The 71,390-nt window shown below is 50.9% G+C and overlaps 2 protein-coding genes across 2 annotated transcripts; both read left to right on the forward strand.

Moving 5' to 3' along the window:
- The first annotated feature begins 52,121 nt into the window (after positions 1-52,121).
- On the forward strand, positions 52,122-55,170 carry LOC100286359 (uncharacterized). Its single transcript, NM_001159246.1, has 2 exons — positions 52,122-52,704; positions 54,442-55,170. Exons 1-2 carry the CDS (start codon positions 52,234-52,236, stop codon positions 54,892-54,894), a joined length of 924 nt encoding a protein of 307 aa, NP_001152718.1. The 5' UTR covers positions 52,122-52,233; the 3' UTR covers positions 54,895-55,170.
- A 14,159-nt stretch (positions 55,171-69,329) lies between these two features.
- On the forward strand, positions 69,330-70,637 carry LOC103627547 (growth-regulating factor 10). Its single transcript, XM_008647832.4, has 3 exons — positions 69,330-69,630; positions 69,730-69,990; positions 70,091-70,637. Exons 1-3 carry the CDS (start codon positions 69,549-69,551, stop codon positions 70,411-70,413), a joined length of 666 nt encoding a protein of 221 aa, XP_008646054.1. The 5' UTR covers positions 69,330-69,548; the 3' UTR covers positions 70,414-70,637.
- The last annotated feature ends 753 nt before the right edge of the window (positions 70,638-71,390 follow it).

Genomic DNA, 71,390 nt, shown 5'->3' on the forward strand with positions numbered 1-71,390 from the left:
GTGCAACATGCTCACGCCTACTCAAACTCAGGGCGACCACTATGCCCTACTAACGAAGTTATCGGCTAAAGTCATTAATGGCTTAAGCCGGTATAGCATACTCGCGCTTATGTAATTCAGGGGATGACTTCCATATCCCACAAACAAACTTCATAATTATCGTGCAGCATTACCACAAACTTGCGAACTAGTAAATTCTGATATGATAAGAAAGTAATCATGACATTCGAACGATAAGCTGATATCCTCTAAATGAGTACTTGATCATACTAACCGCGCGCTCATGGCACGCAAAATGTTTCTCTATTTTCCAATATCTTTCTCAGGAACGACCGACGAAGAAGGGTGATTCGAAGAATCGGGGGCGGCATGCACGTCGGCCTTTATATCTTCAGGAACTACCACTCCGGGTCTCCTCATCAAGATTCGTCCCGCTCGAATAGCCTTGTCCATGGCTTTATCGCGCTGGGCTTTGAGAGTAGCAGCAGTCTCTTCGGCGACTTTAGCGGCCAGCTGAGCAGTTTCTAACTCCTGAGCAATGGATTTCTTAGAAACTCGAAGTCCCTTGATGGTGGCATCCTTCGCTGATACCAATTGCTTGAGGCGGGTCACTTCGTCCGCAGATTCTTGCAGCCGGCGACGCTGATTGTCCAGTTCTTCCATCGTAAAACGGTGGCTCCTCTCCAAGATGGTTAGCGAGTTGCTAGAATCTCGATACAATCTGTCCAGATTGTCGCGAGAAGCAGCAAGGATGTGTTTTAGAAATCAGGAGCAGCAGGAGAAATCAGCTGATAACCAGGTGCCAGACCACCGCCCGAAGCAGCTTGCAGCAGACCAGCAGGAACGAGCTCAGTACATGCAACAGAACCTAACGCCAGACCAGTGGGGATGCTGCCCTCTAAAGCGACCCCCTGATCCGGAGTTTGGGCCACCACCATACCGCCAGAATGTGGAGGTGAACCCGCATGAACGTCCATGGAAGTGCAGGAAGGAGACCTCGCTCGGACACCCTCGGGGGCTGGGTCAAAATTGGCACTGCCCACTTGAGTCGGATCATCCCCGGCAACACCCTCGGGGGCTGGGCAGTGGCTTACACTCTTCACCCGAGCTAAGCCTTCCCCGGCGACATCCTCGGGGGCTGGGCGCGTGTCAGTACCATTCAAGGGGTCCAAGCTTTCTGCCGTAACCACCTCTAAGGTTGACGGGCCTTCAGTTACTTCCATGGGACCAGGACAATCCAAATCAGCATCCCGACCCTCGAGATCATGCTCTAAGGTCGACGAGGCACGGGATGACCTCAACCCATCATCGGGCACGGCAGCACAAGTCTCTGTTGCGTCAACATCCATAGGCTCTGACAACAAATTCTCCGGGACCATATCCTCTAGAGTTTGATCAAAGTTGGCCATGGACAGTTCTTGCAGACCAATAAGGGCAGACAAAGCAGGAGAAGGAACTCCACTACTTCCACCGCTGGCGACGAACTGCCGACTGTTTTTCCGAGTTAATGGAGCTTCATTTTCTTCCTCCTCATCTTCCACAGCAACAGCGCAAACAGCATCCTCATTGGGGTCAGCAGCAGGTGGAGCACACCCATTGGGATCAATGTCAGCAAGGCCAGTTGCAGTCATCTCTTCAGCAGCAGGAGCTAAGGTACTGGCGTCCTCGTCAAAGCTGGATACTCACCGGAGGCGTCTTCTCTTCTTCTTTTGCTCATCAGCAGAAGGCTCAGGCTGACTAGTTCGGCTAGGGCGCCTCGGGCGAGTACTGACAGGTTTCGGGACATCCAAAGTTGTATCAACCTCTAGAAGGGACACCACTGCCAACGTACCATCAGGAGCAGCATCAGATGAATCCTCAGCTAACAGATCAAGCATGACATTTATGTCTGCATCACTAAGGTTCAGGGGCACTTCAAAATAAACCTGCCGTTCATCATCAGGAATCTCCCCGAGCGAAGCAACCAAAGTACAGACTTCTTCAGCAGAGGGTCGCACTCTAAGACCCAAATTGCTATCAGTCACGGGCGGATTGGACACAAAAAGGGTGAAAGCTTTGGGAGGAGGTAGGTTCCAAGCCGAGTATGCAACTGGAGCACCAACATTTGAAACTTTACCCCTGAGGATCATCTCAAGTCGGCTTACCAAGTCAACAGAAGGAATTCTCCTATTGGTAACCCGGGTTGAGTCGGCCAGCCCTCGATACAGATATGCCGGATAGGCCCTGTCTTTCAGCGGCTGAATGTTCTTGAAAACGAAATCTGTTACCACAGCTTCGGCAGTCAGACCTCTCTCTTTCAGTAATCCGACTTCAGTAAGCAACACGCCTGCCTCGGCCACTTCCTGATCCGTGGGAGACTCAGTCCAACTCGGAGTACGAACGTCTGGCTGTCTTCCTGACCGGGAGGGGAGAGAATTTCCATAATTATCAACTATAAACCACTCCAGACGCCAACCTTTAATGCTATCTTTGAGGGGAATCTCGAGATACTCGGTCTTCCGCCCACGACGCATCTCTAAACTGGCACCTCCGACCAGCTGATGTTGCCCCCCGGCCATCCCAGGACGGCAGTGATACAGATACTTCCATAAACCGAAATGCGGCAACACACCGAGGTAGGCTTCGCATAGGTGAACGAAAATGGAGATTTGAAGAATGGAATTAGGGTTCAAATGAGTCAAGTTGATGTGATAAAAATTAAGGAGGCCACGGAAAAAAGGAGAGATGGGAAGGCCGAGGCCGCGGAGAAGGAAAGGAGCGTAAACTACTGACTCGTGGGTATCTTCGGTTGGGACAGTAGTCCCGTGGCAAATCCGCCAAGAACAGAGTTCCCGCGGAGGAAGAACCCCGATGGAGACAAGACGGAGAAGCTCAGCTTCGGAAATAACAGACATATGGTTACCTGCAAAGGGTAACTGACTGTTGGGGTCGATTGCGGGGATCACTGCAGAAGACGAGTTCGCAATTTTCCTCTTGGGCGCCATCTTGCTTCTCACTGGCGAACAGAGTAGGAGACGAGTGGCAGAGAAGATTCAGATGCGGAAATGCAAGAACTAGGGCACGGAAAGCAAAGGCGGCTAAAAGCGCAACTCTTATGGGATACTCTTAAGCCAGATACCGCTTCAAAAAGTGCCCAGTCATCACCCGGCGGTTATTTCCGAAACCTCAGCATGCCACATGGACATCTGGCAGTTATTTCCGAAAAAGTCGGCGTGCCACCTCATCACTCGGATATTATCCTCAAAATAACCCGCGCGGCTGGCTAGTACTCAGCGTTGACTCTAAGACGCTGACTTCGTATTCAATCGCTCGGCATTACTTCTAAAATGCCGACGCAGACCTTCAAACCACTCGGCGTTGCCTCTAAGACGCTGACCCCGTATTCAACCGCTCGGCATTACTTCTAAAATGCCGACGCCGACCTTCAAATCACTCAGCGTTGCCTCTAAAACGCTGACCCTGTATTCTACCGCTCGGCATTACTTCTAAAATGCCGACGCCGACCTTCAAATCACTCAGTGTTGCCTCTAAAACGCTGACCCTGTATTCTATCGCTCGGCATTACTTCTAAAACGCCGATGCTGACCTTCAATCACTTGGCGCGGTTTCTAACACGCCGACCTCGTGTTCAATCGCTCGACGTTACTTCTAAAAAGCCGACGCCGACCTCCAATCACCCGGCGTTGCCTCCAAAACGCTGAACTTGCATTTTATCGCTCGGCGTTGCTTCTAAAATGCCGACACCGACCTTCAGTCACTCGGCGTGGCCTCTAAAACGCCGATCTCGTGTTCGATTGCTCAGTGTTACTTCTAAAACGCTGATGTCAACCTTCAATCGCTCGGCGTTGCTTCTAAAATGCCGATACCGACTACAATATTACTCGGCAGCTACTTCTGGAAGCGTTAATGTGATGCGCAAGTTATTCATCTACTATATCAAAAGAACCAGTTCAACAATCAGAGAAAGCGAATCATCGAGATGGGGCCAACAACAGTTCTTCATTAAGGGGAAGTTAATAAGTTTACAAACCAACTCTTCGCGAGTTGGTGCTTCCCTACTTCTACTCTACATTACTACTACTACTAAACTACACTATACAACTCTACATTACTACTACATTATTCTAACTATACTAATATCTAAAGACCAGTGGCGTTTAGCCACTGGCCTTGCTGCTGCTACCACCGCCGCCGCCCCTGGTGCCGCCTTTGCTGCCGCCGCCTCCGGTGCTGCCCACGCTGCTGCCGCCCTTGGTGCCGCCCTTGCTCACCTCGCCGCCGCCGCTGCAACCGCCACTGCCGTCGCCATCGCCGTCGTCGTCGTCGTCGTCGTCATCCTCCCCCTCGTCGCCGTCCGAGTCCTCCTCTTCCGAGGAGAACTCCGACTCATCCGAGCCCTCGAGCCCAGAGCGCTCGACGGCCCGGATGTACGTCCAGACCTCCGCGGCAATCCCCTGGGAGTCGTCTGAATCATCAGACGACGTCGGGGGAGAGGCGGGAGCCGGAGATCCCTCGGACTCGGAGGAGAACTCCTCCTCCGAGTATTCCGAGTCACCGAAATCATCCGACGGAGGAGTCGGCTCGCGCTTGCGCTTGGTGCCCTTGCCCATGGTGGAAGCAGACAGAAGGGAGGAGAAGAAGGCAGTAAATAACAGCGAAGAGATGTGAAAAAACCAGAGAAGCAAAGGCGTTATTTATAGAGAGGAAAGGCAACCGCTCACTTCCAACCGCGGTCACTGAACAGTCGCAAAGCATTCAATAAGCACTCCCACCCATCTGAAGACACGTCAGACGGCGGACGCCGTTTCATGCAGCAGCACACCCATTGGGACTCCAGTCAATAGCGCAAAGGATATGATTACACTAGCCGTCCCATCACATTACTACTCAGAAACAGCCGGCTAAAACACTCAGTGTACCAAGCCATCCCCTGCCCACACCCATTGGGGGGGGGACGCCCAGGAATTATCAGTATATTTTTCAAAACGGTCACATCCGTGCAGGGCGCGCAGTAAAATACTTCAAGACAAAAATGAGACATCAGTAAGGATCAGAGGAAGGCCAAATATAGCCAGCAAAGTACAAGAGATGGCCGACAGAAGCGATGTGAGGACTAGACAGAGAACGTCCATCAAACGTCCAATCAAGTCGCAGAAGCAAATAAATTGCATTACCTAGCAAGATACGGATGGATTGCAAACTCGGCTGCCAGAGACAAAATATATGCTGACCTCGGCAGCAAAATCCGGATGACATAATGCTGACTTCCAAAGCATAATGCGAATAGCTTCATGCCAACTTTTACAAGCAAAAGGAAGACCTTCGAACGGATTATCCTTAAAAAATCCATTTGAAGGTCGGGGGCTACACCCATTGGGTGCACCTTCGGTGCACCCCATGGACTATCATTCTAAACCAATATAGTGTCGACCTCTAAGGCGTGGGACAAGATTGAAAAGACCAATCCTCAACCAAGATGCAAGAGCGCGAATGGAGATAATCTTTGGGGAAGACCTTCGAGTAGATTATCTTCTAAAATCTACTCAAAGGTCGGGGGCTACACCCATTGGGTGCACCTCCGGTGCACCCAATGAAGTCCAGAATCCTACAATTCAAAATGCCGACCTCTAAGGCGCAAGCACAAAACTAAACTTTGGTCGAACGAGTGATCGGAGCAAGAGAAGACAGCAGGAAGTTATTTTTTGGACCTTGGATCTTTGAGTTGATTACCTCTAAATCAACCCAAAGATCGGGGGCTTGTGGGGAATAGATATCCCCTGGGTCCACTAAAGAAGTAAAAGGCTTCACGAAAGGCCCAAGGGCCCAATAATTCGTAAGGTCATTCTTTCGTGGGCCTGGGGAAAGACAACCAACGAAGAAGAGAAGACATGAGACCGGATTGGTGCAAACCCGGACGGCCCACAACGTCGAGCGAATAAATCGCAACAGAGATCCGACTTTCCCGCGCTGAAGCCCCCATGCAACGGAGCCATGCGAGGATAAGTCGGCGAGGGTTACGTAGGGGTAAACTCAGGAGGTTCACTATCTTTTAGCTACTTGTTGTTATCATATCCACATGTACTGCCCCACGGTCGAGTATATAAGGCCTAGGGGGCACCCCTTCAGATCGATTGATCCTATTTTACTTAGCCACTCACGTAAACTCTCTGCGCCCTCAATCCAGAGAGTCCTCTTGTAACCACGCTCATATACTCACCAGGACGTAGGGTGTTACGCACTTCTAAGCGGCCCGAACCTGCAAATCTTGTCCATTGTCCCTCGTGCGATCGGCACGAACCATTTTGCTACAGTTGTCGACACCGTCCTACTCCTAAAAACATCTCGAGGGGCAACCCCGGGTGTGCGGTCGGACCCAAAACACCGACAACAAGGATGGTTTCAGATTTCCGCCTAGCTTCATCATACCACAAGAGTTTACAGGTGTTATATTCCTTAACAAAGATCTTTTGAACTTTATAGATTTCAGAGCATGATATCCAAATCATCTTTCTGATCCAAGAGTATTTCTTTGAGGACAAATTGAGAGAAAGAATTGAGCGGGACTTTTAGGGCAACTAGAATAGAGCATCACATTGTTTGCATATAGCAGATGACACCATACTTTATTCTCTTTATAAAGAGGCAAAACACAATAGGTGCGAGAGATTCTCCAAATTTATTCATATATCACTTAGCACAATTACAAATCTTGAAAAGGGGCAACACTTTGACATTTTTTTGAGACATACTCCTTCTTCTAGCTAAACGATATATTATTCTTCCTTGATAGATGTACCAATCTGAGCTGGAGATCGATTGTCTTCAACTACTATTTTTTCTCCAGACGGGGTTTCCAAACACATGGTTCTCTCAGTATGTTGGATTACTGCCTTAGTTCTTTGTAACCAATTATTTCCAAGAATCACATCCTTTCCCATTGATTCTATCACTAGGAGATCAGCTGGAAAATCTATCCCGTTGATTTTAACACTTACATTTGGACATATGTAGTTTACTAACATTTTTCCTTCGGGTGCACTGATGGTCTTCCTTGATCTCAAGGGACACTTAAAGATACCATACTTTGTTTGCAAACTGGGAACTGATAAAGGAATGTGTTGTATGAGGATCATACAACACGGTGGCGATGGTTGTGTGAATGACTAGTGTTCCAAAAGTTACTGCATCATCATAAGGAATGGTTCCTGTCACTGCATAACTTATCCTTCCTATGGACTTTTTCCGTTGTTTATTCTTTGTTGATGCATGAGTTTGAGGATGTTGTCTTTTCTTTTGGACCTTATTGATCTTCACATCTCTCTTAGGACAACCATTAACAAGATGGCTGGTATCACCACAGCCAAAGCAAGCACGACTTGATAAGTTATCTGGTGGAGTTGTCTTTACGTTGTTGGTAGAAGTTTCTTTGCATTTTTGTTCATATTCCATGTCTGAAGACAAGATAGCTTCATCTCGGAGGTGATCTGTAGTGAACGTTTCTCAGGGCAGTTACAGAAGTAATGACCTTCACGTCCACATTGATAGCAAGTTTTTCTTGAAGTTATTTCTTGACTTTTTCCATGTTTCCCTTTTTGTTTCTTGGTCCTGATGCGACGACGAGGCTGAAACTATGTGCAAGTAATAGTCCATCCATCAATGTAACACTCATGTGTTTCTTCTTGGGGCTGGGTATCCTTATGATGTTTCCTTTTTGGAATACTTTGCAATTCATCAACTGACAGTGCATTAGGTATGAGAGAATCTGCTATTAGTTGTTCTTGGGGAGACATCTGTCTGTTTATGCCAGAAAATAAAATCTGGTTCTTCTGTTTTGTAGTTTCACTTTCGTTTATATTGATCTGGCGACAAGGAATTCCATAGTACTCACAACAACAGCACGTTCCAAGTTCACTTGTCTGTTGGTTTGGTTGTGCATCCTTTTGGGTCTTGAATGTCTGTTCGTCAGCTGTTTTATTTATAGTGTTGTTTTGACTTGCCAACACACCGCATTCTTTGCACTTAGTGACATCACTTGTCGTTGACATTCCAAGGTCTGACATCTGTATGGGTATGGAAGAATGGAAGGGACGAAAGGGTTGAGCAAAGACATATTATGGAGAGCAGAGAAAAAAACCCATTTATCTAAGGTTTTACCTAGCTAACTGATGCCATTGTGGACAAAAGTCACACAATACACCAACAATCATTTCAAAGAAGCAAATCAAACATGAACACAAAGGACAATGAATTCAAGTATACCAGCACAACACAATCCAATTCTACTCATTCAACCAAAACAAAAGGTGAGACAAGGTTTGGAATAAGAAAGATATTATAAAGTCAAGGAGTCAGGTAAGAATTATCAAGGAGTTAGACAAGACCAAAACATTATTGTTAATGACCAATAATGAAATAAGATAACCACTAACTGGTGAAGCGAGGATAAATTATACAACCAAGGATATGAGAAAGTTTTTTTTACCTTTTTTAAGGATACAAAATACCAAGGGCATTATCAAGTAGAGAGACAAAAGGTTCAATATCTCGAGGTAGATATTGTCCAAGGATGACAATACAATGGCAAGAAAACAAAAGTATAAGAATTCAATAGGGAGAAAGCATTGTCTAGGAGAAAAGTAGAGAGGCAAAAGTTTAATATATCAAGGTAGATATTGCCTAAGGATGGCAATACAATGGCAAGGAAACAAAAGTATAAGAAGTCAAGGGTTTTATAGCAATATTATGGATTAGAAAACCACTATAATATAATGTCGTCTTTACCGATCTAGTCGAAAATCTTAATACTAAAGAACAATCCTATCAACCTAGCCAAGAAGTCAAATAATAGATCCAGGGGATCCATAACAAAACTTCTTGTGGAGTGGGGATAAGACAAAGAATAGGACATCGTTGATAGCTTCGAAAAGATTTCTTCTAGCAAACTTCGCTTCAAGTTCCGTAATCATAGCCTGATCATCTTGCAATGCTTCTCATTAGAACCTTCTTATGATGAAGAATCAGACAAGAAGGTTTGAAGATAAAAGAGACGAGTTTTGATATAAAGTAAGTTTTTTTATGGAGGAAAATATATCAGGTTTTGAAAGACTGACTGGGCTTTCCATTTCTAACTAATCTAGCGACCTACGGTCACATTGCTTTGATACCACTTCTGTCACACCCGTTTCCCAAGGGCAGAGCCGGGTGCATCGCATATGTGTGCCAGGATCTATTTCCACACATATGTTGACGTCACAAGTGTAATATATCAAAAGAATAATGCATAAAAGCGTAAATAAGGATTATATTAACATATTACACTTTGAACGAACATAATGTCTTAACCTTTATTCATCAAAGTACAGCGAAACAAGGACATCCATCCACAGGAAGATGACCGGGGGTATCACTAGACTAGCATCCATGGAGTTCAGCATCATATCTTCATCTACAACTTCTGATCAAAATTAAGCAAGGGTGAGCTCACTTATGGTCGGGGCTCAGCAAGTGGGGGAAAAACTAATGCAAGGTAACAAGGTGAGGCTAAGGTTGAGCAGTAAGCATTTTAGTTGGTCAACATTTTATTAACAACACCTGTCTTACTAATAAGTGTGAATCCCAAGTATCCCATTAAACAAAGGTATAAGAGTATATAAAAAACACTTAAGTGAAACCACTTAAGCAAACCATTGGTAGATCATCGGATCTCGATTTATTTCCATCTTCAAGTTCAATTATCATGTGAGGAGTCCAGGCTGCTCATAACCGTGAGCACGGCTGATATATCAGTTTTACACTCTACAGAGGTGGCACATCTTTACCCATGAGTCGCGATTCCCTTCTAGCCCGGGTTAGCTAGACCCGTATTCACTTCCGAGGTGAATGGCCAGGGTCTCACTACGAGGCTTCTCCCTAGAGTCATCATTACGCAAATGCTGGAAATGGTCAAACTGCATAAGGCACACCTACCGTAACCAACTTATAGTCCAGACTCAGGGTAAAGCTTTTGGAACTATGCCCGTATCCAATCTGCCTGAGCCGGAACTATAAGAGCTTGCCAGATGCCCCTGTTCCGGTCGACCACGACCAGCACCCAACATAAGACTTTCCTAGTTATTTAGCCAAGACCAGAGCCATGATAGTTCTCATGGTAGCACTGTTTTCCCGGGTGGTCACTCCATATTCCAATTAATATGCAATAATCTTGTTTAACCATCGGGTTAACAACAGTAATGTAAACTTACCATTTTAGAACATTAATATCATAAGCGGGAGTGACTGCATAAAGTTAAGTGTAGCAATATCATAGCTACTTGATTAGATCATAATCCCAAGTTAAACAAGGAGTAAGGTTGGAAAGGTTATCTAAATAGGTAACCCGTCAAATTATGCATATATTCATTGAAGAATAAACTTTATTAAATGTATGTTTGGGATCAAACAGAGTATGCAGAGGGAGAAGTCCACTTGCCTTGCTTATTGAAAACTTGAGTTTCTTCCACGGATCGGAATAGATCTTGATTCTTAACTACTAGATCAATCACTGAATATCACACAAACAAACAAGAAGAAACAAGCACCACTCAATAACATACAACATTCACCATACGCAAAGCTTAAAGAAAGCTTAACAAAAAGAGCATTCGCTTTTCAAAAACGTCGCAAGTAATGGTTATAATAAGAAGGTATTCTTTTCAAAAATGTGTGATCCTATACTTTATAAAACAAGACATGAGCTTAAAATATCTTAATTAAAATATACAAATATTAGGTGCACCAAATTAATCTTTTATAAAACGTCATATGTGATATGTCTAAAATTAAGGGTTTATAAGACAATAAAACACGTTATAACAATATTAAACCTTTTTAACCTTTTAGAAAAGATATATGTTATATATCTAAGGTTAATCTGCTACTAATCACATTATTAATTTTAGAAGTATTATGGAACATATTATAATTTATTGTTAAACCTTCACTTATGATAAACTAAGATATAAGTCTAAATAGGTTTTATATGAAAAGATCATTATTATTAAATACCTATTTTATGACAAACTAGGTTATAGGCCCTTAAGTGGATTTTCATGCAAAAGACAATGTACAAATGACTATCTTTTATTATTATTAGAAAGTACATGGCCTATATTCTTTATTAAGATAGTTATATATGTAAACTAACATCTTTAGTTATTATAAAAGAACATAAACACTAATTTCATTATTTTATTCTTCAGGAAAAACTAAGTGATTTATACAACATGGACTAAATGTGATACAATGATTAATCAAGCCTATATAACTAGTTATGCACAAGTTGACAATAGGGTTGACTAATAAATTATGAGAAAGGATACTTAATCTTTTAATTATCTTTAGTTTTTATTTTGGAACAAATGATCTATATCGTTAAAAAGATACTATGTTCAACAACATATAAACTATTTTTTTGTTACTAATATTATAAAGACGTGAGCACTTTAAATAAGCCACTTTAACTTTATTAGAAAACTTTATTATTTCTTAGTGTGAATAGACAATATTTATGCATATAACACTTTTATTATAAATCTAAATAACATTTTATGCGTATAGATAGTCATATAATTATTTATCTAATGTTTTTGTTATGAAAATGTGGTCTAAAATTTCTTTTAACTTCATACTTAGAAAACTGTGTATAAATTTACTATGATTCAAACAAATTTCGTGAACTTAAAAATTGATGAAAAACAATAGTTAAAATGCTTAATCTTTATTTTATAAAATTAGCAGATTTATAATTAATTTATTGGAACACTAAGTATTACTTTTTTATATATAACGAAGATTAGCGTAATGGCTAGATCACAATTATTTGCATAATATAGGGTAGTACGGATGGGCTTTCTTCTACCTTTGGTCGGCACAGAGCAGAGACAGTTGTGCACCGGTGATGGGGCTTCATCGTGGTCGATGGCAACAAACGGATGACGACCGACGAACATGGACAGATGACGTCGTGGCATAGAACAACGACGAGTGCGACAACAGCAGTGGCGAGGAGAGACGGCTCAAGGACGGCTTTATATTGGTTGAGGAGGAGAGAATCGTGGGAGAGAGAATTAAGTTATGGGTCCGGTTGAATTGCATTCAAGCTTTCGTTTCCATTAAAGACGACTGTAATGGTTGTGAGTAGAAACGGATGTGAAGAAGAAACGCTTGCGCAGCGCAATAGAGGAGGGGAGAGGAAGGGGAACAGGTGTGGCGTCGTGCTCCATTTTTTTATGGATGGCGAGGCAGCGTGCGTGCGGAGGAGGCCGAGCGGCGCGGAAACGGCTCGCAGCTGCGAGGAAACGCCAGGGAACCAGCGTCGTGTGAGCTTCTGGGAAGAAGAACATAAAAGAAAGGATGATGTGTGGGAGAGGAAGAGCCGGGCGACACAGTGGCAGTTGTTGTTCCTGGCCGTGCGGGCAACGAATGAAGGAAAAGCTGGTGCAGAGAATAAAATGATGGTGGGCTCACATGTCATATAGAATGAAGGGGAGAGAGCATGCGTGATGGGTGTGTCGGGGTGTGTCGTTTTTTTTTAAATTTCAAAAATCGTTTTCTATTTTCTTTCTTTTTTAACGTAAGTTATATATATATATATATATATATATATATATATATATATATATATATATATATATATATATATATATTCCAAAAAATTATATAATTTCAAAAATAATATTTTAACAGCTCATTAATGTATTATAAAATGAGATCTTTCACATAACCTAAATCTAAAAATAGATTTTGATATTCAAATCAACCAAAAATTTATGCTTCAGCATGAATGCATCAAACATTTAGTAGAATTTTATGTAATCAAGAAATCGTTCAATTTATTTATACCATGATTTCATTATTGAAAACATAAAAATATTTTTTTCTTTTCTACTGGAAATTAATAATATAGACTAAGTTATTTTTAATTGTTGGATTTAGGGTGTTACACCGACCGGGTGACCGTCGTTCCGCCGCGCGACCCGTGGCCTTTCTCCACCGTCACGGTGGACGATCTGAAGGCCCTTGTCGCTGATGGTTTGCTCCGTCCCCTCTCCGGTGACCCGCAGCCGGAGTGGATGGTCCCTCCGAGCGGGGCCGACCCGACCCCACCGCCGGGGTATGTGCTGAGTTTCGTCTCCTTCCATGAGCGGGGGTTCGGAGTGCCAGCAAGCCGTTTCATGCGGGCGCTCCTGCATTACTACGGGGTGGAGCTGCACAACTTCAACCCCAACTCCATTGCGCAAGCGGCCATCTTCGCGGTGGTTTGCGAAGGCTTTTTGGGGATTGACCCCCACTGGGATCTGTGGACCCATCTCTTCTCTGCGGAGCTTTTTGCCTTGACGACGGGGGAAAAGAAGGTCCGCATGGCGGTGCGGGCCGGTGGCTGCACCCTCCAGTTGTGGCAGGCGCGCGCGCAGCAATACATCCCTGCCATCCTCGTGTCTTCGAATAAGGGGTGGCAGCGCCGGTGGTTTTACCTCCAGAATGACGATGGAAGGCTCCCGTCGTTTTCTCAACGAGTGGTGACTGCCGCCGGCAGCAATTGTGCTATGGGGCCACGCGCGAGAAACAGGAGAAACTCCAGCTCCTTCTAGAGGCCTTGCAGGAGTTACGAGATGGGGGGCTCACCGCCGCGGGTGTGGTTGCTGCCATCCATCGCCGGAGGGTGCTTCCCTTGGCAGAGCGGCGGTTGCCGCTTTCGGAGATGATGCCAGGGGTCGACTTGGAGTGTTCGCAGATGTCCTCGGTCTCCCTCTCGGCCGATGACCTCCGCAGGCGGGTAGCGGGCACGGTAGGGAGGCTGGACGCCGGCGCCCTTACCCAGCCCTTGATGCGTCCCGAACGTGGGTGCGTGTCCCTGGTGAGTGTCCGCTCCTTCTCCTATCTTGTGTCAGGTTGCCTTTGATTCTCACAGTCGGGATTTCCGTTCGTCTCCAGGAGTTGGGGTTTTACAAGCCTTCCCTGCCACCGGTCCCGGAGGACGCGGTGGACCGAGCCGCGCGGAGGATCGTTGTGGAGAAGAAGAAGGAGAAGAAGGACGCTGAAAAGGCTCAGGCTCACGAGCGGATGCGAGCTCGAGACGCCTTGGAGAGGCGCCGTCGGAGGCAGGAGAGGGACAGGCTCCCGAGGGAGCCGTCGCCGGAGACGCCTGACGACGACGATGACGACGATGATGACGAGGACGACGACATGGCGGCCCGCCTTGGCCTCAGCCCGGATCTGAGGCTGGGCTAGGGGTCGTCGAGCCAGCCCCCGAGTGGGCTGGCACCGTCGGTATCTGGGGCCGGGACATTAGGGTCCCGGTCCGAAGAGCAGGGGCGGGCTGAGGGGGTACTTGACCCCTTGGACGAGGTAGTTGAGGTGACTCCGGGGAGTCGGGCCGACCTGCCTGTCTCCCAAGAGCGGTCGCTCATGCCGGCTGTACAGGAGGTTGATCCTCGGGCCGTCGTGACGGCGCATGGGCAGGCCGTCCCTTCGGCGCCCCGGGCGCCCGAAGTGGGAACGGCGCCGAAGCCGGCAACGGGGTGAACCTCGGCGGCGCCTACGGGGACCGAGGCCCGAGGGGCCTCCCCGCAGGCACGATTGGCCTTAGTCCGGAGCGGGTAAGTAACTGAAGACACCTCTGTTTTGGCTCCTTCTTCGTGTGTCCTGATCCTGCTTTACCTTTTCCTCTCAGCAAATGGAGGCATGGTTCGGCCGGTCTGGCTCCCAGGAAGGCCCTTAAGACGGTGTCGGCTTCTGCAGCCAGTGCCGCACCGCACCACGCCGGTTGGCTGGCCTCCGCACAAGATGCCCTCAAGCGGGGGGCCCAGGCGGCACGAATTGCCATGGGGTAAGCCCCCCAGGCCGACCCCTCCATCGGGGCAGCCATCGTGCCGGGGGAGGCTGCTGGCGTGGCCATGGCCCTAAGCCCACCTGACGCGTTGTCGGCGCCAGCCCCAGCTTCTGCCGAGGCCGTTGTTGTTTTGCCCGTGGAGCCACCCGTCGTCGTTGATGCTGAGATGGCTGAGGTGCCGCTGCTCGAGGTCGTCTCCGACCTTCCCAGTCTCGACCATAAGGAGGGGGCGGCCACTGTTGCCGAGGTCGGTGATCGGAAGCCCACCTCTTTAGCCGAGGTGGTACTCGATGCGTCGACTGCAGGGGGTCCCGATGCCTTGGAGGAGGGGTGCGCAGAACCATGACCCGTCTTAGGGAGCGGCGACCTCATCCCCGCGCGGTGCGATCCCAACGAGTGGCGTGGGCAGGCGCTCCGGTTCTGGACCCATGGCGCCTCGAAACCCCTCTTTGTCCTTGACGACGAGCGGGAGGAGCAGTCTCGGGATGAGCTCCGTGAGTATGCCGAGGCAGCGATGGGGTCGCTTCGGTCGACCATGGAGATCCTTTCCAGGGACGTTCCCAGGGTCCTCCAGGTGAAGATTTCAGGCATACCTTTCGTGTGACCAGGGCATTCTTTGTGACACCCTGCTTCCCTTCTTCAGGATCTGACGGATCTGAGCACCGCCAAGTCGCTGTTCATCTGCCACGAGACCGATGTTTGGGGTTCGCTGCGGTTTCTGAGGTCCGCGCTTACCGAGGCTACCGAACGCCTCGCCCAACGGAGCACCGAGGCGGCGGACCTCCGGTTGCTCTGTGATGAGCTGGAGGTGGAGGCAGCGGCGGTGTCGGCACGGGTGGAGGCGCAGCAGCGGCAGCTGGAGCTTGGCCAGGTCATTGGCGAGCGGGACCAATCTCAGAACCAGGCTGTCGAGGCTGTAAGCCGGGCCGAGGCCCTTGGGGGCCAGCTAGCCGAGGTGTCTGCTCGGGCCGGAGCCCTTGCGGAGGACCTGGCCGTGGTGGCCGGGTCTGCCCAGTCCGCCCAAGCCGCAGCCTCGGAGCAGCGTGCCCGGGCTGAAGGTATGTTTCGGTCACTTTGTGACTTCGATTTATCTTCATTCTTCAACTCGCGTCTAAAGAATTATGTTTGGCTGTTTGCAGAGTTCGAGACAGCTCTCAACAAGTCCATCAAGGCTCTTGCCCAGGCGGCTGAGCAGAAGGAGGCCGACCGCGTGGCCATGTCCGAAGCTATCTCGGCCTTCTGCCAGGTCTTTGGCCTCCATGATGTCCCCTCGGGTAGCTCCCCTCAGAGCCGCCTGCAGGCCTTGGGCGGCCATGTGCGCGGCAGACTCCGCGAGGCGCTGCATCACGGCGTTAGGAGGGCCTTCGCCGTGCTCGCTTCCCACTACGACGTGGATCTGGAGCGGGTCAGCGAGGGGTACTGTCTACCCGACGAAGATGAGGATGCCTTAGCCGAGGTCCAGAGGCTTGACTCGGCCGTCGCGGGCCCAAGCGCGGTGCTGGCGTCCTCCTTCGAGGTGGAGATCCTTCCGCCCGTGTCGCCATCCGAGGTCGGGCCAGATCTCGCCGAGGGTGGAGACGACGCCGAGGGTGGAGATGAAGCCGAGGGTGCCGCTCCTCCCCCGGGTGATGCCTGATTCTGCCGGAGCAGTCTGTTTGGAGTATGCATGTGTCTTTCGTGGCTGCCGAGGCCTAAACACTTCGTTGTCGTGTTATAAAGCTGCGTTTCTTTTCCTCTCGTTTCGAGTATCCGGACTTGTTCGTCAGTAGCAAAATCGTTTATCCGAGTAAGAGTTACTTTTCGCGGAAGGTGACGAGTGAGGTATCCGTATCGTGGAGGCGTATGAGTCCCTCGGCTCGGTCGGCCTTGCCGCTTACGTGCGCTCTTACTCGTTCTGCTATTGATATAGTCGGAAAGCACGAAAGTCGTTTTGGTAGAAAACTTTTCCGAGGAAAATTTTGACGCAGAGGGGGTTCCCCCCTTCTAGCCCCCGAGGGAGGGTCGGGCTTTGCCGAGGCAAGGCTGACCCTTCCTTGACGGTTAGACTTTATTTGTGTATGTATAGAAAACGAGGTATATGAACGACTTGAAAACATCTTAAGGGTAGAAGCGACGTAGTTGTCGGATGTTCCAAGCGTTGTTGTAGACCTCGCCTTGATTGTTGGCCAGCTTGTATGTTTCGGGATTCAAAATCTTGGCGATGATGAATGGCCCCTCCTAGGGAGGAGTAAGCTTGTGGCACCCTCGGGCGTGTTGCCGCAACTGAAGCACCAAGTCTCCTACTTGGAGGTCTCGGGGCCGAACCCCTCGGGCGTGGTAGCGTCGCAGAGCCTGCTGATATCGCACCTAGTGTAGCAAGGCCACATCCCGAGCCTCTTCCAGCTAGTCTAGTGAGTCTTCTCGGCTGGTCTGGTTACTTTGGTCGTCGTACGCCCTTGTCCTCGGGGAACCGTATTCTAGGTCTGTGGGCAAGACAGCCTCGGCCCCATAGACTAGAAAGAACGGCGAGAAACCCGTAGCTCGGCTTGGCATCGTCCTCCGACTCCAGACCACCTGTCACACCCGGTTTTAGAAGGCAAACCGAATTCGAACCATGTACATGCCAGGATCAGCAATTCACATACACAACAGTTACATAACATGGACATCATCACACAATGCTCAAGATAGTATTAAAAGGGAAATAATAGTCGATTACATCATACGTCTGAGACGTCCATATAGTCCTTACAATACATCAAAGTGCGGAAAAGAAACGTAGATAAACGCGGCCTTCATAGGCAGCCGACTGGGGGTTGCTGCTAACCCACGCCTAGAACTCGTCGTAGTCTTGGAACTCCTGAAAGTCTCCTTCCACAGCTTCATCTTCTCCCGAGCAGTGGTTGCAATGCTGACAACCTGGGGATGGGGGGGTTTGGTGTGTAGAGCAAGGGTGAGTACACATCAACATACTCAGCAAGTATCCTGTTTGGCTGTAGTGGACTAGCTTTATGTGGGGATAAGTCAAGCAGTTGCTTTTAGTTGGTCAGATTATTATTTACTAGTAGAAAGCCAGGTTTTAACATTAACCCAAGTTATAAGCCCGATGTACCCTTTCCAAACGGAAAGAATACCACTTACCAGCACCATAGTCATAACCAAAACCATCGATCTCATAGCCACCTGTACCATAATGTCTCTGATCAAGTACCACTAATCACTGGAGCTCCCTTGGCCGCTCATAACCGCGAGCACGACTGATATATCAGTTTTCAAACACTCTGCAGAGGTTGTGCACTTTACCCACAAGCCGTGATTCCCATTCTGCCCGGAGAGAGCTACTCCCCATTAACCACTACCTAGGTGGTCTAGCAGGGTATCACTACGTAGCCTTTACAAAGATTCCCTGGGACTGTAGCCACCCATTAGGTTTCCTAAATGCACCGCACTCCTCCCCAAGGGGTGAACCCAAACTTGGCAGAGCGAGCCGCATACACCAAGCCCCATTGACGGCACGACGGCTAAGTGAACTACACCCCGGATCCTCTAATTATTCAGCTAAGGGTATCCCATTCCACCCTCATGGTTGCACTGTTTTCCCGGGCGGTCATCCATAGAACAGGTCCTTACGGAGAGGCACTCGAGAAACCGCTCGAGCCCCCTTGAAGACCACAAGTATAACATCATAATAAGAGAGGGGAAAACAGCGTATCATAGATAATCTCATAATGTTCATTGATTAGAGTTAAGCAATAGCATAAAGCTAGACAATAATAATCCAACCCAAATAGGTAAACAAGGACATGGATAACAAAAGCTAGTCAATCCTTAGGCATAAATATGTAAAGCGGGAGGTGAATTAAAGAATGAATAGGACAGAGATAGGTCAAGGGACACTTGCCTCCACCAACCAACTGCTGCTCAGGGGCTTCTCCTGCGAGTTCCTCGGGCTCTTCGACCGGATCGTTCTCTATGCGATTGCAAGCATACATACATCCATCCATTCAAATTAGGGAACAAACAGTACACCATACGAGAGAACAAATGAAGTAAATATGCATAGAATATCACATACGATAATGAACTTACCATGGTTAGAAAGAAATGAGAAAAGGTCTCGCGAGAGTTAAAGCTTATGCCCGAGACGCACTATGGGTTGATGAATAACTAGACGTCACGTGTTCTAATTCCAATTGGTCTTAACAAAAGAATTAGCTACATGCACTAATGTAAACGTGACCACTTTTAGTAGATTAACATTAAATGAGTTAGGCAATTAGCTATACAAATTAACTAACGTAACCAATTTCCAAATTGAGACTCCTATCTTATTAATATAAACACGTGATTAGCGCGCATAGTACAGGGGGGGTAGACGGGGCGTCTGGGGGTAGACGGGGCACGACGGGTCGTGCCAAGGCACGCGCACTACACGAGCACGCGCTCGAGACCGCACGCACACGCCACGAACTAGCCGTGCGCACGTCGGGGCCGAGCGCTAGCCGAGCTCAAAGCCGCGCGCTAAAGGCACGTTGGGCCGAGCTCGAGGCCACGCCGGGGCCGTCACGACGCGAGCAAGGCACGGCGGGGCGAGCGGGCAAGCGCGCTGGGGCAAGCGAGCACGGGCGAGCGAGGACGCGGCCGGGCGAGGACACGGCCGGGCGAGGCCGGGCGCGGGGGCGGGTGGTCGAGCCGGGGCGCGACGGGAGCGGCCGAGCCGGGGCACGGGGCGGCCGAGCTCGCCGAGGGGCGACCGAGCTCGCCGGGAGGCGGCCGAGGGCGGGGCGGACGGGGGCAGCCGGACGCGAGGGGCCGAGCGGGGCTCACGTGGGGGCGGCCGAGCCGGGGCAGCCAGGGCGCGGCGAGGGGCGGGCTCGCCGGAGCGAGGCGCGCCGGGGCCAGGGGTGGCCGAGGTGGGGCGGCCGAGCGGCGGCGAGGGGCGGGCGGCCAACCGAGCGGCCGGGCGTGAGGGGCCGAGGGCGGCCGAGCCGGGGGTGGCCGGGGCCGGGGCCAAGCTCGCCGGGGGCGGCCGGGCTGGGGACGGCCGGGGGCGGCGCGGGGAGGGCGGCCGAGGGCGACCGGGCGCGGGGACGGCCGGGCGCGGGCGAGGCCGGGGCGGCCGGGGCCGAGGCCGAGCTCGCCGGGGCCAAGGCGGGCGCGCCCATGGCGCGGGGGCGGGGGACGCCGGCGGGAGGGAAGGAGGAGGGAGGGGAGGAGAGGAGGGAGGGGGGGAGGGAGAAACCTCACCGGAGAGGGAGGCCCGCGTGGCGGCGGCACCGGGGAGGGGCGGCGGCGGCGCGGGGGCGACGGCTAGGGTTAGGGTGAGAGAGAGGGAGAGAGAGGATGACGAGCGGGGCCTACGGGGAGGGGATTTTTGGAAAAAAGAAAAGGGGAGGGGCGGTTGGGCCGGCTGGGCCCAAAGGGGGTGGGGGCGCGGCTGGGCCGCCAGGCGGCCCACGGCGGGAAGGGAAGGGGGGCGGCTGGGCCACCGCGAGGCCCACGCGGGGGGAAGGGGGGGCGGCTGGGCCGAAAATGGGGAAGGAGGGGGGAGAGGAGAAGGAAAAGGTTTTCTTTTTCTAAAATCTATTTTCCTCTAGATGAATGCATTCACATTTTTAAACAATCAAAAGGTATGCATGGTTCGACATGGTGATCACACAAAATAAAATATTTTAGGGTTTTGCTTTACATGGGACCTCAAGCCGAATCCCGCTATACTTTGGAAAAGATCAAGGTTTAGCGAGGGGAAAAGGGAAAAGGAAAGGGTAACACCTGAATTTGGTGAGGGAAAAGAAGAAAAAAATTCTACCCCAAATTCAGGGCGTTACAAACCTATCCCCCTTAGAAGAATCTCGCCCTCGAGATTCAGGGTTGGCTAGCAAAGAGCTCTGGGTATTTAGCCAACAGATCATCTTCACGCTCCTAGGTTGCTTCTTCCTCAGAGTGGTGATTCCATTTGACTTTGCACATTCTGATGGTCTTCCTTCGAGTGACTCTGTCTGCAACCTCAAGGATCTGCACTGGCTTCTCAACGTAGGTCAAGTCCTCCTGGACTTCAAGACCTTCCACTGGCAACTGCTCTTCTGGCACACGCAAGCACTTCTTCAACTGAGACACATGAAAGACATCATGCACAGCGGACAAATCCTCTGGCAGACTGAGCTGATAGGCCACTTCTCCACGCCTTGAGAGAATTTGGTACGGACCAATGTAGCGGGGTGCTAGCTTGCCTTTGACTCCGAACCTTCTGACTCCTCTGATCGGTGACACTTTCAGATAGATAAAGTCTCCGACTTCGAAACTCAGCTCTCTTCTTCTTGTGTCTGCATAGCTTCGCTGCCTCGATTGCGCTATCTTCAGGTTCTCTCGAACCATCCTGATGTTCTCTTTGGCTTCAAGCAAAATGTCCCAAACACTTGCTTTTCTCCAGGCTGATCCCATTGCAACGGAGTTCTACAACACTTTCCATAGAGTGCCTGAAATGGTGACATCTTCAAACTGGCCTGATAACTGTTGTTATAGGAAAACTCTGCATAAGGCAATCTCTTGTCCCATCTGGACCGATCTTGCAACACACAGGCTCTCAACATGTCTTCAAGAATTTGATTGGTTCTTTCGGTCTGACCATCTGTTTGCGGATGATAAGCTGAACTGAAATTCAGATGCGTGCCCAAGGCTTCATGCAACTGCTGCCAGAAATGAGAGGTGAACTGTGTTCCTCTGTCTGACACTATCTTCTTTGGCACACCATGAAGACAAACGATCCGAGACATGTACAGCTCTGCCAATACTGCACTGCTGTAGTTGGTCTTGACAGGTATGAAGTGGGCTGACTTGGTTAAACGGTCCACTACTACCCAAATGGAATCGTAGCCGGCTCGAGTGCGAGGCAATCCGACTATGAAATCCATACTGATTTCATCCCATTTCCACTGAGGGATCTGCAACGGTTGCAACAATCCAGCAGGTCTCTGGTGCTCTGCCTTAATTCTTCGACAACTATCGCACATAGCCACATGCTCTGCGATTTCCCTCTTCATTCCGTACCACCAGAATTTCTTCTTTAGATCCTGATACATCTTCTCACTGCCAGGGTGAATCGAATAGGCTGTCTCATGAGCTTCCTTAAGAATCAACTCCCGAATAGACTGGACATTAGGAACACACAAGCGGTCTTTGAACCATATCACACCTTCTGCATCTTCTCGAAAATCTTTGCCTTTGCCTTCTAGAATCAGTCGCCGGATCTCACTGATCTTCTCATCATTCTTCTACGCTTCTTTGATTTTGCACTCCAAGGTAGGTTCCAATTCAACTGTGACTCCTCGCGAATTGTTCAGAAATCCAAGACTCAACCTGTCAAACTCCTTGGCCAACTCGTAAGGCATCGGACGAGCGACCATCAGATTGACTTGACTCTTCCTGCTCAAAGCATCTGCCACTACGTTTGCTTTGCCTGGATGGTAATGGATCTCCATCTCATAGTCTTTGATCAACTATAACCATCTTTGCTGCCTCATATTCAACTCTGACTGAGTGAATATGTACTTCAGACTCTTGTGGTCTGTGTAAACATCGCATTTCTGTCCATACAAGTAGTGCCTCCATGTCTTCAGTGCGTGAACCACTGCTGCCAACTCTAGGTCATGGATTGGGTAGTTCTTCTCATGAACCTTCAACTGTCGGGACGAGTAAGCCACAACTCTTCCCTCTTGCATCAACACACATCCCAAACCTGTGTAACAAGCATCACAATACACCGAGAAGGGCTTGTGCACATCAGGCAAGACTAGGACAGGCTCCGTTGTCAACTTCTCTTTCAGTACTTCAAAGGCCTCTTGGCATTTCTGGGTCCACTTGAACTCAACTTTGTTGCCTAGCAACGCTGTCATTGGTTTCGCAATCTTTGAAAACCCTTCAATGAATCGCCGATAATATCCGGCCATTCCAATGAAACTTTTGATTCCTCGAGCGTCTGTTGGCGCTTTCCAGTTCAGAATGTCTGCCACTTTCTTCGGATCCACAGCCAATCCTTCTTTGTTGATTATGTGACCCAAGAACAGGACTTCACTGATCCAGAACTCACATTTGCTAAACTTTGCATACAACTGGTGCTCTCGCAATCTCTGCAATATCATCTTCAAATGATCTGCGTGCTCTTCTTCGCTTTGAGAATAAATCAGAATGTCATCAATGAATACCACCACAAACTTATCGAGATAGTCCATGAATACACTGTTCATCAGATTCATGAAAAAGGCTGGCGCATTGGTCAAACCAAAAGACATCACAGTGAACTCATACAAACCATACTTGGTAATGAATGCTGTCTTCGGAATGTCTGAAGGTCGGATCCTGAGCTGATGATAACCTGACCTCAGATCAATCTTGGAGAACACACTAGCTCCTCTCAACTGGTCGAACAGATCTTCTATTCTGGGCAAAGGGTACTTGTTCTTGATCGTGACTTCATTCAGAGCTCGATAATCGATACACATCCTCTTAGTGCCATCTTTCTTTTCCACAAACAAGACAGGAGCGGCCCAAGGCGAGGTGCTTGGCCGGATGTAACCTTTCTCTGACAGCTCATCAATCTGCTCCTTAAGTTCAACCAACTCTGGTCCGGATATTCTGTAAGCTCTCTTAAAGATGGGGGTGGTTCCTGGAAGAAGCTCTATGGCAAACTCAACTTTCCGCTTTGGTGGCATACCCGGTAAGTCCTTTGGAAACACATCTGGGAATTCGGACACAACCTTGATACTCTTGATTGGGTCTGCTTCACTGCTATCAACAGCTATCTGATAACAACTTCCTTTCTTTGGCTCAGGCGGGACTAACTCGGTCACCACTTCCTCTCCTAGTGGGGACACCAACTTGATTGTCCTTTTATCACAACTGATAACTGCCTGATACTTATCTAGCCAATTCATCCCTAGGATGACATCTATTCCCTGAGTACCCATTACTATAAGGTTGGCGGGAAATGCTATCCCCCTTATTTCCACACATACATTCAAACATATGCTATCAGCTCGAATTCTACCACCGGCTGAGTCAATTTGAATGGGGGTTGGCATGGTAGTAATTGGAAGATTATGTGCTTCTACCCATGATGCAGTAATGAAAGAATGTGTTGCTCCAGTATCAAATAACACTTCTGCAATATGGGAGTCGACTGGGAACATACCTACTATCATGCCGGGGGTCTCCTGAACTGCTTCAGCCTCCAAGTGGTTCAGTCTCCCATGATTATAGCGCGGTTGAGAGCGGTTGCCTGCTCCAGGCTGAGGCACATTCTGCTTTGCTGGGGCATTGGGGCCCGACTGCTGCTGGGCTGCCTTCTTCGGACATTGCATCACCTAGTGGCCTTGCTCTCCACAGTGGAAACATGCCCTGTTTCCAACCTGAGCTGGTGCTGCCTGATTGTTCTACTGGTTTGCTGGGGCAGGAAGACGAGGTGCCTGCTGATTCTGCCTCTGAAACTGACCTCCTGACTAATTGCTCTGACGGTTCTGGTACTGATGCTGAGGATACTGCCTTTGGAACTGCTGATGCTGCTGAGGTGGACGCTGGTTCTGCCTGAACTGCTGAGGTTGATTGCCTGAGAAACGAGGGCGGTTGCTGCTTCCAGGCTGGGGTCCACTGATCTTGCGCTTACGATCTTCCATCTCCTTACGCTTCCTCTCTGTCATGATTGCTCTGTCAATCAGGTGCTGGAATGTCGGGAAGGTATGATTCATCAGTTGGTACTGCAGAGGGTCAACCAAGCCTCTCAGGAAACGGTACTGCCACTTGGCGTCGGTGTTGACATCTTCAGGAGCATAGCGAGACAACTGCAGAAACCTGTCCCGGTACTCACTGACAGACAATGGCCCTTGCTTGAGGGCCAGGAACTCCTCCTTCTTCACTGTCATCAGACCTGCCAGAACATGGTACTGACGAAAGCTTCCTCTGAACTCTTCCCAGGTGATGGCGTCGGGGTGGGCATGGGTGGCGAGGTAGGACTCCCACCATGACTGAGCTGCTCCTCTCAACAGACGGGGACCATACAAGACTTTATCCCTATCATCACACTGAGCGGTGTGCAACTCCCGCTCCACAGTGCGCAACCAATCTTCAGCATCCATGGGGTCAGAAGAGTGAGCAAACGTTGGTGGATGACCTCTCATGAATTCAGCACGCTTGTCTCTGGGCATCTGAGGCATCTGAGGCTGAGGTGGTGCTTGCTGCTGTTGTTGCTGCTGCTGCTGCTGAATGGCGGCCAGAGTCTGACCGATGGCTTGAACTGCCTGAGTCTGCATCAGAAACATCTGCTCGATCGACATCGGGGGCGGGGGCGGCAGGTGCTGTTGCTGGGGTACCTCTTCCTGTTGAGCGGCTCGCTCCTGCTGAGCACGCCTTCCTCCTATGCGCCTGTTCTCTGACATCTGCAGAATGCAACCACACATCAGAACTGATCTGGCAAATCTTGCAGCATAAGAAAAGAGTATAGAATCCTTCAACAACACTGAACAGATGAGCATCTTCACTGATCTCCAACACAGACCACACAGCTTCTCAGATAAAGAGGAAAGTGGAATAAAAGGTTTCCCAACTATATAGCTAACTCCTTTAACATATAACAGGTAAACCAAAATGCAGGGGATACCCACATTCTGATGACAGTCATTACAAAGATCCAAACCAAACATAGTTCATCATGACAAACATAAATGCACAGGATATAGCAAACTACCCTGTCTAACTAAGACTAACTAAGAGTGAGACTAACGCTAAGACTGAAGCTTCTACGTATATATATTTTGTATTAATTACAAGATCCAACTCTAACGATCTATGGTTCTAGATTTATCTTGGTCTTGCAGTCGGGGTTGCCATAAGGCTGGTGTCCACGCCGAGGTGAGCGGTACGGGTGCTGAGTCCCGACGGGAGCGGGGGAACCATCATCCAGGTGACGACGTTCCGCGCGCTCAACCCGCAGCAGGGCGATCTCAGCACGAGCCCTACTCAGCTCGTCTAATGCATGGTCTAGCTCCGTGTTTAGCACGGCGGCTAGGTTGACTGTGCTGCTCAACCTAGGATTGTCCTCACCGACAGGTGAAACAATCACGCCTCCTGTGCTGCCAGATGGACGGCGGGGGTAATACTTCAGGTCAAGACCGTCAGCTACCCCACCGAGAACCGAGCAGTAGTGCGAAAGCGCACGCCGTGCAGCATCTTGCATGGCCGCCTCAGCTGAGTCCCGCTCAGAGATAGAATAGTGCTCTGAGCAGGCCTCCGCACCCTGGAGACTGTTCTCCGGGCGGCGCACCAAGAAGGTCGCCTCCCAGCGGTCCAGGTAGACCCCGCGACTATGCTGGTAGACCACACAGCGATACTCGATGGACCAAGTACGCCGGTTAAGTGCCCGACGTAGCAGGGTGTCGAGCGCATCATGGAAGTGACACCCGCGAGCAGCGTCGCGAGCGATGGGTCGAGCAACCCATCCTTCCGGCTCATGGTCAGCAGAGAAGTCGGTGTCGTGGCTCGAGCTGTCGTCGCCACCTCCGTCATCTGGGTCTCCTCCAGCAGCTACTCCAGAAGCTGGGGCGCCCAGTGGTGGTGCAGGGGGCGCCTCCAGGGGAAGCACAGGGGAGCAGCTCCTCATGGACTCTATCTTTTGTTGGAGCGAGAAGGAAGAGCCCTGCTGCTCCTGTCGTCGACGTTCCTGCTCCTCATGCAAGCGGTGGTGCAGTCTCTCCAAGTGGCTGGACTGTCCGGCCACGGGGCGGCGAAGCGGACGCTCAGCAAGGCGGGAGGGTAAGAAGGGGATGACGGACTTTCGTGCAGTGTGTCTAAGTCGAGCCATCTACAAAAGACATCGCAAGCAAAAGGGTGAGAACAGAATTAATATGACCAGCAAATAATGAATCATAAATAAATGAAGGATTAGAATAAAACACAATTTTCAGCAAGGTATAATATATAGTAGAACATAGGATTGGTCAGTATGACCAACTTTTGAAGGGATATCAAAGTCAAGGCAGGGACAGAGGTCTATAGTCCTTAGAACAACCATTCTACTCTAGGTTAGCGGTCCTACAGTCAGCACAGCTTTGATACCACCTATGTCACACCCGGTTTTAGAAGGCAAACCGAATGCGAACCATGTACGTGCCAGGATCAGCAATTCACGTACATAGCAGTTACATAACATGGACATCATCACACAATGCTCAAGATAGTATTAAAAGGGAAATAATAGTCGATTACATCATACGTCTGAGACGTCCATATAGTCCTTACAATACATCAAAGTGCGGAAAAGAAACGTAGATAAACGCGGCATTCATAGGCAGCCGACTGGGGGTTGCCGCTAACCCACGCCTAGAACTCGTCGTAGTCTTGGAACTTCTGAAAGTCTCCTTCCATAGCTTCATCTTCTCCCGAGCAGTGGTTGCAATGCTGACAACCTGGGGATGGGGGGTTTGGTGTGTAGAGCAAGGGTGAGTACACATCAACATACTCAGCAAGTCTTTTGTTTGGCTGTAGTGGACTAGCTTTATGTGGGGATAAGTCAAGCAGTTGCTTTTAGTTGGTCAGATTATTATTTACTAGTAGAAAGCCAGGTTTTAACATTAACCCAATGTATTAGCCCGATGTACCCTTTTCAAACGGAAAGAATACCACTTACCAGCACCATAGTCATAACCAAAACCATCGATCTCATAGCCACCTGTACCATAATGTCTCTGATCAAGTACCACTAATCACTGGAGCTCCCTTGGCCGCTCATAACCGCGAGCACGGCTGATATATCAGTGTTGGAACTTGCTCTCTGCTGCAAGTGGGCCAACGGGGGTGAACAATGGCGACAACAGGGTTACGTGCACGGGGGCAATAGCTCTGTTGATCTAGCCTCTCACGGGCACTGTGCGGGGGTATTTATAGGTGTCTGAGTGCCCAGCGTCTTGTGTTAAGGACGCATGTGCCCTCAGACGCCTAGTTTATCCCCGGAATATTCCCATAAAGCAGGGTTACAAGCTGTAATTACAAGTTTGCCTTTACAAGTCAGGCCCGTAATACAGAGGCGGCCACGCGGGGCCCGTTACAATGGGCCGGATCACACGTGGGCCTTGGGGCTGAACGAGGCCGCGCCGTGTGAGGTCGTCGCCGCAGGCCTTCGTCAAAGCGCCGAGTCCTGCGAAGGGTGTCCCTGCCCGCTTTGCCTCCGGCGGACCAGCGGCTGCAGCGAAGGCCTCGAGCGAAGGGTGGCGTCTTTGCCTTCGCTCCAACATTTGCCCTCCGAGGGACCAGTTCGACAAAGTCACCTGGTGCCGAAGACGTCGCTAGATGGCGGAGACGCTGCCCTCGCTCGAAGTGGTTCCGCGGGGGTTTTTGATGTGACCGTTGATGGACGGCCTACTGTTGGATTGCGGGTTTCCCGAGGAGCCGCGCCCTGCCTATAAAAGGGGGCGGGGGCGGCGCTGTTTGAATTCTGCTTTCCGCGCTCCGTAAAACCCTAGCCGCCCGCCGTCTTGCTGCTCCTTTTCCTCCGCTGCTCCCTTTGCTCGCCGTCGTTCTGGCTCGAGTGAAGCAAACCGCCCGCCGCCGCCGACGGTACGTAGCCATGCCATCCTCTTCTTCTTCCGCCACCGCCACGCCGCCGGCCGCCGCCTCGTCTGAGGAGACGTTGAGTAACGCGATGGTGGAAGAGTTGCGCGCCGGCGACTCTGTTGAATTCGGTGTGTCATGGATGACGTCAGGCCGTATTGAAGATATGCAGCGGTTGGGCTACTTTGGCGGCGGAGTCGCTCGTGCTCCGGGGACGGAGGAAGTCCCCGAGCCGGAGGGCGAGTTGGTTGTTTTCGAGGCGTTCTTCGCCGCCGGACTCCGCCTGCCTGCGCACCGGTTTGTCAGCGAAGTCCTGCGCAGATTCAGTGTTCAAATACATCAGCTTACGCCGAACGCCATAGTGGCGCTGGCGAAGTATGTCTGGGCGACGACTTCGTACGGCGGGCAGCCGTCGGTTGAAGTTTTCGCGAAGAATTATTGCTTGCATTGGCAGAAAAGGGTGGTTGAGGGCGGAGTTGCGCAGTTCGGGTCGTGCACTTTCACGCCGAAGACCGGCAAGACCACGATGCCAGTAGTGGAGTTGGTCCCGTGCGCCCGCAATAAGTGGGGCAGTTGGAATGAGTTTTGGTTTTATGTTGCTGAGGCTACTGTCGAAGGCCATCAAGGGCTCCCCGTGTCCGAAATGTGTTCTCACTATTACTCTGCGTATCCGCCTTTCGAAGTGGCAGAAGAGGATACAGACGAAGGGGCCCTTCGGTACGCCGCCGGTCAGAGCAGCGGGCGTGATTTGTTTGAAGAGTTTGCGGCGTACGGGGTCTGGCCCTTGGCGCACGGCTGGGCGCTGGGCGAAGTATGCCCTCGCCAGATGCCCTTTCACGGAGGAAGGGAGGTGCGAAGTCCTGCCTTCGCACTGAGTTTGCGGAACCATGACCCGGCCGCCTTCGTGCGTGATGCAGAAGACTTGGCGGTGCGACTCGTGGGGCGCTACGTGCCGAAGACGGAAGGCCAGCGTAGTTTTGATATCCGTGGGTCAAACGATCGCTTGAACAGGGTCTTTGAATTAAATCAACTGCCGTACGACGGCTACCCTGGTCAGGACGAAGCAGACCGCCGCGGGAAGAAACCGGCGGTGGAGGCCGGAGGCGACCCTGCGCTGGCGGCCGCCACCTCTTCGAAAAAGAGAAAATTAGGTACTGCGATGGGAGGGCTTGGGGTGTCTGATAGTTTCGCTAGAGAGTTAATGAGGACGTGTGCGGCCCCGGGGGAGAGGATGTCTTCGCCCGAGCTCCGGGAGTCTTCGGCTCGGATGCTGAGGGTTACCGGGGGTTGCTGGCCTAAAAACATTCCTATCCCCTGGGATGAAGAGGACTGTTTTACATCTCGTATGGCTCGTCGGTGGAAAGTTTTTCCTTATGGGCGAAATATCGGTCATGTTGTGTGGGCAGTGATGGACAAGGATCGCCAAGCGGCGGCGCGGAAACGCCAGGCGACCGTGAGGGTTCATGAAGCCCGGCCGAAAAGGCAGCGGGGAGCATCGAAGGCTGAGGCCTCCGGCGGAGGCAAGCCGCCATTGCCGGCGAAGGCGGGTGCCTCCGCGCCTGGCAAGGCGCCGGAGGCGACGGTGGGCGCCGGAGGCCCCAAGCTGTCGAAGGTGGTGCCGTCCGCCAGCGGAGTGGCGGAGGCTGCGAAGGCGGCCCGATCGCTACCGCCGCCCGGCAAACGCGTTGCCGACTTCGGCACTGAGATTGATGTGGAGGATTATCTTGGGGGTGAGTCTATATGTATACACATTTTTTTTTAATCTGTTGATGCGTTGCAGGGTTGGACGAGGGCCCGCTCGCTCTAGTTGTGCCTGGCGCGGAGGTCGCGACGACTGCGCCAGCGCCGAAGGCGGGGGTAGAGACCCTTGGCGCTGGAGGCGAGGTGACTGCCCTCGTGTTGGTCAGAGACGAGGCGGACGCGGCGACCCGCCGGCTGAAAGGAGCAATGGAGGCGCTGAGTCAGGTCTGCCGAGCTTTTTTTTTTTTTAACACGGGCCTTATGTGTGTTCTGCAGGTGGCTGACTTCACCAGCCGTACTGCGTCGGGGGCCCTTACGGCGACGTTGTCTGCCGAGGTCGAGAGACTTCGGACGCAACACGCGGACGCTGTCCGTGAGAAGTCGGCCTCCGACAGCAAGTGCCGCAAGCTGGCGGAGAAGGTGGCCGCCCTTGAGAAGGAGAAGGCAGACCTCCGGCGCCAGCTGATGGAGGAGAGAAGGGAGGCCAACGAAGCCATCGCCAAGGAGCAGTCTGCGCAGGCGGAGGCCAGGCTGGCGCGGGCGGAGGGCAATGTCGCCAAGGAGCTCGCCGGGGAGCTGCAGCGGCGGCTTGCTGCCCTCGAGAGCCGCGCGGAGGGGGCCGAGGCCGCGGCGCGAGCGGAGGCCGAACGGACGCGCACGCAGCTCATGACTTCATATCGCGAGCTGGGTGTGCGGACGAGCGACTTCGAGGTGCCGGAGCGAGAGGCCGGACTTCGCTGTCTGGAGTGGGTGCAGGAGGAACTGCAGGAGCTCCCCACTGTCTTGGCGGGGTTGATGTCGTTCACCTCCCTGGTCACCTGCGAGGCAGCGATGAACGCGCTCTCTCGCGAAGGCTGCCGGCACTTTGAGGCCCTCGACCAGGTGGATGAAGATTTTGGGCGAGATATCTTTGAGGTCGAAGACCCCGTGGTGAAGGAGTCCGCCGGGGCCCTCTATGACCGGATGTGGGGTTCATACGGTCGAGAGGTGGTCCGGGCGCGGGCCGAGGCTGCAAGGGTTCAGGTAACGTTGTCGTTTACTCGGTGCTTGCTGGATGCGGTTTGTGCGTGTGTTTGCTGAATTTTTGTACGTTTTGTCTTAGGCGGAGCGCGGCGAGCGGGTGGACGATTTTGGGGCGCTGAACAGCGCGCCGCCTGAGCCGGAGACCACCCCTGCGGAGGCCGCCACTGGAGTCGCCCCGGTGACCGCGGAAGATGCACCAGGCGCCCTTGTACCTGCTGCGGCCGGCGAAGGCCTACTCCCAAGGGTGGCCGAAGGCGCGTCTGATGCCCCCGCAGCTGCTGTGCCGGGCGCTGAAGATCCAGCGGAGACAACGGCGGAGGCGGCGGCGGAGGCTCCCGCAGCGGCAGGGCCTTCGCAGGTGGCGTAGGTGGTGTTTAGGGTTGAGGGATTTTTGGATGATGTACTGAATTTTGGTTGCTGCGCAGGTTCAAGATTTTGGGCCTGCGCACGCAACCGCTACTACTGGTTTTTTGGCGGCTTCGACCGCGGAAGGTGGAAATGAATGTGGTGGGTCTGTTTCTGAGTTTTTTGATTTTACTGACTCTGGGAGCTCGGCTGAATGGACCGAGGAGTCGTCGGAGGAGGACTTGGACTATTTTGCGGCCCTGGACGAGGCTGCGGCGGAGGCTGCGCTACATGCTGCGGACGCGCCAGGCGTGCCCGGTCCTAGCACCGGGCACCGACGACGAAGGGCGGTTGCGAAGCGTAGGATTAGTGCGGAGGAAGGGGCTCGGCTTCGCGTTAGTAGGGTTGGTCGGCAGGAGCTGCTGTCTTTGCCGGCCGTCTCGGGTGTGGGGGAAGGGGAGCTGCGAAGCCTTTTTGCTGGTGAGGAGCTTAGGATAATGTTATTTAATTATAGAGAGATGGGGATTATTCCTAAGGTTGAGCCGATGTAGGGCGTGGTGCCCTCGCTTGTGTATGTGCAAGGGTTTGTAAAATGGAGTAGTGTGCCCTCGCGTGCTTGTGCCTGCGAGGGCGCTGTGTACTTTGACTGGTGTGATTGATTGTGATGTGCCAGTGTGATTATAATTGGTCTTGCTGTCGCTTCTGCTTTTGCCATACTGGGTCGGCTGCGCCCTTGGGCGGTTTTTGCGGTAGGCTCCGGCTGCGCCTTTTAGGCGACTTCTGCGCGAAAAGCCTTCGCGATAGACTTTGATTTTTGCGCACTTGTGGAGCTAAGTCCGGCTGCACCCTTGGGCGACTTCTGCGCGGTTAGTCTTCGCGATAGACTTCGATTCTTGCGCACTTGTTGTGCTAAGTCCGGCTGCACCCTTAGGCGACTTCTGCGCGGATAGTCTTCGCGATAGACTTTGATTTTTGCGCACTTGTTGTGCTAAGTCCGGCTGCACCCTTAGGCGACTTCTGCGCGGATAGTCTTCGCGATAGACTTTGATTTTTGCGCACTTGTTGTGCTAAGTCCGGCTGCACCCTTAGGCGACTTCTGCGCGGATAGTCTTCGCGATAGACTTTGATTTTTGCGCACTTGTTGTGCTAAGTCCGGCTGCACCCTTAGGCGACTTCTGCGCGGATAGTCTTCGCGATAGACTTTGATTTTTGCGCACTTGTTGTGCTAAGTCCGGCTGCACCCTTAGGCGACTTCTGCGCGGATAGTCTTCGCGATAGACTTTGATTTTTGCGCACTTGTTGTGCTAAGTCCGGCTGCACCCTTAGGCGACTTCTGCGCGGATTGGTCGCACGCGAGGGTGGCTAGCGCTTAGCCTCGCGGTGACTTCGAATTGGTCGAATGCCGAAGACCGTTGTCGCGGTCTTTTTTCGACACATGCTTTTGCGGGGGATTTTTCTCACATATATTACATGGCTCCGCCTCGTTAAAAACCTCACCCCCCGGGAGGAAAAGAGTGCGGGCCGGTACAAGATTGTTTGCGGTGAATTACAAGGGCGAACTCAGCCCTAGGAATTAAACAAAAAATTTATGAAGGTTGTCAATGTTCCAGGAGTGCTCCAGGTCCTCGCCATCTAGCGTTGCGAGCCTGTAAGCGCTGGGGGAAGCTTTTGTCTTGACTATGAAGGGGCCCTCCCACTTGGGCTCCAGCTTGCCCTTGGACTCCGTCCGAGCTGTTCGGATGAGTACGAGGTCCCCCGCGCTGAACTCCTTTGGGATGACTGCGCGGTCGCGCCATGCTTTGGTCTGGGCTTGGTATTTGTTTAAGGCCTGCAGGGCGAAGACCCGGTCTCCGTCAATGAGATCTTTGGAGGTTGGCTCATCCACGTCAGGGGTGGCTGACGGAGCTGTGCGCGGAGACCCGTGTTTTATTTCTTGCGGGGTCATTGCCTCTGATCCGTATAGAAGGCGGAAAGGAGTGAACCCGGTCGCCCTGCACTCGGTTGTGTTCAGCGCCCAGACTGCCTCCGGTAGCAAGTCGGTCCATCTGCCCTTTTTCTCGTCGAGGAGCATCTTCTTGATGGCTGTGAAGATTTTCCCATTGGCACGCTCCACGACTCCGTTGGACTGCGGATGATAGACTGAAGCGAAGGCAAGCTTGGTGCCAATGGAAAAGCAGAAATCCTTGAAATCTTGATTGTCAAACTGCTTGTCGTTGTCAACTGTTAGCTCGGACGGTACTCCGAAGCGGCAAACAATGTTCTGCCAAAAGAATTTTTGGGCAGTCTTTGATGTGATTGTGGACACAGCCCTCGCTTCAATCCACTTGGTGAAGTATTCGACGGCTACGAAGGCGAACTTGAGGTTCCCCTGAGCGGTGGGCAAGGGCCCGACGATGTCCAGGCCCCAGCGCTGAAGAGGCCATGTATGGGCGACCAGCTTTGTGTATTGCGAGGGGTTGCCTGACCGAGGAGAGAACTTCTGGCAGGCTTCGCAGGACCTTGCGACTCGATTTGCGGCGCAGATCATTGCAGGCCAGTAAAACCCTTGTCGGATCACCTTAGCAGCCAGGGCCCTTGGCCCCGCGTGCGAGCCGCAAGTTCCACTGTGGACCTCGTGCAAGATTTGGATGCCTTCGGTTTCGGTGACGCATTTAAGCATTGGCTGACTGACCCCCTTCTTGTATAATTGGCCCTCGATTAGCGCGAAGTCCCGGCTCCGATGCTCGAGGCGCTTCGCCTCACTGACGTCGGTTGGGTGATAGTATCCCTGTAGAAACAGGGTTATTGGGGCCCGCCAGTCTTCGGTCATGATTAGGTGGACTATACGGTGGCCCTCGCTATCATTTGTTATTTGGAGCCCTTCGGGGCTCCGGACGGCTGGCGTGCCGATGGTGTGAAAGAATACGTCGGAGGGCAGGGGCTCGCCCCTGGCGGCGGCCTTGGCTAATGCATCGGCCTCCTCATTCTTGGCCCTGTCCACATGCTGTAGGGTGAATCCCTTGAACTGCCTCTCGAGACTTCGGATAGCCGCGAGGTATTGCATGAGCGCGGGGTCTTTTGCTGCATAGTCTTTTTCGACCTGACCGGCGACTATCTTGGAGTCTGTTTTGATGATACAGGTGGTGACTCCGAGGGCCCTTAGCTTGCGGAGGCCGAGGATGACTGCTTCATACTCTGCTATGTTGTTTGTACATTTGTCGGATTCCAGAGCGAAGCTGAGGCGTGCTGCATATCTGTGTTTGACTCCGGCTGGTGAGGTGATGACTGCAGCGACGCCTGCCCCCGCATGACACCATGCACCGTCGCAATGGATAGTCCAGACCTTTTCTGTGGATGGGTCCGGCTGTGTTACTGGCCCAGTCCAGTCGACGACGAAGTCTGCCAGGACTTGCGATTTGATGGCTGTCCTGGGCTCGAAGCTGATGTGGTAGCCGGAGAGCTCGGCTGCCCACTTGGCGATTCTCACTGATGCCTCCGGGTTCCTGAATAGTTCGCCGAGTCCCCTGTCCGAGGTGACTCGGACCTTGAATGCTTCAAAATAATGGCGCAGCTTGCGCGAGGACATAACAACTGCGTAAGCAATCTTCTCCAGCTCTGTCATGTTGCATTTGGATGGTGTCAGGACTTCGGAGACATAATAAACAGGGCACTGTCTGACTGCGCCTTCGACTGTCTGCTCCTGCACTAGTGCCGCGCTGACCGCGTGCGGCGAAGCCGCGACATAGAGCAATAAGGGGAGCGAGGAGTCTGGGCTTGTGAGGATGGCCAGCTCCGCCAGGTACTGTTTTAATGAGGCGAAGGCCGCTGCTTGCTCCGGTCCCCAAGCGAAGTCCTTCGCGCCGCGGAGGGTTTTGAGGAAGGGGAGACTTCGCTCGGCGGACCTGGAGATGAATCTATTGAGGGCGGCCATCCTGCCTGTCAGGCGCTGGACGTCCCTGGCGGACTGCGGAGGCGACATATCGACGATGGCCTGGATCTTGGTTGGGTTGGCCTCGATGCCTCGGCGGGACACCAGGTAGCCCAATATCTTGCCCTGGCGGACACCGAAAACGCACTTTTCCGGGTTTAGGCGGAGTCGTGCATCTCGCATGCTCGCGAATGTTTCCGCCAGGTCGGCGAGGTGGTCCTCCTTATTTTTGCTGGCGACGACGATGTCGTCCACATATGTGAATACATTTCTGCCGACCTGCCCTTCGAGCACCGTTTTGGTGAGTCTGGAGAAGGTGGACCCGGCATTCTTGAGACCCTCCGGCATTCTGACAAAGCAATAAGTGCCGAAGGGTGTTATAAAGCTGGTGCTGGCCTTGTCTTCCTCCTTCATGTATATCTGGTGATAGCCGGAGAAGCAGTCGAGGAGGGACATGACCTCGCATCCGGCCGCGCTATCGACTATTTTGTCGATCCGTGGCAACGGGAAATTGTCCTTTGGGCAGGACTTATTGAGACTGGTGAAGTCTATGCACATGCGCCATTTTCCGCTTTTCTTCTGCACCATCACAACATTGGAGAGCCACGTGGGGTAAGCCACCGGCTCGATGAATTTAGCCTCCAGGAGGCGATGCACCTCCGCCTTGGCGGCTTCTGTCTTTTCATCTGACATCTTGCGAAGCTTCTGCTTTTTGGGTCGCACCGAAGGGTCAATCCCCAGGCTGTGTTCGATTATGGCTCGGCTGACTCCGACCAGATCGAGGGCAGACCAGGCGAAGACATCTTTATTCTTGGCCAGGCAGCAGAGAAGTTTCTCTTCTTCAAGTGATGTGAGGTCTTCGCTGATAGTTACAGTCTGCTTGGGCGTGGCCTGATCGAGGGGGACAGTCTTGGTCCCGTCTTGGCACTGCAACTGTGCCTTGTCGTGCTGCTTGTCGGTTGGGCTAGCCGGCGCAGGGACTTCGCGCTGGGTCGTGAGACAGTGTACATTTCTCTGACCGGGCACGAAGTCCCGCTCTATGTTGCGCGCCGTCTGTTGGTTGCCGTAGATTGTGATGGCGCCCAGCGGGCCTGGTATCTTCATACATAGGTACAACCCGTGGATGGCGGCTTCGAACTTGTTGATGGAGCCTCGGCCCATGATGGCGTTGTATGGATATACCATGTCGACAATGTCGAAGGTTATTTGCTCACTTCGGGCATTGGGTGCTACACCGAAGGAGAGGGGCAACTCTATCTTGCCAACTGGAAAGGTGCCCTTGCCGCCGAAACCATACAACGGGTTGTCCGAAGGCTTCAGCAAGCTGTGGCTTATACCCATGCGGTCGAAGGCGTGGAGGAAGATGATGTCCGCCTGACTGCCGTTGTCGACAAGGACTTTGTGTAAGTCCCAACCTGCCACGCTGCAGTTGATGACCATTGCGTCGATGTGGGGGGCGCTGCGCAGGTCGACGTCTCGCGCGTCGAAGGTTAGCGGTATGTGGGACCACTTCGTCTGCATGACTGGGCCAGTGACGGCGACATGGTTGATGCTGCGGTAGTGGTCCCGCTTCTGCCGCTTGGTGTCGAAGTCGGTGCTTGACCCCCCTGTTATCATGTGAATGACTCCGCGATAAGGTTGATCGGCGAAGTCTTCTTGTTTTGGGGGATGGGGAATGTTTTGGTGTTGCTGGTGTGGTGGTGGGGGTGGAGGAGGTACGATTTGTACTTCCTGATGATGTTGGTAAGCGTGGTGCGGTGGATGCGGAGCGGGGGCGTGGACGTATGGTGGAGGGGGTGGCTGGTAGTTATGCGCGACAATTCTGGGATTGTCGGCCGGCTGCGCCCTCGCCATTCTATCTCTGGTGGCCTTCGTCTCGGGGCAGTCTTTGGTCTGGTGGGCGCAGTCTTCGCCGTGGAAAAGGCAATAGAACCGGCGCGGCGGCTGCTGCGCCCGCCCTCGACCCCTGCCGCGCGTTCCATTTCCGCGGCCTTGGGGGGGATATTCCTAGCGGCGAGGGGGGTCAGCAGCAGGCTGTTGGTTGACGATGTTGTGGACTTGCTGCTGACTGCGGCTGTCTCGACTAGAGTCTGGCTGCGAAGTCCTTGTCCACGTGCGGCTGGACTGCGGAGTCTGACTGTTGGGTTTCCGTTGCGACTCGACCTTGCGCTGGTGGAGCTCTTCGGATTTGGCATATTTTTCGAAGAGCTGATATAGCTCCTGCAAGCTCTTGGGTGGATCCCTGATACAATGGCTGTAGAGGACGCCGGCCCGAAGGCCATTGATGGCGTAGTGGATAGCGATCTGATCGTCGACAGAGGGCAGCTGTGACTTGAGTGTTAAGAACTTGCGGTAATACTCCCGCAGAGTCTCCTTTTCCAGCTGTTTGCAAAGCGAGAGCTCGGCCAAAGCGTCGGTGTCTGGACGGTACCCTTGGAAGTTGAGGAGGAACTTGTCCCTGAGACTTCGCCACGAATCAATGGACAGCGGGGGCAATCTGGTGAACCAGGTGAGTGCTGGGCCCTCTAGGGCGATGATGAAAGACTTTGCCATTGTGGCGTCGTCCCCTCCGGCTGATGCAACGGCGACTTGGTAACTCATGATGTATTGCGCCGGATCGGTGCTGCCGTTGTACTTGGGGTATGCCCCCGCTCGAAAGTTGGCTGGCCAAGGCGTCACTTACAGGTGTGGCGCCAGGGGACTTCGCTCGTCGAGGTAGTTGATCCCTTGGAATGGCGCGCCGTGCTGGGGGGCGTAGTCATGCTGGGGGAAACGCGGGTTCTCCGGCTGCGCCCGGTGCTGCAGGGGTTGGCCGTGCTGTCGGCCGAGGTAGCCTTCGCGCATGTCCTCCGGCTGAGCGCGTTGTTGGAGGGGTGGTTCTTGCTGCAAACCGAGGTGGCCTTCGCGCTGCATCAGCGCGATCTCGCGCTCGAGGTCTTGGGCTTTCTGCTCCTCGTCGCGTATCATTTGCCGCACTTTGGCTAATGCGGAAACACGTTGGCGCTTGGCCTCCAGTATCTCTTTCTGCCTCTGGAGATTGCGGTTCCTGAGGCGCAGGGCGCGCAGCTGCAGCTGTTCTTCTGTTGAGACGCCGAGGGCCTCACCATCCTCGGTGAGGTCGGCGCCTTCCAGTGGGGCGAAGCCTGGGGGCGGCTGCGACTGTCCTTCGGTTCCGCAGGTGCGGAAGGTGTCGTCTTCGCCGGTGTGGGGAACATTGTCCTCAATGGGCTCTTGGTGGGTGGATTGGGTGAGGGCGAGGGCCTTGCCCTTTCTTGCGGCCAGCAGTGCTGCCTTCGCAGCCTCGTCAGCCTTGGGGTTAGCTCTCTTGGGTGCCATCGCGGGTGGTTTTGTCGTAGCACGAACGGTGGGCGCCAAATGTTGGAACTTGCTCTCTGCTGCAAGTGGGCCAACGGGGGTGAACAATGGCGACAACAGGGTTACGTGCACGGGGGCAATAGCTCTGTTGATCTAGCCTCTCACGGGCACTGTGCGGGGGTATTTATAGGTGTCTGAGTGCCCAGCGTCTTGTGTTAAGGACGCATGTGCCCTCAGACGCCTAGTTTATCCCCGGAATATTCCCATAAAGCAGGGTTACAAGCTGTAATTACAAGTTTGCCTTTACAAGTCAGGCCCGTAATACAGAGGCGGCCACGCGGGGCCCGTTACAATGGGCCGGATCACACGTGGGCCTTGGGGCTGAACGAGGCCGCGCCGTGTGAGGTCGTCGCCGCAGGCCTTCGTCAAAGCGCCGAGTCTTGCGAAGGGTGTCCCTGCCCGCTTTGCCTCCGGCGGACCAGCGGCTGCAGCGAAGGCCTCGAGCGAAGGGTGGCGTCTTTGCCTTCGCTCCAACAATCAGTTTTCAAACACTCTGCAGAGGTTGTGCACTTTACCCACAAGCCGTGATTCCCATTCTGCCCGGAGAGAGCTACTCCCCATTAACCACTACCTAGGTGGTCTAGCAGGGTATCACTACGTAGCCTTTACAAAGATTCCCTGGGACTGTAGCCACCCGTTAGGTTTCCTAAATGCACCGCACTCCTCCCCAAGGGGCGAACCCAAACTTGGCAGAGCGAGCCGCATACACCAAGCCCCATTGACGGCACGACGGCTAAGTGAACTACACCCCGGATCCTCTAATTATTCAGCTAAGGGTATCCCATTCCACCCTCATGGTTGCACTGTTTTCCCGGGCGGTCATCCATAGAACAGGTCCTTACGGAGAGGCACTTGAGAAACCGCTCGAGCCCCCTTGAAGACCACAAGTATAACATCATAATAAGAGAGGGGAAAACAGTGTATCATAGATAATCTCATCATGTTCATTGATTAGAGTTAAGCAATAGCATAAAGCTAGACAATAATAATCCAACCCAAATAGGTAAACAAGGACATGGATAACAAAAGCTAGTCAATCCTTAGGCATAAATGTGTAAAGCGGGAGGTGAATTAAAGAATGAATAGGACAGAGATAGGTCAAGGGACACTTGCCTCCACCAACCAACTGCTGCTCAGGGGCTTCTCCTGCGAGTTCCTCGGGCTCTTCGACCGGATCGTTCTCTATGCGATTGCAAGCATACATACATCCATCCATTCAAATTAGGGAACAAACAGTACACCATACGAGAGAACAAATGAAGTAAATATGCATAGAATATCACATACGATAATGAACTTACCATGGTTAGAAAGAAATGAGAAAAGGTCTCGCGAGAGTTAAAGCTTATGCCCGAGACGCACTATGGGTTGATGAATAACTAGACGTCACGTGTTCTAATTCCAATTGGTCTTAACAAAAGAATTAGCTACATGCACTAATGTAAACGTGACCACTTTTAATAGATTAACATTAAATGAGTTAGGCAATTAGCTATACAAATTAACTAACGTAACCAATTTCCAAATTGAGACTCCTATCTTATTAATATAAACACGTGATTAGCACGCATAGGGCACAAGGGGGGTAGACGGGGCACGACGGGTCGTGCCAAGGCACGCGTACTACGCGAGCACGCGCTCGAGACCGCACGCACACGCCACGAACTAGCCGTGCGCACGTCGGGGCCGAGCGCTAGCCGAGCTCAAAGCCGCGCGCTAAAGGCACGCTGGGCCGAGCTCGAGGCCACGCCGGGACCGTCACGACGCGAGCAAGGCACGGCGGGGCGAGCGGGCAAGCGCGTCGGGGCAAGCGAGCACGGGCGAGCCAGGACGCGGCCGGGCGAGGACACGGCCGGGCGAGGCCGGGCGCGGGGGCGGGTGGCCGAGTCGGGGCGCGATGGGAGTGGCCGAGCCGGGGCACGGGGCGGCCGAGCTCACAGGAGGGGGCGGCCGAGCTCGCCGGGAGGCGGCCGAGGGTGGGGCGGACGGGGGCGGCCGGACGCGAGGGGCCGAGCCGGGCTCGCGCGGGGGCGGCCGAGCCGGGGCAGCCAGGGCGCGGCGAGGGGCGGGCTCGCCGGAGCGAGGCGCGCCGGGGCCGGGGGTGGCCGAGGCGGGGCGGCCGAGCGGCGGCGAGGGGTGGGCGGCCAACCGGGCGGCCGAGCGCGAGGGGCCGAGGGCGGCCGAGTCGGGGGTGGCCGGGGTCGGGGCCGAGCTCGCCGGGGGCGGCCGAGCTCGCCGAGTCGGGGGCGGCCGGGCCGGGGACGGCCGGGGGCAGCGCGGGGAGGGCGGCCGAGCGGACGGCCGAGCGCGGGGCGGCCGAGGGCGACCGGGCGTGGGGCCGAGGCCGAGCTCGCCGGAGCGGCCGAGCTCGCCGGGGCCAAGGCGGGCGCGCCCATGGCGCGGAGGCGGCGGATGCCGGCGGGAGGGAAGGAGGAGGGAGGGGAGGAGAGGAGGGAGGGGGGAGGGAGAAACCTCACTGGAGAGGGAGGCCGGCGCGGCGGCGGCGCCGGGGAGGGGCGGCGGCGGCGCGGGGGCGGGACAGGGGCGACGACGGCTAGGGTTAGGGTGAGGGAGAGAGAGAGAGGATGACGAGCGGGGCCCGCGAGGAGGGGATTTTTGGAAAAAAGAAAAGGGGAGGGGGCGGTTGGGCCGGCTGGGCCCAAAGGGGGTGGGGGCGCGGCTGGGTCGCCAGGCGGCCCACGGCGGGAAGGGAAGGGGGGCGGCTGGGCCGCCGCGAGGCCCATGCAGGGGGAAGGGGGGGCGGCTGGGCCGAAAATGGGGAAGGAGGGGGGAGAGGAGAAGGAAAAGGTTTTCTTTTTCTAAAATCTATTTTCCTCTAGATGAATGCATTCACATTTTTAAACAATCAAAAGGTATGCATGGTTCAGCATGGTGCATCACACAAAATAAAATATTTTAGGGTTTTGCTTTACATGGGACCTCAAGCCGAATCCCGCTATACTTTGGAAAAGATCAAGGTTTAGCGAGGGGAAAAGGGAAAAGGAAAGGGTAACGCCTGAATTTGGTGAGGGAAAAGAAGAAAAAAATTCTACCCCCAAATTCAGGGCGTTACACCACCGAGGGTAGTGCCTTCATCCACCGCTTGCCAAACTTGTTGAGGTCGTTGTAGATCCTCGGCTTAAGTCCCTGCAGAATCATGCCATTGGCACGCTCCACCAGCCCATTTGTCATGGGGTGAGCCACAACGGCCCAGTCCACTCAGATGTGGTGGTCCTCGCAGAAGTCCAGGAACTTCTTGCCAGTGAACTGGGTGCCATTGTCGGTGATGATGGAGTTCGGGACCCTGAAGCGACGGATGATGTTGGTGAAGAACGCCACCGCCTGCTCGGACCAGATGCTGGTTAGGGGTCGGACCTCGATCCACTTGGAGAATTTGTCGATGGCGACCAGCAGGTGCGAGAAGCCGCCGGGTGCCTTCTGCAAGGGACCGACGAGGTCCAGACCCCACACAACAAACGATCAAGTGATGGGTATTGTCTGCAGGGCCTGAGCGGGCAGGTGCGACTGTCTCGCGTAGAATTGACACCGCTGGCAGGAGCGTACAATCCTAGTGGCGTCGGCCACCGCGGTCGGCCAGTAGAAGCCTTGTCGAAAGGCGTTCTCGACGAGGGCCCGAGGTGCTGCGTGGTGACCGCAAGCCCCGGAGTGTATTTCTTGCAGTAGCTCCTGTCCTTCAGCGATGGATATGCATCGTTGGAGGATGCCTGAGGGGCTGCGGTGGTAGAGCTCCTTTTCATCGCCCAGTAAGACGAACGACTTGGCGCGCCGCGCCAGTCGCCGAGCTTCGGCTTTGTCGAGGGGGAGCTCTCCTCGGTGGAGATATTGCAGGTACGGGGTCTGCCAGTTTCGATTAGGCGTGACCCCATTCCGCTCTCCCTCGACACACAGTGCCTCACCCTCGGCGGCCGAGGGTGCCTTAGGTTGGGCTGAGGCCTCCTCGGGCTGGGCCGAGGCTTCCTCGGGCTCGGGCGTGTCGTCGGTCTTGACGGAGGGTTGATGTATGTCTCTGGAGAAGACATCCGGGGGAACCGTTGTCCGCCCCGAGGCTATCTTAGCCGGCTCATCCGCAGTCTCGTTGTACCATCGGGCGACGTGGTTGAGCTCGAGTCCGTAGAACTTGTCTTCCAGGCGTCGAACCTCGTCGCAGTAGGCCTCCATCTTTCGGTCGCGGCAGTGGGAGTTCTTCATGACTTGGTCGATGACAAGCTGTGAGTCGCCACGAGCGTCGAGGCGTCGAACCCCTAGCTCGATGGCAATGCGCAACCCGTTAACTAGAGCCTCGTGCTCGGCCACGTTGTTTGACACCGGGAAATGGAGGCGCAGCACGTAGCGGAGGTGCTTCCCGAGGGGTGAGATGAAGAGCAGGCCCGCACCTGCTCCTGTTTTCATCAGCGACCCATCGAAGTACATGGTCCAGAGTTCCGGTTGGATCGGAGCTGTTGGTAGCTGGGTGTCGACCCATTCAGCCACGAAGTCTGCCAAGACTTGGGACTTGATGGCCTTTCGAGGAGCGAACGAGATTGCATCACCCATGATCTCCACCGCCCACTTTGCTATCCTACCCGAGGCCTCTCGGCACTGGATGATCTCCCCTAGGGGGAAGGATGACACCACAGTCACCGGGTGAGACTCGAAGTAGTGTCGCAACTTTCGCCGCGTCAGAATTACTGCGTACAGTAGCTTCTGAATTTGCGGGTAGCAGATCTTGGTCTCGGATAGCACTTCGCTGATGAAGTAGACCGGCCTCTGGACGAGCAGTGCATGCCATTCTTCTCGTCTCTTGACTACGATCGCGGCGCTGACCACCTGAGCGGTTGCGGCTATGTAGATCAAGAGGGCTTCTCCAGCAGCGGGGGGGCACCAAGATGGGCGCGTTTGAAAGGAGCGCCTTTAAGTTTTCGAGGGCTTCCTCGGCCTCGGGGGTCCAAGTGAAGCGCTCGGTCTTCCTTAGGAGGCGATACAAAGGTAGGCCTCTTTCGCCGAGGCGCGAGATGAAGCGGCTCAGAGCCGCAAGGCATCCCATGACCCTTTGTACTCCTTTCAAGTCTTTGATAGGCCCCATGTTGGTGATGGCCGCAATTTTCTCCAGATTGGCCTCGATGCCCCGCTCGGAGACGATGAACCCTAGGAGCATGCCTTGGGGGACTCCGAAGACACACTTCTCAGGGTTGAGTTTCACGCCCTTCGCCCTCAGACACTTGAATGTCGTTTCAAGGTAAGAGAGGAGGTCAGAGGCTTTCCTCGTCTTGACTACGATGTCATCGACGTAAGCCTCGACCGTTCGACCGATGTGCTCTCCGAACACGTGGTTCATGCACCTTTGGTATGTCGCACCTGCATTCCTAAAACCAAATGGCATAGTAGTATAGCAGTACATGCCAAAAGGTGTGATGAAAGAAGTAGCGAGCTGGTCGGACTCTTTCATCTTGATTTGGTGATACCCTGAGTAGGCGTCGAGGAATGACAGGGTTTCGCACCCAGCAGTGGAATCCACGATTTGATCGATGCGAGGCAGAGGGTAGGGAACCTTCGGACATGCTTGTTTAGACCAGTGTAGTCTACACACATCCTCCATTTCCCACCTTTCTTTTTCACAAGCACAGGGTTGGCTAACCATTCGGGATGGAATACCTCTTTGATGAACCCCGCAGCCATCAGCTTGTGGATCTCCTCGCCTATGGCTCTGCGCTTTTCTTCGTCGAAACAGCGCAGAGGCTGCTTCACGGGTCGGGCTCCAGCTCGCATATCCAGCGAGTGCTCGGCGACATCCCTCGGTATGGCAGGCATGTCCGAGGGACTCCACGCAAAGACCTCGGCGTTCGCGCGGAGAAAGTCGACGAGCACTGCTTCCTATTTAGGGTCAAGCTCGGAGCCGATCCGGACTTGCTTGGAGGCGTCGTTGCTGGGGTCGAGAGGGACGGACTTAACCGCCTCTGCTGGCTCGAAGTTGCCGGCGTGGCGCTTCGCATCTGGCACCTCCTTGGAGAGGCACTCCAGGTCGGCGATGAGGGCCTCGGACTCGGTGAGGGCCTCAGCGTACTCCACACACTCCACGTCGCATTCGTACGCATGTCGGTATGTGGATCCAACGGTGATGACCCCGTTGGGGCCCGACATCTTGAGCTTGAGGTAGGTATAGTTGGGGACGACCATGAACTTGGCGTAGCACGGTCTCCCCAGCACCACGTGGTAGGTTCCTCAGAACCCGACCACCTTGAACGTGAGGGTTTCCTTTCGGAAGTTGGAGGGAGTCCCGAAGCAGACGGGTAGATCGAGTTGTCCAAGGGGCTGGACGCGCTTCTCGGGGATGATCCCGTGAAAGGGCGCCGCACCGGCCCGGACCGTGGATAGGTCGATCTGCAAGAGCCCGAGGGTCTCGGCGTAGATGATGTTGAGGCTGCTGCCTCCGTCCATGAGAACCTTGGTGAGCCTGATGTTGCCGATGACGGGGTCGACAATGAGCGGGTACTTTCCTGGGCTCGGCACACGGTCGAGGTGGTCGCCTTGGTCAAAGGTGATGGGCTTGTCGGACCAGTCTAGGTAGACTAGCGCCGCCACCTTCACCGAGCAGACCTCCCGGCGCTCCTGCTTGCGGTGCCAAGCCGAGGCGTTCGCCACTTGCCCGCCGTAGATCATGAAACAGTTGTGGACCTCGGGGAACTCCTCTGCCTTGTTGCCCTCCTTCTTGTCGTTGTCATGGCCTTTGCCATCTTCCGCCGGGGGCCCGGCCCTATGGAAGTAGCGCCGAAGCATGACGCATTCCTCAAGGGTGTGCTTGACGGGACCCTGATGATAGGGGCACGACTCCTTGAGCATCTTGTCGAACAGGTTGGCCCCTCCAGGAGGCTTTCAAAGGTTCCTGTGCTCGGCGGCAGCGACAAGATCTGCGTCGGCGGTGTCGCGTTTCGCTTGCGACTTCTTCTTGCCTTTCTTCTTCGTGCCGCGCTGGGTGGACGCCTCGGGGACGTCTTCCTGCTGGCGTCCCTGAGGCTGCTTGTCCTTTCGGAAGATGGCCTCGACCGCCTCCTGACCAGAGGCGAACTTGGTGGCGATGTCCATCAACTCGCTCGCCCTGGTAGGAGTCTTGCGACCCAGTTTGCTCACCAGGTCGCGGCAAGTGGTGCCGGCGAGGAACGCGCCGATGACATCCGAGTCGGTGATGTTGGGCAGCTCGGTGCGCTGCTTCGAAAACCGCCAAATGTAGTCTCACAGGGATTCCCCTGGCTGCTGGCGGCAGCTTCGGAGATCCCAGGAGTTCCCAGGGCGCACGTATTTGCCCTGGAAGATTCCAGCAAAGGCTTTGACTAGATCGTCCCAGTTGGAGATCTGCGCAGGAGGCAGATGCTCCAGCCAGGCTCGGTCGGCGTCGGAGAGGAACAGGGGGAGGTTGCGAATGATGAGGTTGTCATCATCCGTTCCACCTAGCTAGTAGGCCAGCCGGTAGTCCGCAAGCCACAGTTCCGGCCTTGCCCGAGTACTTGGTGATGGTAGTCGGGGCTCGGAACCGGGTCGGGAACGACGCCCGTCGTATGGCCCGGCTGAAGGCTTGCGGACCAGGTGGTTCGGGCGAGGGGCTCCGATCCTCCCCACTGTCGTGGCGTCTCCCACGCCTGGGGTGGTAGCCTCGGCGCACCTTTTCGTCGAGGCGAGCTCGACGGTCGTGGCGGTGGTGCTCGTTGCCGAGGCGACCCGGGGCCGCAGGCGTCGCGTCCCGCGTGCACCCGGTGTGGACCGAGGCTTCCCGCATGAATCGGGAAGTCACGGCGCGATGCTCCGGGGGGTACCCTTGCCTTCGGGAGGCAGAGCTCTCGGCCCGTCGGACCGCGGCATCCTCCAGGAGATTCTTGAGTTCTCCCTGGATACGCCGCCCCTCGGTGGTGGATGGCTTCGGCATCGCTCGGAGTAGTATTGCCACTGCAGCCAGGTTCTGGCCGACCCCACTAGAAGCACACCGATTAAATGCGACTTCATCTTATCGGCGCACTCGTCATAGTTCAACTCACTAAGAGTTGGTAACTTTGCAAGTGGGGCGGAAGAGAAGTTGTGAATAAAATTTCTAGAATAATCGAATTGAACTTTACTAAATTCGTTACCTTTACTTTTGGTAGATGATCCTTCGGTATTGAGACTTACCTTGCTCAACACCTTTAACACCAAAAGTTCCACTAGGTCGTCATTGTATTCAAATTTTCCTTTACCTTTATCTTCTTCGGCCTTTCTTATTGATTCTTCTTCTTTCATTTTGAGGAACATCCTCTCGGAAATCTTCATGGCGAGGTCGAGGACCTTGGGGTCCACTTCCTCTCCAGAAGATGTGACGGGGATTTCCTCGAGGAGAGGATCCACATGGTCCCGTTGAGTAGACATGATCGTTTCCTCACGCGGTTAAGCGTAAAACGAGGTACGAAGCTTTGATACCAATTGAAAGTAGCCTAGGGGGGTGAATAGGCTACACCTGAAATTTTTCACTAAAAAACTTCGAGATAGGTCAAATTAAAGTTGCACTGGTGCAAACCGGTTCAGTTGATTTTGTTTACAACTGAACAAGTTTGAACCCGCTCAACTTAGATTAGATAATCTGTTAAACAAATATGACGAAGTAGTGAAGAATTTTGCTAATAACTTTCCCTACACAAAATCTACTCGAATAGATAATATGAACCAACCAACAAATTTAAAGCGCTTAACAAGAACACACAAGAACACGCAATATAACCCGAGGTTCGGCAACCACCACAAAGGTGTCCTACTCCTCGTTGAGGAGCCCACAAAGGGCCGGGTCTTTTCCAACCCTAATCCTCCACAAGCCGACCACAAAGGTCAAGGCAATCTCTTCTCAAATATGCTCAAAGAGCGGGTGATACAAACTTCTTGGGGTCGTCCACAAATTTGGAGACTCCCAAGCAACCTCTAACCGTCAAGGAACATAAGGTTCCAAGAGTAACAAATCCGCATAAGGTTAAGTTTGCAACGAGCTCAAGAACAAAGAGAATAGGAGAATCGAGATGAAAATGACAGCGTGTTAGATCGAGTTCACCTCACACCAAGGATCCTTCAAGCGATTGAAGGAGATGTGATTGCGGGTGTGAGAGGTGAAATGAATGCACTTGTTGAGAGTTTGGTCAGCTAAGATTTCGTGGGAGAGGCAGAAGTAAATAAGAGAGAGAGTGTGAGGGGGTATATAAAGGATCCACCAAAAGCTGGCAGCCGTTGGGAGAAAACAGGTAAAAACCGGTTGAACCGGTTTTTAGACCGGTTGAACCGGTTTCCACCAGGAAGATCTCGGTTCACTAACCTACTCAGCCGGAGACTCAACTGGATTCAAAACCGGTTGAGCCGGGAAAAATTCCGGTTGAACCGATTTTCCCAAAAAATCTGCAACGACTTTTCTGACAGCTCTGACTGTAAGACAGGTCATAGCAGGGATGGCAGAGGAACAGTCCCGAAACCGGTTGAACCGGTTTCAGGTCCGGTTGAATCGGTTTCAAGGGCTGAAAAACAATTTTTGAATATTCTAAAGTGAACAAAGGTGGAACTCTTGTGGGAAGTAAAAATGGTTTTTCTCAAAGGCATTCATAATCTGGAAAGTGTTCTCAAAGATCATTTTGAAGGGTTTTGAACTTAGCTCATTGCAAAACTTACTTAACCATTGCGGATCCCTCTTAATTGAACGGTGATTCCTATAACTCAAGAATTATAAAATGAACACTGTCCTTGTTTCCAAGCACTTGGAGCACGCCATTTGATGTAGAATTTTAAATCCGCTGTGCTTTACATTTTTATGCTCATAAGATTTGTGCTTCTCCTGTCTGTAGAATTACTGTGTACATGCTAGGAGCAAACTTGTTAGAATCTCTGTTTGTTTTGTCATTTAATCACCAAAACCCTCAATTAGGGTTGATTGCACTTACACCAATCCCGTGTTCCATGCCAGAACGAAACATATTGAAGTTTATTTTCATTTTGTCAGAGAAAGGGAAATAACAAGCTCCTACAGATTGACTTCGTTCCTTGAGAGGATCAAGTGGCAGATGGATTTACTAAGGCACTAAGTGTACGCAAGCTGGAAAATTTCAAGTACCATCTCAACTTAGGGAAGTTTGTGATTGAGGGGGAGTATTAGACAAAATATGTTATACTCGTAAAGTATATGGTGGGCCTCAGGCTGTTGCCATAGTTAGGATTACTAAAGATAGGAACCTTGATCACGGCAACATCCTGAAAGTATCTGTCATCATTGCTTTACAAGTATAACAGGTTTTGTCTAATAAGCTCAAGTCATCTTGTTAGCTCAAATGATCTATCAAACAACTAAATTTTGTTGTGGCTTGCGAGCTCACAAACAAGTCGAGTCGAACTGATTCTCTGACTCTTTTACGAGCCAAGCCAGCTCGTTTACGAGCTCGACCGAGGTCGAGCTAGCTCGATATCCAGTCATAACAGAATAACCCGGTATTCTAATTACTGAATATGGCATATCCGGGTTGTCTTTGCGTATCAGCTCATCTCGATCGAGCTAGCTCGATATCCAACCATAACAGAATAACCCGGTATTCTAATTAGTGAATATGGCATACCCGGGTTGTCTTTGCCTATCAGCTCGTCTTGAAGGACCTAGTGTTATCTATGCTGCAGTATTACGTACCTTTTGTGTAATCCTTTAACTCTTGCGAGTTGCGATGGTTCGGTTTGCCTGTCTTTTCTGAAGGAAGATAGGTGAGGTGTCGTGGTGCTTTCTAGTACTCCCTCCGTTTACATATGATTTAGTCGTTTTGATTTTGTTATAAGTTAATCACCGTCTACTTTAATTACCGGATGTTTCGTAAGATTTTATAACATAAAATAAAGTTATTAGATGTATCATGACTTGAACTTCCATAATATATAATTATTTTAGTTTTAATTGAAAATGGTTTGACTTAGATCAAATCTAAAACGCTAAATTATATGGATTGACTGAAGGAGTACATCGTTTTGTCTGGTTTTGGACCTAGGACGATGCCAGACACCAGCCAAGTTTTCTGTTCTGCATACCTATCTGATGCTTTCCATTGGGAAGATGAAGAGGAAGAGGAAGAGTTGGATGTGCAGGTCTAAGATGTCATTGATACGAAAGGAAAGGAGACATACCACTGATGAGATGTGTGTGTGTGTTTTTTTTTGCCACAATCAGCTGGTAGTTGTTCAGCCGGCCCTGCAAATATACAGTAGAGTTATTTCAAATGGAGTGGAACATCGGGTTAAGTTACAACTGTCGTAAAGTGAACTTGGTACAGTAGATCTGGATTTTTAGACTTGGGATCTGTTTATATATATACCGAGTAGGTGGCTAAAGTAGACAGATATATAGTACTGTACTGCATGTAAGTGTTAACGTGACCGACTGACTACCCACGAACGACTATTTCATTTCTTATAATACAGTAGTATAATCGTAACCAAAGATCCGATCACGCATGTGGATGAGGCGTGCAAGACAATGATACGTCTCGCTGGTCTGCTGGGTCAGTGGATCAACTGGGCCCAACCGCCAGAGATGTCCCAGGCTCACTCATCACCTTTTGGGCCGTCTCAGGGCACGTGACCCACGTGCTCACGCTCCCGTTCCCCGGGTTTTCGATGCACGCAGATCTCGGAAGCAAAAGAGCGGACCAACCCCCAGGCACCGCGTCCTCGCCAATTCCGCCCAATGATCAAAGCACTCAGCCTCCATAAGATAAGATTTTAATCACTGGGCCAATGCAGAGTTCGTGAAAATGGTTTTGGTCTCCGCCAAAGCTTCCAGCTTCTGCTGTGGCGCAGCAATGTATATGCAGGAGGAGGATTACAAGGGACGGAGAGCTACACGGTGTCCTGTGGGCCAGTCCAGCTGTTCGACAGGCAGCTGCTGCGGCTGCCAGCAGAGTAGAATTATAGCCAGCCGAACATGATAAATGGATTCTAATCATCATGTTTCTTTTCCTTTTCTGTCACGTTTGCCTCGCCTTCGTAGTTTATGTAGAGTCACATCTTTGTAGTTTACGAAAAGTCACACACAGTCTATGCGAGTGGCATCTGGCCAGCACCCCTTATTTTTTAGTCCGTGCTTCCGTGAGTTGCGACCGTGACGGCGACACATCGGCAGTGGAAGTGGTTGCACTTGCACTGCCTCAGACGATCAAAACATCAATCGTTAATCTTAATCATTCTATATATTCCTGCTTGCCTATTGTGTATGAAGTATTAATGAACTTTTCAATTTGAAATAAAAAGGAAAGAAAGTCTTACACTTAACGTTAACCTTATATAGGTGCAAGAGCACAACCAGCCTCTTGTACTACCTTAGAAATTAGAATTATATTTTCAAAATTTACTGTGGACAGTTAAACGCTCAAAGCCTGAAGAATGTGGCGCCTAACTTTTTATGTGATCTGTTCTAATACTAACCGTATCTAGTTATGTATTACTTATGTTTACTAAGACCTCCTTTGGAACAAAGGAAAATTAGAAAGTTTTTCTATGTGGCCCTTTAAAATAAAGGGTTGAGTTGCTTTAAAATTCCTATGGAATGAAGTATTGTAGTGAGATTTTGGAGGATTTTTTAAATGAGGTGTAACCTCTTGAAATTTTTTCTATAGAATTGAAGACGCCACACAACTCTATTCCTATATTCTCCTATTTATATGTTTTACTAATCCTCCCTTCCAAATTCCAATGGAGGTCTAACTCTTGTAAGCTGTAACTGGACTGGATGGAATTGAAGGTTTGGATTTTGGAAAGAATGCTATGCAGTAAACTTGTTGTGAACTGGCCTTCCTTTCCATCTACCAGATGGTAATCCATCAAGAAAAATGTATGAGAGAGAGTTTATCTGATGGCAAAACGAAACAAACTGTATTGCCATTGTTTTACAAACATAAATAAAAAAAAGGGAAGGTTTCTTCTTTATCTTTCTCCTGCTGTGACTATTATTGGTATGCGATGTTTTAATTCTAGGATAAACAAGCCAGACTAGTATATTTTACAATGTTAACGTGTACACTTATAGCGTTTTTTTAATAATAGATCACTTTACCAATAAATTATGGTTACGCCACTGTTTGCACCTGTCGGTGGATGGTCATGGCGAGTGCGGAACACGATCGGCCAGAGTGAGGAGCCGACGAAGGATCCCGCACGGTGGCGGTGGACCAGGCTGTGTTGCGGAGTCACCGTCGGTGTTGGGGCCTCGCGTGTGCCACAGCTCGATCGCTCCAGAGTCCAGACCACCAGGAGACTCTCTCAGACAGCATAAGCTCACATCGGCAATAAAAAAGCATCCCCGTCTCCCCTGATTCTCTCCGCCCAGCTCAGCTCTGCTCCCCGCCGCTCCTCTCCGCGCCCCTTCATCCCGGATCTCGGCATGGGCACCGCCACCACCAACGGCTCGGCGGAGCAGGCGTCCGCGCCCGTGCCGGCGCTCAAGTTCCTCATCTACGGCCGCACGGGCTGGATCGGGGGGCTGCTGGGCGGCCTCTGCGCCGCGCGCGGGATCCCCTTCGTCTACGGCGCCGGCAGGCTCGAGAACCGCGCCCAGCTCGAGGCCGACATCGACGCCGCCGCGCCCACCCACGTGTTCAACGCCGCGGGCGTCACGGGCCGCCCCAACGTCGACTGGTGCGAGACGCACCGCGCCGAGACCATCCGCGCCAACGTCGTGGGCACGCTCACGCTCGCCGACATCTGCCGGGGCCGAGGGGTCCTGCTCATCAACTACGCCACGGGCTGCATCTTCGAGTACGACGCCGGCCACCCGCTCGGCTCCGGGGTCGGCTTCAAGGAGGAGGACACGCCCAACTTCGTCGGATCATTCTACTCCAAAACCAAGGCCATGGTACATCTCTACTCTTCCAGCATTTCGCTATAGCTTTTGTGGTCAAGGTTCTCTGCAAATGGCAAATCCCAAGAAATCGTTCCCGTTTTGCTCAAATTGAACTGACACTGTCTGATCGCGCGTCAAGGTCAAGGATATGGGGTGATTAGTGCGTTGACCATGGTACAAAGCTGTGCCTCGCACTTGTCGATTTTTAGCGACAGGCTGCCTTATCGTGACGGTGCTGTCACTTGGATCTGACATAGTCTTTACAAGATCCGTACGTACCTGATATGGTGCGTCTTCGTCAGCCGTCAGCGTAATGGTTGATTGCCTTGCCCTTCAGCTCTAGATGACTGTAGAAAAGTCCTGTAACCCTCTGAGTTCCTGACGCAGTCCGATCCGGTCTTCCCCATTCATCCACACTAGCTGAATGGTTTGTGCTTGTACACTATCATGTGTATAGTTTGGCGAGAGATAAATTTTGTTTTGTTTGGAGCAAATTGATTTATGGAGGTCCTTGATTTAAATGCAGATGCTTACCTCAATATATACTACCATGTGACGCTCATTCAAATATATGTGAGGCTAATTCAGTTTTACTCGGAGGAAAACCATGTAATTTTAATTGAGACAGCAACTGCAAACTAAAATACAGACCGGTATAGGTTGAACAAGTAAGCATCTTAGGTGTAACTCCAGTAATTGACGATTTGTTTGTTCGAAACATCAGTAATTGACGATATCAGTTGCTACTACATTTCTGTTTGTGTTTTACATGGTGTATGTGATTTGCTGCAAACTGCACCTCATCTTGTTTTAGAACATTCGCTTTTGTTTTCTCAAACTATAGTTTCTTGCCAAACAATGACTTGTCTAATGGTATGACACCTGCATCTTGTGGCTAACATTCACACTTTGAGTCCCACTAAGAAGAGGCTAGCTGGGTCTAGATTTACAATATATGGTCACATGATCAGTTCCTGCTCTCGATCTTAAGAACATCTTGAGGACTGTTGATTTGAATAAACTAACTTCCTCAAGTATGTTCGAGTGCAGACACCGAAACTAATGCAATAAGACAAATAATCTTACTGGATAATGGTGGTATATGTCACCCCAATCTGGTAATAAAAAAAGTTTGAACTGCTCTAGATTGGAAAATAGCAATTTGAAATTGACGCAATGACGACATTTCTTACATTGTATTGAGAGTTCTCCTGAGTGTGGAACTGATGATATAGCCTCATTGTCTAACATTTAACATCTTGCTTCAGGCTTTAGATGATTGAATAAGCACCGAAGTGCACTTAATATACAAAACAGCAGTGAATTTGGTTGACCAGTACATGTCTTTGGTTTCTTCTGAACAGTCTAATGCCATAAGCTTGAATCTTGTAAAATAATTGTGTATGGCAATGCAAAAGGTGTTTATGTAGCACACAGAAGCACAAACACAAGTGGTGGAACATGTTTTTCATTTGATGATAGAGCTTTTGGATAGATTGGTTTTCTTTGCCTCATGCACCTGAGTGGCATAGAGCTCCCAAAAGTTATCATTATCCACAGTTCGCCACATACTTCAGCCATTTGATGTTTCCAGAGAGAAACTAAGCCGTTCTAGAGAAACATTTTTGTAGTAATGCTGGCATGTTACATCTTTTCTACCTCATTGTACTTCATTTTAGTTGATGTATCCGATCGGAAGGTGGAACATTTATTCCATCCATGCGAACCTAACACCTACTTTTGTTATAGGTAGAGGAATTGCTCAAGAACTACGAGAACGTATGCACCCTTCGTGTGAGGATGCCTATCTCATCGGATCTCTCCAATCCTCGCAACTTCATCACCAAAATCACCCGGTACGATAAGGTCGTCAACATCCCGAATTCAATGACAGTACTGGACGAGCTCCTTCCCATCTCGATCGAAATGGCGAAGAGAAACCTCACGGGAATATGGAATTTCACTAACCCCGGCGTGGTGAGCCACAACGAGATACTAGAGATGTACAGAGACTACATCGATCCAGGCTTCTCCTGGAAAAACTTCAACCTGGAGGAGCAGGCAAAGGTCATAGTCGCACCGAGGAGCAACAATGAGCTTGACCAGACCAAACTGAAGAGAGAGTTCCCGGAGCTTTTGTCGATCAAGGAGTCGCTGGTAAAATATGTTTTCGAACCAAACTGTAAGGCGTCCAAGGCTTGACAAGTGGAGGTGCGCACAGCTGTATGTTGACGCTATTTGTTCCATCTGAATTGACATTACTCTCTCCGGGAACTCTCAATAAGCACACCCCCTGTTTCGTGTGCAATGCATTTGAAACGGTTAGGTTTCTCATAGGAGATGTCATGCTGCCATACTCCTTTGTACTTTCAGATTATTGAACGGAGCGGGGCAAGCAAGGTGTAATTTAGCTCAACTTTCGCATTGGCTCCTGGCCTCCTGGGGCGTTATCATACCGTGCGGTTGGAATGAACTGAGGAGCTTCATGCCTGCCTGCTTCTGTTGTGCCATAGAATTTGTAGTTCGCGATGTTTCATTTGTAACCTTTTATTGAATATGACTTTTAATGGGATCCTTAGCAATACAGGACCCCTGTTTCATAAATGATGTAGTTCTAGAATACTGTTCAGTCAACTCGTTTGAGTAAATTTATAAAAAAAGATACAATGTTTATCATATCAAATATGTACCGGTAGATTTGTCATGGACGTAGTCAACATAATAAAATATCGATAACATTTTATAAGCTTTTAGGCTATCCGTAACTGTTACCCCTAAAATTTCCCCCTATATCACTTTTCCCCCTATTTTTCTTCCTATTTTTTCATCTCCGGCAGCGGTTCCCTCTAAATACTCCCATATACCCACAATAACTATAAAATATCATTTTCTATATCAACTATTAATTTTTTATCTACTAACAATTACTCGTGGACCCACAGCATAGTGTTTAGGGTGATGAACAGTGACACGCTAGATCTGGGGGGAGAGAGAAGGGGGCCGGCGTGTAGGGGGCGCTGTAGGGGGCATCGCTGCGGCCGTAGAGTGTCCCCTACAGGCGGCATGCAAGGGGAGAGGGCTACGTTACAGTTAGTCTTAGACTATCCGTAACAGTTATCTCTAAATTTAACCCTCTATATCTTATTTTTATGCCACATCATCGGATTTCATCCTCCACTTTTCTCTCTTCTGCAGCGGTAACCTCTAAATCCTCCCTCTATACCACTACTATAATAAAATATCAATTTTCATATACATTTATCATCCACTATTATTTTTTCTTGAACTGATAAATATCGGTGTACACAAAAATCGAGAAGAGGGGATCCTTTGGTGCGCCCCTTGATCTGGAGGTACAGAGCTCCACCCGCTAGCACTGTAGCAAGTTTAGGATAGAGCGCTGCAGGGTTTAGCGGAGCACTGTAACCTCTACAGATGCTACAGTTCTAGGGGAGGGTGAGACACTGCAGGTAGTCTTAGGCTATCCGTAACTGTTACCCCTAAATTTTTCCCCCTGTATCACTTTCCCCCTATTTTCCCCTATTTTTTCATCTCCCGCAGTGGTTCCCCCTAAATATTCCCCTATACCCCACTACAACTATAAAATATCATTTTCTATATCAACTATCAATTTTTTATCTACTAACAATTACTCGTGAACCCACAGCATAATGTTTAGGGTGATGAACAGTGACACGCTAGATCTGGGGGAGAGAGAAGGGGGCCGGCGTGTAGGGGCGCTGTAGGGGGCACCGCTGCGGCCGTGGAGTGCCCCCTACATGCGGCATGCAAGGGGAGGGGGCTGTGTTGCCGTTATAGATGTCCAATAAGCACGAGGCCCGTGAGCCCGGCACGAAGCCCGTTGTTTGGGCCCGGTCCGAGCCCGGCACGACCCGGTTCTATGCGGGCCCGGGCCGGGCCGGCACGAATAAGCGGGTCGGGCTCGGACAGAAAATTAGGCACGGTGGGCTAGCCCGGCACGGCCCGTTTACCTCTAAGCCTGTAAAGCCCGCTTTTTTACACTAGAACGTGCTTACCGGCCCGCATAGCCCGTTTTTTCGTGCTAAACGGGTCGGCCCGACCCGTTTAGGCCCGCTGCGGGCCGGGCTTTAACAGGAAATTGAGCCCACGTGCCTAGACGGCCTGGCCCGGTTTTCTAACCGTGCCTGACGGGCCGGGCTTCACCGGGCCCGGGCCGGGCCGCCCATTTGGACATCTCTAGTTGCCGCTCGGATGGACGGAGGGAGAGTATGGACTAGGGCCTATGACTACGGAGCACCGGTATGGTCTGACGATATTCAGAGTTTTGCTTTCACTTGCTGTTGTCGCAGTGAAGTTTTTTCTCGGGTAGTGTATCGAAGAACTGCTGAGCTCACAGCTTTTTTTACACAGCCGCGCCGCATGCCTACAAGCTGCAACTGCAAGCCTCCCGTGAACTCCAACGACGCTTGGCCTCGCGCTCGGCATGAGTTTGTTTGAAAACCTCCAGGCTCCAGTGAGCTGTAGTACAGTACTAGCCCCGTCACCGCCGACCACGACGTCGTCACCGGGCACCGGCAACTGGCATCCGGAACGCAGCCGCCAAGATGGGTACAGCTCCACGCCGTACGCGGCTGTCCCCGTGATCAACCTCGTAGTCCTGCCCCGCGACCGCGACCCCGAGGGCCGTGTCGCGGTTACTGCGCAATCATGGCGTGATAACAGCCAAAATCCGTGGACCGCTGCGGCTGCCGGCGTGGGGAACGACACGCCATGCCCTTGCCCCAGCCCCCAGCATGGCTCCCGGGGCCCCAGCTCTCGGCAGCTGCACGAGCCTGCCGGCGCCTGGCAGCTGCGCCCGCCAGCCGCAGCGCGGACAGCGCCACAGCGGTAGGGGCCGGGTGGAGCAGAGGAAGCAGATCGCTCATCGTCCCGCCCGCTCTCCGTCTCAAGTCCCGTGTCCCGTCCCGTGTTCGACTACAGCTTTGGCTCAAATCAAACATCGCCCATCCTGCGATTCTCAAAGCTTCTTCAACCAAACGAAGATGCTGGAGGAGGACCTTTGGTTGGTTGGAGCGGCTTGTGCAGTGTTACTCAACAAACCCCACCTGCGGAGGTTTTCTTTAACTACACCCAAAATTCGCTACAACTTAGATTTCAGGATTATAAGAAAATCTGAACATTTCTCTCGGTTAGTTCGAGAAAGAAGTCAGTTTCTCCCCTTTTGAGAAGTTGATAAATTTTTTATTTGATCAAACATACAGAAGATATAGTAATATTTATGAGACAAAATAAATATCGTTATACGGATCGTGAGATATAGTTTATTTAAAATATCTACTTGAATATATAAATAACAATAATTCTATTGAGCTTTAATTAAATTTAGCTTGGTCTAATACTGTATTGAATATTTTTTAGGCCAAAGTAGCTGAAAGGTATGGTCATAACATTTTTCTTTCAACGAATCCGGCTGCGTCCAAACGGGTCTAAAAAAAAGTGACGTCCTTTTATTATCGGACGAAAAGAAAGGATCCTGCAAGTTGGTTTTTGGGGCAGCTCTCGAACTGGCTCGATGACCACAGAAAACACAGAACGAGACAAAGTGCTGACACCGTGTCAGAAGTCAGAGGGGGAGCCTGGTCTTCACGTGATGCGGTGAGTAGATCCACGCTGAGTTTTTCCCTTGCAGCACTTTTTTTTCTCTTTAACCGATTTATGTTTCTCACAAATTCGAGACCATGCGGTGACTAAAGATGATAATGGATAAATACACATCGATTATTACAATTTTATATTTGTACTCAAGATAAAAAATACCTCCGTCAGATTCCATATATATACCCACGCGGATATGACCTATACGTCGGGTCATCCGTACAAAAAAAATTAAACATATATCAAAATGATACATTATACAATGTTATATATATTTTTCTAAATACTATTACAAAATTTCTAGCATTATTTAACCATCCATTCAACGACACCAAAGATAAATGGATAAAATAGCAACACTAGAATAATACCACATAGCATATTACGTGTTTCATTACATGAACATCAAATAGTCGCTAAGCCTTCTATGACAATATGACCCAAAAGTTTGTTAAATAGTAAAAAGATGGATGACTGAAGCCTAAGTTCATGCTTTTGGGCTAAGTTTATACTGGACATTTTATACTCATAAGTTAACAGGTATGGATGAGGGCGGACCGTTTAATACCCATTTACCCATTATGTGAAGATTTTTGCCCAATAAGAGACCCACATGTAGAATATTTAGCCCATATACATATCATAATGGAGTAAATGCCCATCGGGTATCGGGTCGCAGGTATCCATTGCCATTTCTAGCGGTGAACGACACTGAAAGGGAAATGTGCCCTTGGGCCATTTCTAAGTGTTTTGGTGATTTAGTGTCCAACACAAGTGTCTAAGTGTAAAAAGGTGGACAAAGTACAAATCAAGAATAAAGGTATGTTTCTCAGACTTAGTACATTGTTTTATGGACTAATGTATTGTGTCTAAGTGCTGGAAACAGGAAAAATTCAATTGGAAATGTCTTGGCTCGAGCAGCCAAGAATCTGCTGAGTCTAGGAGCACCGGACTGTCCGGTGGTGCACCGGACAGTGTCCGGTGCGCCAGGCTGGCTCGAGCGAAGTGGCCGCTCTCGGGAATTCACCGGCGACGTACGGCTAAAATTCACCAGACTGTCCGGTGTGCACCGGACTGTCCGGTGAGCCAACGGTCGGCCGGGCCAACGGTCGGCCGCGCAATCTGCGCAAGACACGTGGCTGAGCCAACGGCTAGAAGATGTCACCGGACTGTCCGGTGTGCACCGGACATGTCCGGTGCGCCAACGGCTCCAAGTCAGCCAACGGTCGGCTTCGCCATTTAAGGAAGGAAATCAGGCACCGGACAGTGTCCGGTGTGCACCGGACTGTCCGGTGCCCCCGATGACAGAAGGCAAGAATGGCTTTCCAGATTTGTGCTCAACGGCTCCTGGCTGCCTTGGGGCTATAAAAGGGACCCCTAGGCGCATGGAGGAGAACAACCAAGCATCCTTTGAGCATCATTGATCACTCACACTTCATTCTTGCGCACTTGTTCGACATTCTAGTGATTTGAGCTCCGTTCTAGTGTGCTAGTCTCTTGAGCTCAAGTCTGGGTTTTGCGTGTGCGTATTCGCTGTGATCTTTGTGTCGTGTGTGAGTTGCTAATCCCGCCCTTGCTCTGTGATTCTTCATGAACATCTTGAGTAAGGGCGAGAGGCTCCAAGCTGTGGAGATTCCTCGCAAACGGGATTAAGAGAAGCAAAGCAACACCGTGGTATTCAAGTTGGTCTTTGGACCGCTTGAGAGGGGTTGATTGCAACCCTCGTCCGTTGGGACGCCACAACGTGGAGTAGGCAAGCGTTGGTCTTGGTCGAACCACGGGATAACCACTGTGCCATCTCTGTGATTGATATCTCTTGGTTATTGTGTTGTGTTGATATCCTTCTCTAGCCACTTGGCAAATTACTGTGCTAACAAGTAACCAAGTTTTGTGGCTTAAGTTTTTGAAGTGTTACAGGATCACCTATTCACCCCCCCCTCTAGGTGCTCTCAATTGGTATCGGAGCTGTTCTCTTCAAGAAAGGGACTAACCGCCCGAAGAGATGGATCCTAAGGGCAAGGGGATGGTGATCAACGACAAGGAGAAGGAGACCTTCGTCAACGAGCTCAATGATGACAGGCCCACCGACTCAGGCTCGGGCCTCAAAAGAAAAGACGGGAGGAAGAAGAAGACAAGGCGCATCAAGGAAATTGTCTACTACGACAACGACGAATCTTCCTCCTCCCAAAAGGACGACGACGACTACGATAGACGAAAGACGGTTAACTCAAACTTTTCTTTCGATTATTCGCGCATCCCGCATAGCTCAAATGCTCAATTGCTCCCCATTCCACTTGGCAAGCCCCCTCACTTTGATGGAGAGGACTACGGATTTTGGAGCCACAAAATGCGTACTCACCTGTTTTCTCTCCATCCAAGCATTTGGGAGATTGTGGAAAGTGGAATGAAATTTGATAGCTCGGATAGCCCTATGTTTATTAATGAACAGATTCATAAAAATGCACAAGCTACTACTGTGTTGCTAGCCTCTTTGTGCAGGAACGAGTATCACAAGGTGAGCGGCTTGGACAATGCCAAGCAGATCTGGGACACCCTCAAGATCTCTCATGAGGGGAACGACGTCACCTTGCTCACCAAAATGGAGTTGGTGGAGGGCGAGCTTGGACGGTTCGCAATGATAAGGGGCGAGGAGCCAACCCAAACATACAACCGGCTCAAGACCCTTATCAACAAAATAAGGAGCTACGGGAGCACGCGATGGACGGACCACGACGTCGTCCGCCTAATGCTAAGGTCCTTTACCGTTCTTGATCCTCATTTGGTGAACAATATTCGTGAAAATCCCAGGTACACCAAGATGTCGCCCGAAGAAGTTCTTGGGAAGTTCGTAAGCGGGCGAATGATGATCAAGGAGGCGAGATACGTGGACGACGCGTTGAACAGTCCTATTCATGAGCCTCAGCCCATTGCTCTCAAGGCAACAAGGAGCAAGGAGGCGCTACCAAGCAAGGTGGCGCAAGTTGAGGCGGCCGGGCTCAATGATGAGGAGATGACCCTCATCATTAAGCGCTTCAAGACGGCGCTTAAAGGTTGCAAGGGACAGCCAAGCAAGACCAAAGCCAAGGGGAAGCGCTCATGCTTCAAATACGGTAAGCTTGGTCATTTTATTGCTAATTGTCCCGACAATGATAGTGATCAGGACCAAGGGAACAAGAAGGAGAAGAAGAAGCATTACAAGAAGGCCAAGGGCGAGGCACATATCGGAAAGGAGTGGGATTCGGATTGCTCCTCCTCCGACTCTGACAATGAAGGACTCGCCGCCACCGCCTTCAACAAGTCATCCCTCTTCCCCAACGAGCGTCACACTTGCCTCATGGCAAGGGAGAAGAAAGTAAGCACTCATAATACTAGTACTTATGCTTCTTCAAGTGAGGATGAGTCTAGTGATGATGATGAGATAGATTACTCATGCTTATTCAAGGGATTAGATAGAACCAAGGTAGACAAAATTAATGAATTAATTGATGCCTTGAATGATAAGAATATGCTTTTAGAAAAGCAAGAGGATTTGTTGTATGAAGAACATGATAAATTTGTAGAAGCACAGAAATCTCTTGCTCTAGAAATTAAGAGGAATGAAATGCTCTCTAGTGAATTATCTTCTTGTCATGAAACTATTGCTAAGTTAAAAAGTTTTAATGATGATTTAAATGCTAAACTAGAAGTAGCTAGTAAATCTAATTCTTGTGTAGAAATTGTTGAAACTTGTAATAGGTGTAAAGATTTTGACATTGATGCTTGTAGTGATCATTTAGTTTCAATTTCCAAATTAAATGATGAATTAGCTAGTCTTAATGCCCAACTTAAGACTAGCAAGAATGAATTTGACAAGCTAAAATTTGCAAGGGATGCCTACACGATTGGTAGACACCCCTCAATTAAGGATGGACTTGGCTACAAGAGGGAAGCCAAGAACTTGACAAGCCATAAGGCTCCCATCTCTGCCAAGGAGAAAGGGAAGGCCCCTATGGCTAGTAGTGTGCAAAAGAACCATGCCTTTATGTACTATGATAGAAGACAACCTAGAAATGCTTATAGGAGTTGTAATGTATATAATGCCTTTGATTCTCATGCAATGTTTGCTTCTAGTTCTTCTTATGTGCATGATAGAAATGTTGGTAGGAGAAATGTTATTCATAATATGCCTAGGAGAAATGTCGTTAATGTTACTAGGAAAGTTAATGAACCTTCTACAATATATCATGCTTTAAATGCTTCTTTTGCTATTTGTAGAAAGGATAGGAAGATAGTAGCTAGAAAATTAGGGGCAAAATGCAAGGGAGACAAAACTTGCATTTGGGTCCCTAAGGATATTTGTGCTAACCTTGCAGGACCCAACATGAGTTGGGTACCTAAGACCCAAGCCTAAATTTGCCTTGCAGGTTTATGCATCCGGGGGTTCAAGCTGGATTATTGACAGCGGATGCACAAACCATATGACGGGGGAGAAGAAGATGTTCACCTCCTACGTCAAGAATAAAGATTCTCAAGATTCAATAATATTCGGTGATGGGAATCAAGGCAAGGTAAAAGGGTTAGGTAAAATTGCAATCTCAAATGAGCACTCTATCTCTAATGTGTTTTTAGTAGAGTCTCTTGGATATAATTTGCTATCTGTTAGTCAATTATGCAATATGGGATATAACTGTTTGTTTACAAATATAGATGTGTCTGTCTTTAGAAGATGTGATGGTTCACTAGCTTTTAAGGGTATACTAGACGGCAAGCTTTACTTAGTTGATTTTGCAAAAGAAGAGGCCGGTCTAGATGCATGCTTAAAGGCTAAGACTTGCATGGGCTGGCTGTGGCATCGCCACTTAGCACATGTGGGGATGAAGAACCTCCACAAGCTTCTAAAGGGAGAACACGTGATAGGTCTAACCAATGTTCATTTCGAAAAAGATAGACCTTGTGCAGCTTGTCAAGCAGGGAAACAGGTGGGAGGCTCTCATCACACCAAAAATGTGATGACAACATCAAGACCTCTGGAGCTGCTACATATGGACCTCTTCGGACCCGTCGCCTATCTGAGCATAGGAGGAAGTAAGTATGGTCTAGTTATCGTTGATGACTTTTCCCGCTTCACTTGGGTGTTCTTTTTGCAGGATAAGTCTGAAACCCAAGGGACCCTCAAGCGCTTCCTAAGGAGAGCTCAAAATGAGTTTGAGCTCAAGGTGAAGAAGATAAGGAGCGACAACGGGTCCGAATTCAAGAACCTTCAAGTGGAGGAGTTTCTTGAGGAGGAGGGGATCAAGCACGAGTTCTCCGCTCCCTACACACCTCAGTAAAATGGTGTGGTAGAGAGAAAGAACAGGACGCTCATAGATATGGCGAGGACTATGCTTGGAGAATTCAAGACCCTCGAGTGCTTTTGGTCGGAAGCCGTGAACACAGCTTGCCACGCCATCAACAGGGTCTACCTTCACCGCATCCTCAAGAAGACGTCGTATGAGCTGCTGACCGGTAACAAACCAAATGTATCGTATTTTCGTGTTTTTGGGAGTAAATGCTACATTCTAGTGAAGAAGGGTAGGAATTCCAAATTTGCTCCCAAAGCCGTAGAAGGGTTTTTATTAGGTTATGATTCAAATACAAAGGCGTATAGGGTCTTCAACAAATCATCGGGTTTGGTTGAAGTCTCTAGCGACGTTGTATTTGATGAGACTAATGGCTCTCCAAGAGAGCAAGTTGTTGATCTTGATGATGTAGATGAAGAAGACGTTCCAACGGCCGCGATACGCACCATGGCGATTGGAGATGTACGACCTCAAGAACATTTGGAGCAAGATCAACCATCTTCCTCAACTATGGTGCATCCCCCAACCCAAGGTGACGAACAGGTACCTCAAGTGGAGGCGCATGATCAAGGGGGAGCACAGGATGTTCAAGTTGAAGAGGAAGAAGCACCTCAGGCACCTCTAACCCAAGTTCGAGCGACGATTCAAAGGGATCATCCCGTCGACCAGATATTAGGTGATATTAGCAAGGGAGTAACTACTCGCTCGAGATTAGTTAATTTTTGTGAGCATTACTCTTTTGTCTCTTCTATTGAGCCTTTCAGGGTAGAAGAGGCCTTGCTAGATCCGGACTGGGTGTTGGCCATGCAGGAGGAACTCAACAACTTCAAGCGCAATGAAGTTTGGACACTGGTGCCTCGTCCCAAGCAAAATGTTGTGGGAACCAAGTGGGTGTTCCGCAACAAACAGGACGAGCACGGGGTGGTGACGAGGAACAAGGCTCGACTTGTGGCAAAAGGTTATGCCCAAGTCGCAGGTTTGGACTTTGAGGAGACTTTTGCTCCTGTGGCTAGGCTAGAGTCAATTCGCATCTTGCTAGCATATGTCGCTCACCATTCTTTCAGGTTGTACCAAATGGATGTGAAGAGCGCTTTCCTCAATGGGCCGATCAAGGAGGAGGTGTACGTGGAGCAACCCCCTGGCTTCGAGGATGAACGGTACCCCGACCACGTGTGTAAGCTCTCTAAGGCGCTCTATGGACTTAAGCAAGCCCCAAGAGCATGGTATGAATGCCTTAGAGACTTTTTAATTGCTAATGCTTTCAAGGTTGGGAAAGCCGATCCAACTCTTTTTACTAAGACTTGCGATGGTGATCTTTTTGTGTGCCAAATTTATGTCGATGACATAATATTTGGTTCTACTAACCAAAAGTCTTGTGAAGAGTTTAGCAGGGTGATGACGCAGAAATTCGAGATGTCGATGATGGGTGAGTTGACCTACTTCCTTGGGTTCCAAGTGAAGCAACTCAAGGACGGCACCTTCATCTCCCAAACGAAGTACACACAAGATTTGCTAAAGAGGTTTGGGATGAAGGACGCCAAGCCCGCAAAGACGCCGATGGGAACCGACGGACACACCGACCTCAACAAAGGAGGTAAGTCCGTTGATCAAAAAGCATACCGGTCCATGATAGGTTCTTTGCTTTATTTATGTGCTAGTAGACCGGATATTATGCTTAGCGTATGCATGTGTGCTAGATTTCAATCCGATCCGAAGGAGTGTCACTTAGTGGCTGTGAAGCGAATTCTTCGATATTTAGTCGCTACGCCTTGCTTCGGGATCTGGTATCCAAAGGGGTCTAACTTTGACTTGATTGGGTACTCAGATTCCGACTATGCTAGATGTAAGGTCGATAGGAAGAGTACATCAGGGACGTGCTAATTCTTAGGAAGGTCCCTGGTGTCATGGAACTCTAAGAAACAAACCTCCGTTGCCATATCCACCGCTGAGGCCGAGTACGTTGCCGCAGGACAGTGTTGCGCGCAACTACTTTGGATGAGGCAAACCCTCAGGGACTTTGGCTACAATCTGAGCAAAGTCCCACTCCTATGTGATAATGAGAGTGCTATCCGAATAGCGGAAAATCCTGTTGAGCACAGCCGCACAAAGCACATTGACATCCGGCATCACTTTTTGAGAGACCACCAGCAAAAGGGGGATATCGAAGTGTTTCATGTTAGCACCGAGAACCAGCTAGCCGATATCCTTACCAAGCCTCTAGATGAGAAGATCTTTTGCAGGCTGCGTAGTGAGCTCAATATCTTAGATTCGCGGAACTTGGATTGAAATGTAGCATACATGTGTTTATGCTTTTGATCATGTTCATTCTGCATTTTGTTGCTTATTGTGGTGCTCAAGTTGTACAAACACTCCCTGGACCTCACAAGTCCTGTTTGCAAGTGATGCACATATTTAGGGGGAGCTGTGCTACAACTTGACCCTTTGAGACTAACCATGTACTTGAGTTTGGTTGTTTTAGTCTCCAAGGATAATTGAAAGGGAAAAAGGTGGACTTGGACCAGGCAAGACTTCCACTGCACTCCGATGAAAAGAGTAACTCTTCCAAGTTCATCTTTATACTCTTATTGCCTATTTGCTCTTAGTTGAAGATTTTGGTGAGGCAATGGGGTTAAAGGGCCAAGATTGATCCCGTTTTGGTGCTTGATGCCAAAGGGGGAGAAAATAAAGGCCAAAGCAATAAATGGATCAGCTACCACTTGAGAAATTTTGAAAATAGTAGATTAGAGCTTTTGGTTTGTCAAAACTCTTTTATTGTCTTTTATGTCAAAAGTTGGCCTCTTGTGGGGAGAAGTGCTGAATATGGGAAAAGGGGGGAGTTTTTGAAATCCTTGATCAAATTTCTTTGGAAAACCTCTCTTTATGTCTCTACAAGTGGTTTTGACTTAGAGATAGGAATTTGAGTTTGATTTGCAAAAACAAACCAAGTGGTGGCATAGAGTGATCCATATATGTCAAATTGAATCAAAACAATTTTGAGTTCTTATTTGAATTGTTTTTGTACTTGTTCTACTTGCTTAATGATGTGTTGGCATAAATCACCAAAAAGGGGGAGATTGAAAGGGAAATGTGCCCTTGGGCCATTTCTAAGTGTTTTGGTGATTTAGTGTCCAACACAAGTGTCTAAGTGTAAAAAGGTGGACAAAGTACAAATCAAGAATAAAGGTATGTTTCTCAGACTTAGTACATTGTTTTATGGACTAATGTATTGTGTCTAAGTGCTGGAAACAGGAAAAATTCAATTGGAAATGTCTTGGCTCGAGCAGCCAAGAATCTGCTGAGTCTAGGAGCATCGGACTGTCCGGTGGTGCACCGGACAGTGTCCGGTGCGCCAGGCTGGCTCGAGCGAAGTGGCCGCTCTCGGGAATTCACCGGCGACGTACGGCTAAAATTCACTAGACTGTCCGGTGTGCACCGGACTGTCCGGTGAGCCAACGGTCGGCCGGGCCAACGGTCGGCCGCGCAATCTGCGCAAGACACGTGGCTGAGCCAACGGCTAGAAGATGTCACCGGACTGTCCGGTGTGCACCGGACATGTCCGGTGCGCCAACGGCTCCAAGTCTGCCAACGGTCGGCTTCGCCATTTAAGGAAGGAAATCAGGCACCGGACAGTGTCCGGTGTGCACCAGACTGTCCGGTGCCCCCGATGACAGAAGGCAAGAATGGCTTTCCAGATTTGTGCTCAACGGCTCCTAGCTGCCTTGGGGCTATAAAAGGGACCCCTAGGCGCATGGAGGAGAACAACCAAGCATCCTTTGAGCATCATTGATCACTCACACTTCATTCTTGCGCGCTTGTTCGACATTATAGTGATTTGAGCTCCGTTCTAGTGTGCTAGTCTCTTGAGCTCAAGTCTGGGTTTTGCGTGTGCGTATTCGCTGTGATCTTTGTGTCGTGTGTGAGTTGCTAATCCCGCCCTTGCTCTGTGATTCTTCGTGAACATCTTGTGTAAGGGCGAGAGGCTCCAAGCTGTGGAGATTCCTCGCAAACGGGATTAAGAGAAGCAAAGCAACACCGTGGTATTCAAGTTGGTCTTTGGACCGCTTGAGAGGGGTTGATTGCAACCCTCGTCCGTTGGGACGCCACAACGTGGAGTAGGCAAGCGTTGGTCTTGGCCGAACCACGGGATAACCACTGTGCCATCTCTGTGATTGATATCTCTTGGTTATTGTGTTGTGTTGAGATCCTTCTCTAGCCACTTGGCAAATTACTGTGCTAACAAGTAACCAAGTTTTGTGGCTTAAGTTTTTGAAGTGTTACAGGATCACCTATTCACCCCCCCCCCCTCTAGGTGCTCTCAGACACCAGAAGCACTTCGACTCTAAATATAAAACTGACGCCTGTTTGAGAGGGCTTCATTTCAAGAATTGCAACTTCGATTTTTCAGCTTCACTATGAAACGACTTCAACAAATCGGTAAGGAAGGGTTCAAGAGTGCTTGGTTTGCATATAGACTCCAGTTTCTGTAATACAATTATTTTGTGTGAGTTTCCTTAATTACCATTGATGATTAACGAGTGGAGAAAGAGACATGAATGGGTACGTCATGTAACCATGACATGGTAGGTAATTTTTGTACAACTTCATGGGGAGGTACGAAAACTGTGTTTCGAAACACCCTTTGAGGAGCTTCGAAAATTTCATGAAACTGGTCTCTAGTTTTAGGTTTTTTTGAAGCTAGAGCTCGTGGAGCTGGACCTGTTTGGATAGAGGAAGTTAAAATAGACCTGCTATTTTTGAAGTGAAGCTCTTCCAAACAGGGCCTAGGGTCTTCACTTCAAAAGTTTCAAGTTTATTTCAGCTTCTTCCATCTAAATAGGTCCAGCTCCATGAGCCCTAGCTTAAAAAACTGAAACTAAAGACCCGTTTTATAAAATTTTCGAAGTTCCTCAAAGGGTGGTTCAAAAACATTATTTTTACACCGCCTCATGAAGCTGCACAAAAATTACCCATCATACCATTGGTTACATGACCTACCGATTCATGTCTCTTTCTCCACCCTCTAATCATCAAGTGTAATTAAAGAAACTTGCATAAATTAATTGTATTACAGAAGCTGGAGTCTACGTGCAAGCAAAACACTCTTGAAACCCATATTACCAATCCGTTGAAGCTGAAAAATCGAAGCTACAATGTCTCAAGTGAAGCCCTCACAAACATGGCCTAATTACACCGATAAACACTACACAATAAGATGAATTTACTAAACTTAATTATTTAATGATTCAATCATGTGATTATACATTAATTATTTTCTAATTATACATTAACTGTGCTTAATGAATTTGTCTCCACATTTAGTATTTAGTTATGTAATTAGTTTTATATTCCCTTCGTCTTAAATTAAAATTCGTTTTATTTTTACTGGATTCGTATAATAATTAATGTATATATACATATGTCTATGTTTATAATCATACATATGAATATAGATATAAAAATTAGAGCTAAAAAGACTACTATTTTAAGACGGAATGAGTAGTAAGATTATTTAAATATCTGATGTGACACTAACCAAACTCTCTCGTCCAAATACTCTCCGCTCTACTAAAGATAAATATTCTCTCTATTTTTTTATTTGTCACATTTTAATTTAAAAATAAACTAGCTGAAATGCATGCTAGCTTGCCGCAACGACTCGGACACAGCTTTTACTTCCACGACCACAGATTCCCGTTGTTGGAGCGCAGACGCCGGCCGCAGACACAAGTTTACCGAGCGACCAGACGGCGGGAGCCGTCACGCATAAATATACCCACCACTTCACACTTCCTCTGTCGAGAACGAATGCTGTCTCTTCTTCCCTTCTATCGAGAAGCTGCCCGCGCGCTCCCTCCGTAGAGTCCAAACCGCCACAGGAAGCGCAACAGCGGAGTCTCCAAAATGGCCGCCGAGGACAAGGAGACCGACTCGCCGCAGCCGCCGGCGAAGCTGCCCCGTCTCTCCTGCGCCGACACGAGCGCCGGTAAGTTCACGCGGGCGGGCATTACGTTCTAGCTCGGTTGGTCAAGGTAGCTGGGTAGCTGATTGATCGCTCGGTTTGGCGTTTCTGTTTTGTCTGCAGGAGTGGCGGCCTCGTCGCCTCTGGTTCTCGGGCTGGGCCTGGGGCTCGGCGGGGGCGGCGAGCGAGACGCGGATGCGTCCCCGGCAACGGCGACGCCCAAGAGGCCGTCAGCGCTGACGTTCATGCAGCAGCAGGAACTGGAGCACCAGGTGCTCATCTACCGCTACTTCGCAGCGGGCGCGCCGGTGCCGGCGCACCTTGTGCTCCCTATCTGGAAGAGCGTCGCCGCGTCCTCCTTCGGCCCGCAGCGCTTCCCCTCGCGTAAGCACTAAGCACCGACAACAGCTTCAGCCGCCCCCGGCCGATTTCTATTTGTTTTTGCGTTTGTACTGTCTTGCCGTATCGAATGAACGTGTTGCAGTGATGGGCCTGGGGAGCCTGTGCTTCGACTACCGCAGCAGCATGGAGCCGGAGCCCGGGCGGTGCCGGCGCACGGACGGCAAGAAGTGGCGGTGCTCCCGCGACGTGGTGCCGGGCCACAAGTACTGCGAGCGGCACGTCCACCGCGGCCGCGGCCGTTCAAGAAAGCCTGTGGAAGCCGCCGCCCCGGCGCCCAGCGCGGCGGCCGCCACCAGCCTCGGCGGCGGCCCCGTCCACCACACGGGCGGCGCGCCCCCGCCGCACGGGCTCGGCCTCTCCCCCACCAGCGTCCTCCTCGCCCACAGCGCCGCGCGTGCCACATGAGTAGAGCGCTGCGGGCCGACATCTTGGGCTGGGCCTCGGAATCACGAGGAGAAACGGAATCCGCAGGGATTACAATGTCGTGTGCGTGCTGTGATTTTTTTCACTCCCAAAAGTCGCAGCTTCTTAAAAAACCCGGTTTGGGACGTCCGATGGCATGTGTCGCTGGCAGCTGGTTCGCTGCGTTTGCTTCTCTGTTACGTGTGCATTGTATTGTTTTGCCTGCCTCCCTGCTGCCGTGGTGCGTGCCTGTGGCTTTGCCTGGCCTGTCACTGTGACACCGGTACCAGGGCAGACAAGTTTTATTTTGCTGTGCCTGTGCTGCGGGGAGAGACGGAGAGTGTCTCGGTGGCGTTGGTTGGGGCGGTGGCCGGTGGGGGCCCCCCGGCTTGTGCTTTGGGACGCGCGGCAGGGGAGGGCTGCGCAGTGTGCAGCACGGCGCTCTGACCTTTTCAGAGGCTCGGGCAGAGCGATGAGGACGCTGCACTTTTCAGAGGCCTGCGGCGGTATGGACGTGTTGGTTGCTGCCACCCTCGTCCGAGAACTGACTCACGTCAGGCTGCCTGGTTCGCGGGCACGGATATGTCCTTGTTGAGAAAATAGTCTTGGGCTCATCTAGCTTAGATCCTAACCTTACACTATAAATAAAGACTACCGTCCGCACATACTCATCCGACTATGGCTGTATGTGCACCACACACTTTCTCCCTCGTTTATGTTTTAGGGGTGTTTGGTTCCTTTTATCACCCTTCTAAACTTTAGTACCTAAAATTTCTATTAGAGATGCATCTTTTAGTTATACTGTTTGGCATTTTAGAAACTAAAAAAACTAAATTTTAGTCACTAAAGTTTAAAGAGTAGAAACCAAACACCTCCCTTAATGCAGGCCGTGACGCAGCAAGCTGCAACCAACGCTCGATCAGACGTCTCAAAATGCGTGATTCCAGTCCTGTGTTTGCCCATGACACATTCATTCATGA

The sequence above is a fragment of the Zea mays genome, chromosome 5, assembly GCF_902167145.1.
Source record: "Zea mays cultivar B73 chromosome 5, Zm-B73-REFERENCE-NAM-5.0, whole genome shotgun sequence".
In the NCBI taxonomy this organism is placed as follows: Eukaryota; Viridiplantae; Streptophyta; class Magnoliopsida; order Poales; family Poaceae; genus Zea; species Zea mays.

Bases quoted from the DNA above. Each gene is read 5' to 3' on its own strand.
- LOC100286359 (NM_001159246.1), top strand. From the start codon at position 52,234: ATGGGCACCGCCACCACCAACGGCTCGGCGGAGCAGGCGTCCGCGCCC. The intron at 52,705-54,441 runs GTACATCTCTAC...CTTTTGTTATAG, and splicing joins ACTCCAAAACCAAGGCCATG to GTAGAGGAATTGCTCAAGAA.
- LOC103627547 (XM_008647832.4), top strand. From the start codon at position 69,549: ATGGCCGCCGAGGACAAGGAGACCGACTCGCCGCAGCCGCCGGCGAAG. The intron at 69,631-69,729 runs GTAAGTTCACGC...TTTTGTCTGCAG, and splicing joins CTGCGCCGACACGAGCGCCG to GAGTGGCGGCCTCGTCGCCT. The intron at 69,991-70,090 runs GTAAGCACTAAG...AACGTGTTGCAG, and splicing joins CCCGCAGCGCTTCCCCTCGC to TGATGGGCCTGGGGAGCCTG.